General features: G+C 38.7%; 5 protein-coding genes and 2 long non-coding RNA genes across 9 annotated transcripts; 3 read left to right on the forward strand and 4 right to left on the reverse strand.

The window, feature by feature from the left end:
- The first annotated feature begins 7,684 nt into the window (after nt 1-7,684).
- Nucleotides 7,685-8,691, forward strand: LOC121757121 (lysine-rich arabinogalactan protein 19-like). Its single transcript, XM_042152615.1, has 2 exons — nt 7,685-8,333; nt 8,412-8,691. The coding sequence occupies exons 1-2, from the start codon at nt 7,716-7,718 to the stop codon at nt 8,511-8,513; spliced, it is 720 nt and encodes a 239-aa protein (XP_042008549.1). The 5' UTR covers nt 7,685-7,715; the 3' UTR covers nt 8,514-8,691.
- A 149-nt stretch (nt 8,692-8,840) lies between these two features.
- LOC121757122 lies at nt 8,841-10,283 on the reverse strand. 2 transcript variants are annotated; one of them, XR_006041167.1, is made up of 3 exons: nt 10,041-10,283; nt 9,428-9,529; nt 8,841-9,087 (listed from the first exon to the last, which is right to left on the reverse strand). It is a non-coding gene; the product is annotated as an uncharacterized LOC121757122 (long non-coding RNA). The 2 variants fall into 2 exon arrangements; XR_006041168.1 differs by having other exon boundaries at nt 9,428-9,897.
- A 1,271-nt stretch (nt 10,284-11,554) lies between these two features.
- Nucleotides 11,555-15,574, reverse strand: LOC121759404 (phosphate transporter PHO1 homolog 1-like). The gene is made up of 13 exons (XM_042154973.1): nt 15,085-15,574; nt 14,696-14,999; nt 14,187-14,595; nt 14,044-14,092; nt 13,879-13,950; nt 13,532-13,661; nt 13,293-13,413; nt 12,955-13,204; nt 12,710-12,859; nt 12,467-12,619; nt 12,114-12,392; nt 11,883-12,019; nt 11,555-11,785 (listed from the first exon to the last, which is right to left on the reverse strand). Exons 1-13 carry the CDS (start codon nt 15,307-15,309, stop codon nt 11,695-11,697), a joined length of 2,370 nt encoding a protein of 789 aa, XP_042010907.1. The 5' UTR covers nt 15,310-15,574; the 3' UTR covers nt 11,555-11,694.
- A 5,975-nt stretch (nt 15,575-21,549) lies between these two features.
- Nucleotides 21,550-24,944, forward strand: LOC121759575 (probable isoprenylcysteine alpha-carbonyl methylesterase ICMEL1). 2 transcript variants are annotated; one of them, XM_042155211.1, is made up of 11 exons: nt 21,550-22,137; nt 22,421-22,497; nt 22,626-22,695; nt 22,790-22,870; nt 23,168-23,242; nt 23,477-23,578; nt 23,675-23,812; nt 23,955-24,020; nt 24,108-24,251; nt 24,382-24,472; nt 24,595-24,944. In XM_042155211.1, exons 1-11 carry the CDS (start codon nt 21,728-21,730, stop codon nt 24,754-24,756), a joined length of 1,416 nt encoding a protein of 471 aa, XP_042011145.1. In that variant the 5' UTR covers nt 21,550-21,727; the 3' UTR covers nt 24,757-24,944. The 2 variants fall into 2 exon arrangements, with proteins under 2 accessions (XP_042011145.1, XP_042011146.1); XM_042155212.1 differs by having other exon boundaries at nt 21,947-22,137; nt 22,426-22,497.
- Nucleotides 24,945-45,132: 20,188 nt separating this feature from the next.
- On the reverse strand, nt 45,133-45,877 carry LOC121757521. Its single transcript, XM_042153050.1, has 2 exons — nt 45,494-45,877; nt 45,133-45,432 (listed from the first exon to the last, which is right to left on the reverse strand). Exons 1-2 carry the CDS (start codon nt 45,875-45,877, stop codon nt 45,133-45,135), a joined length of 684 nt encoding a protein of 227 aa, XP_042008984.1.
- Nucleotides 45,878-47,054: 1,177 nt separating this feature from the next.
- Nucleotides 47,055-48,795, forward strand: LOC121757522 (F-box only protein 6-like). The gene is made up of 3 exons (XM_042153051.1): nt 47,055-47,069; nt 47,158-47,261; nt 47,682-48,795. Exons 1-3 carry the CDS (start codon nt 47,055-47,057, stop codon nt 48,760-48,762), a joined length of 1,200 nt encoding a protein of 399 aa, XP_042008985.1. The 3' UTR covers nt 48,763-48,795.
- An 8,989-nt stretch (nt 48,796-57,784) lies between these two features.
- LOC121759196 lies at nt 57,785-59,341 on the reverse strand. Its single transcript, XR_006041607.1, has 2 exons — nt 58,168-59,341; nt 57,785-58,071 (listed from the first exon to the last, which is right to left on the reverse strand). It is a non-coding gene; the product is annotated as an uncharacterized LOC121759196 (long non-coding RNA).
- Nucleotides 59,342-71,563: the final 12,222 nt, after the last annotated feature.

A 71,563-nucleotide genomic window follows, 5' to 3' on the forward strand; every position in this document is an offset into this window, starting at 1 on the left:
CAGCTAAAGCAACTGCAACTCCATATTCCATTTCAAACGCTGATACTCAAAAACAGGGGCGGACACACGTGAATAGAGGGGAGGGCTTAAGGGCATCATTAACCTCGGTCCGGTTTCAGACCCCAACTCCCCTCCACATCATCATTCCTCTACAGTTGCAGCCCAGGCCCCAACTGCTCTAACCCTGCAGGTCACAACCCGGGCCGCAACTAATAAATGACATTATTCACAACTTCAACATATTTGACTCGTAAATGCAATTCGTTGAACAATTCAAACCGGGAAAATAAATTGTTCATTCGAAAAAAGAAATTACAAAACCTAGAAAAAAATATATAAATGCAAAAAAACTAAAAATTATAACATAAAAAATGCAAAAAAAAACTAAAATTATAACATAAAAAAATACAAAAAAATGCAAAAAAATTAAAAATTAGCAAATTGGATCCGCCGCCCCTCTTCTTCATCTTCCTCCCTCTTCTTCCTCTCAACCTCCCACTTCTTCCTCTTTCAAATGCAAAACAAATCAGAAAATTGGGCTCCGTCACCCATTTCCCTCTCCCTCTTCTTCCTCTTCTTCCTCTTGCTCCCTCTTCTTCCTCTTCCAATTTTTTGGCAAAAATTTCTTCCTCCGTCACGGCCCCGAACCATCCAACGCCAGCCAGGCCGGACCGCGGGAGCGTCACCGGGCCGCAACAGCGGTCTCAGGACTGGCCTGGGCCGGAACCTCCACCCCTCCAACGCGTGGGACGGGCTGAGACTCGCGTTTTGCGGCCCGGCCTCCGCCGTTAACGATGCTCTAAGAGCATCCGCTATAGGAAGAAGGGGGTGGACGACTCGGAGGGGGCGAGGACGGGGCTATCTATAGTGGGAGGCACGTCCGCCCCGGGGCGGACTAAAAAAAGTGGGGAGGACGCACCATCGGCGGAAACGGGGCGAGGACGGGGCGATGGCGGGGCGATGGGGCTATAGGCGCGCCGCCCTATAGTGGGGCGGTGCCCGGCGCGCCTATTCCGGGGCGGACGTCCGAATTTTGTTTTATTCACCTATAAATACACCTCATTCCTCTCATTATTTTCACACCATTCCACTTCTCCCTCACACATATTTTCTCTCACTAGAATTTGTGGTCTGAAAATGGACGATTTATGGAACGACGCATGGAATTCTATGATCCAAGAGGTGCAGTACGAGGCCGAGGAGGAGGAAGCGGTAGAACGCACGGTGGAAGTGGCGGAGGGCGCGATCCCTCGTGCGATTAGTCGTTGGCGGACCATCCGACGAGACCATAGCGGTGCGCACCAGCGTCTAATGGCGGACTACTTTGTGGATAACCCCTGTTATCCACCCGAGATTTTTCGCCGGCGATTCAGAATGTCGCAACCCCTCTTCAACCATATAGCGACGAAATTGGTGGAGCGTTACCGGTGCTTCACCCTCCGGAGTGATTGCACTTGCCGGATCGGGCTGTCTACGTTTCAGAAGTGCACCGCTACAATCCCGCAGCTTGCGTACGCCGGACCAGCTGATATGTTCGACGAATACCTACAGATGGGTGAGACGACTAGCCTCACGGTGCTTAGACAATTTTGTAAGGGGATTCGGGAAATATTTGGTGGGGAGTTCCTACGAAAGCCCACCCCTTCTGAGTGTCAAAGTCTGCTGGATATGCATGGTTCGGTCCACGGTTTCCCAGGAATGTTAGGAAGCATCGATTGCATGCATTGGGAGTGGAAGAACTGCCCGGTGGCGTGGAAAGGCCAGTTCACAACTGGATTCCAAAGCAAACATCCATCGATGATTCTAGAAGCCATTGCTGACTACCGTTTGCGGATCTGGCATGCGTATTTCGGTGTTGCCGGCTCGAACAACGACATCAATGTTCTTCAGTCATCGCCGCTCTTCAATGACGAGTGTCGGGGCGAGGGTCCAGAAATCAGCTTCGTAGCCAACGGCACGCAGTACAGTAGGGGATACTATTTGGCAGATGAGATATATCCTCGGTGGCCCGTATTAGTCAAGACAATTCGCCAACCGGTAGGACCGAAGAAACAATACTTTGCACGGAAAGAAGAAGGTCCTAGGAAGGATGTTGAGCGAGCTTTTGGTGTCCTCCAAGCACGATGGACCATTATACGGTGCCCAGCACGAGTTTGGCACGAAGATGATGTCGCAAATATTATGTTGGCATGTATCATATTGCATAATATGGTAATAGAAGATGAAGGATTTTCGGCAGAGCGCTGGGCACCGGAAGAGGGCGCAAGTACAAGTAATGGTTTCGCCTCCGCGCCGATCCAGATGGGCGTACCACGGAGCAATGAATATTTGATCCAACGTTTCAGTGATGTGCGCAGGAGCACGACACACACCACATTCCAGGCCGATTTGGTTGAAGAAGTTTGGGCACGTAGGGGAGGTGGCGGCCTAGTTTGAATGCGGATTATGATGTTTAATATATTAATATTTCGTTGTATAATTTTACCCCCACTTTAATACGACGAAAATGTTATGTTTAATTTTAATTTCTTCACTTATAGCCTTTTTTTATAATTACGTTTAGTTCGATAAATTTAATTACTTATAATTGAATTAAAATTAAAATAAAAATTGGTTATAAAATTTCGGAGCTATTGGAAGTGTCCGCCTATAGTGGTGGAAATAAAAAATTGGGGCTGTGGACAAAAAAAGGGGGCGGGGCTATTGGGGAAGGCCGCCTATAGTGGATGCTCTAAGCCCTTACCAAAAATTTGATTTTCTTCATTTTTCTACTTCTGAAATATTTTAAAAATTTTAAAAATTAGCTTCAGGCCCTCACTAAATTAGTGTCGTAGACGGCTATTGATTATAATTTGAAAGCGCAAAATGGCTGAATTGAATAAGAAAATTACAGAGGTAAAATATAGCAAAAATGGTTGCATAGGGTTTGGATCCCCTACTGTGCTCAAAGCCACAACAGGGTGGTTTTACAAACAAGCTATTATTTTATAAAATAGCGATTGTTCATGACATTGCAGAAGGTATATTCTTGATCCAGTGGAACATTCTTGGTCTGTTGCTAAATTTTAATGTTTCAAAATCATCTGATGTCACTAGATGAAATGTGCAAGTTTCTTGGTGGTGGGATGAGAGGTTTGACTAAGCTCTATAGCTATATATACTTATAGACTATAGTCCATGTTTCTCTTGTATCTGATGTCATATCTTGAACCATTTTTGGCAAGAGTATGAAACCAACTCATCTCTAGAGGCCAACCTCGTGAAAGATTTTGACAAAGTATGTAAGACTGCTTGTTTAGTCATCTCTGTTCGTTTTGTGGTCATCCAGAGCAGTTGTGGACAAGGAACAAGTCCAGGGAAGACGAGTAGAAATGGGATTTTTAACATAGCAGACATCCTGTTTTTAATTGAGGATCTTGTGATTGTGAGTTCCTTCTTCCCTTGCTGATAATGCATTGTTCATCATCAATAATAAGTCGAATTTTTATCTTGTTATCTATCTTGCTTTTGAATTTGGCGTTCCCTAATACTCCATAAAGCAATTTTTGGCTAAATATAATTTTATGTGAATATGCTTTTTTCTTCAAATAATTCGAGGGCACATTTGTTTCTTCTACAATGAAGCTTAGAGCATCTCCAGTGGGCGGATGTCCCACTCGGACATCCCGAAAACACCTCCCGCCACGTCACTAGGACTTCCCATCCCACTGCCACGTCACTAGGACATCCCCTTCACAATCCGCCCTTCCCATCGCCCTTTCCACTAGGACTTCCCGCAATAAAAAAATTCACAAATTCACAAATAAAACAATTTACGTTTACGGAAATAAAATTTCAACACGAATACGAACGGGAAAATTAACAACTTCATTTAAAAAAAACATACATGATTTGAAAAAAAAATTACATAGTAATAAAACAAAAAAAAGTACTAACATCAACGTCAACCCTTCCGCGTCCAAACCTCTTCGATAATATCGTTCTGAAGTCGAACATTGGCATCTGTTTGCCGCATGTCGGCAAATGCACGCATCCGCTCGACCTCTCCATGAGGTACCCCCATATTCACATTCGCGGTGGCTACGCCGTGACTTGGACCTGCACCCGTATCATCTTCATTGGTCCACTGAGTCAGTTCCGCACCTTCATTTTCGACAATCGTGTTGTGCATTATGATACATGCGTACATGACATCGCCGATGTTGGGAATATACCACTGCCTTGCAGGACCCTTGACTACCGCCCATCGACTCTGGAGCACACCAAATGCCCGCTCCACATCCTTGTGCGCTGCTTCCTGACGGCTCGCAAAGTATGACTTCTTTTGTCCGAGCGGATGCTTGATTGTCTTCACAAAGACGGGCCAATTTGGGTATATCCCATCCGCCAAATAGTATCACATATTGTGCTGGTTGCCGTTGGCGACGAAACTGATGGCGGGACCAACGCCATTGCACTGAGCATTGAACATGGGCGACAACTGGAGAACGTTGATGTCGTTGTTCGACCAGGCGACTCCAAAATAAGCATGCCATATCCACAGCCGGTAGTCAGCTACAGCTTCTAGGATCATCGTGGGATGCTTGGCTTTGAAGCCAGTAGTGTACATCCCCTTCCAGGCGGCGGGGCAGTTCTTCCACTCCCAATGCATACAATCTATGCTGCCCAACATCCTAGGGAACCGTGCACCGACCCATGCATATCTACCAGACTCTGGCAGTCTTCGGGGCTCGGACTCCGAAGATACCGCTCACCAAATATCGCTCTCACGCCCGCGCAAAAATTCTGCAGACACTCGACGGCTGTCGACTCGCCAATGTGGAGGTACTCGTCGAACATGTCGGCCGCGCCTCCGTACGCCAGTTGTCTGATTGCGACAGTGCACTTCTGCAAGGGCGTGAGTCCGGGTTTGCCAGCTGCATCCTCCCTGATCCTAAAATACAGGTATCTTCTCTCTAAAGCACCCACGATGTGCAGAAACAGCAGACGATGCATCCTAAAGCGTCGCCGGAATAAGGCTTCCCCAAAACGCGGTTGCGGAGCGAAGTAGTCTGCATACAACCGAATATGTGCAGCAATGTGGTCACGGGGTACTGTAGTTCGACGATGGATCGGCCGAGGTACCGCAGCCTGCTGCCGCCGCTGCGCCCTCTGCTGTAGCAGCCTATCTATCGCACCTTCCACAGCGACCTCCAATTCATTCTTGCTATCAATGTCACTAGACATTCTAGATATACTTGAAATTAGAGATGTAGAGAGAGAAACTTGTTAACACAAGTGGTGCGAATGAAATAAAATTCAACGAGCCGTATATATAGAGTTTTAAAAAAATTAAAAAAATTTAAAAATCGGACGTCCGACCCGGACGTCCGACCCACGCCACAATGGCGGACGTCCGCCCGCCCGTCGCGCCGACGTCCGAGGACACCCGACGTCCTCACGGGACGTCCGTATCCGACCTCCCCTGCCATAATGGCGGACGTCCCGGTCGCCCGTAGCGCACGTCCGACCGGACGTCTGCCATTGGAGATGCTCTTAGGTGAAACTCATAAAATGTTTTTAAGATACTTAATTTCCCCCGAAGTGTAATAATGAACAACTAATAACGTTGATCTTATTCATCGCATCATCAAAAAGGTAACGTATAGCATCTTATTCATCATCTTATTCATCTATCATCAAACCTCAGATGCAGACTAGCGATTAATCTATACTAATATGTGAGCCAGACTTATTACTCATTAAAGGTTTCATTTTTTTTCTTTTTTGTTGGTTCACTAATAAATATTTTATTTTATTTTTATCATTTTTGTAAATGGTCTATATATTTCACTAACCCTCTATTCACATTTTATTATAAAATCAATATAAAAATAAATAAATAGGACATCTATTGGCACGAAAGGAGTATTATAGAGTATGCTTAACCAATCATAATAACATAAAGATGCGCAACATGGTGATATGTCAAGACTAATGAATTTTTATTTCTTCTTTAAAGTTGTTGGTCGTTGCATTCATTTAACACTACATTTATTTTTTACCTCTCCAATATGTTATCTTTATTTCACATATTTTATATTATCCACAAAATATAAGAAAATTAGATCTCTTAGCCTCTCATTAGCAACAATAGGTTAGTCACGACTGACGACAAATTGTAATTAAATCAATAACATAGTTTGAAAAATAAAAAAGGATAAATACGCAGATAACAATGAGTTTGATCATCTCCACCAACGCATTTTGTGTGTGTCATCAAACAATAGAAACCGACTCCTTAAACCAAAGCAGAGTCGCACGCAAAAATTAGGGCTTCTTCCAATTTGACAATGGTATATGGCAGCAATCCATCCGCAGCCTGAGAACGGCTAAGATGGAATCCAATCAGCTAAACCAGCTGAGGGACATCTTCGCCCGCTTCGACATGGACCACGACGGCAGCCTCAGATGGCCGCCCTCCTCCTCCGCTCGCTCGATCGCGACGGCAGCGGCTACATCACCGCCGGACAGATGGCTAAGATGGGACACGCCCTCACCTACCGCGACATGATGCAGGAGGCCGACACCAACGGCGACGGCGCGAATTCGCCACCATTATGGCCAAATCTGCACGAAGTGAATATGGCAGTCTAGATTGTGGCTATGACCAACTAATTCATCTTAATTTGTGAATTATTGGATTTTCTGTCGTCATTATTGCATCCAACTCATATAATTAATCTCTCAAAGCCTTCAACATTAATCGATTCGGACGTCATACCAAAATCGGGTGGTTTGCCCTAATCAGATTTGGTTCTCAGCCATTTTATAATACTGTTGACAAGTCTTCATCGTGTCCCCAATTCTTTATTGTATTTGTACTGATCATTTCTCTCATCTTCTTACTTTCTCTAATAATAACGTTACCACTTTTATTTTTTCATATCTTTTCTTCTTGCCAAAAATCAAAAGCTTTCCCTTGTTAATGAATGAATATCAGTCTCCCTACTTCACATGGGCATGTTTCAATCGTGGTTTTCACTTTTTCGCACATTTCTATTTTCTCTCTTATTCCATCAACACACTTCATTTTTAGAAATAATACTACTACCATTTACTTCACTTTGCATATTTTTGGGCCAATAAAAGTGATCTAGAAGAAAATTAGCTTGACACAAAAATATGTCGGAACAAACAACAAAACTAAAAATGCCCCTTTTCTATGTATACACGTCTTACCCTAAATTACCTTGGTTCTATATTGAAATCATAAATGCATTTGCCTTTACTTCAAAGCAACCTCCAAACTTACTTTAGTTTCTATATGATTAAAAAACATGGTAACACTGTGTAATAGTACTACAATTTGATAATTTGATCAGTGGCAGTACGTATGGGAATGAATGGTTTTGAATTTTGATACACAAATTACATCATTGTGACAGCAACACATAACCTATAGTACAAAGTGTTGAAGAAATAAAACAATAATTTCAACACTGAGGCATAATTTTGAAGCAAATTAGGTGTAACCTTCCCCTGACAGCAGATGGCAATGAATAAGAGAAGCTATTGCATTCATCAAAATCACAAGTTTTATTTTTATTTTATTTTTCAATTTAGGCTTTCTTTTTGGCATTCATCAAAATGACATATCACCAAACTCTTCCTACTTCCAAAAAGTGAGATATAAATGTATGTACACCTGCAAGTATCTCTCATTCCTCTCCAAAATGGCAACATTTCTATGGGCTTGTGTTTCTACCTTCTGCATTTTATTCATCGCTGCCAATGCGCAAGCACCCGCAGCTTCACCTTCTAATACCCCATCGACCACGTCTCCACCTCCTTCTACACCAGCCGCCCCAGCATCACCCCCACCTGCAGCTGTAGCCACACCGTCAGTTGCCCCAGCCACTCCACCACCAGCTTCAAGCCCGAAAACACCACCACCGCAACCTCCAGTAAGCCCACCCGTTGCAAGTCCAACCCTACCGCCGGATTTACCACCAGCTGTACCTCCACCACAACCACCCCCCACACCAACGCAGCAGCCAGCAGCGGCCCCTGTTGTAAAACCACCAGCACCAGCACCGGTAGTACCTGTACCAGTTGCACCACCCGTTGCGCCACCGACACCTCCACCGGCTTTACCACCACCGGTTCCAGCACCAGTGGAGGTCCCCTCACCCGCACCAGCACCGGCCAAGCACAAGAAAAGAAGGCACAGACACAGGCATCATCATGCACCAGCACCGGCACCAGTGGTTGTTGTTAAAAGCCCTCCGGCACCACCAACCTCCACAGACACAGAGGACACAGCACCAGCACCCTCACCAACCTTAAATTTGGTAATTAAACTGAATTCATCCTGATACTGTTCAAATGTCTTACAACTGCATAGCTTCTTACTGCGCGTTCAATTACAGAATGGCGGCATCTCACTTCATCAGCTTGGAAGAACCAGAATGCAGCTGACCGCCGGATCGGCCCTGGCTACGCTGTTGGTTGTCAGCGGTTTTTTCTTCTAAATTTATGCAAGAAGCAGATTCTTGTAGATACACTGTGGGACCATTTTGGCATTGGAGAAAGGCATATTGGCATACAGAAGAGGATCAGAGCATCAGAGCAGTTTTATCTATATGATATTCATTCTTTATCTCCAAAATGTTTTGCTATCATTCTATAAATTTGTTATATTTGTCATGAGATCACAGCAGATTCTTTTCCCTGAAAAATTGAAATGCCGACAAATCAAAAGCTTTCCAGACTTGTTGCATCTAAATCAATTTCCTCCTGCAGGTTGTACTCGATAACAAGTCCAAGATTGTCGACAAGCTTGTGGCACTGAGAACATCCTGAACACTGTTCGATAAAATAGTCAATCTATATCTGGCCAAAAAATTAGAGCAATAATAATAAATCTAGAAGAAAAAAGTAACAAAAATATTTTCTGGATTTAGATGTTCTAAGCATCTGGTAGAAACAGAATAACCTATGACTTGGAGAAATACCTGACACAGTCGAGAAAATATTTATTTGATTGTGTTAGACAAATTCTCGAGTACTGCAGCTTGCTGGATTGAATTAATATTGAATAGTTTCCTGTCGATTCATTGGATTATTATATAGTTGTATAAGATGGGCATCCCTTGTTTTCATTCTAATTTACCTAACCGTTTCTTCGAGCAGAGAAGTCCTTAACCAACAATGAACAGTTTCAATAAATTTTATAGCGTCATATGTTGTTGAAAGTTTACTAATCGTATTATTCTTATTTTGCTAGCTCGAAAAGGTATGGGTTTTCTACTGTGTGGTGAACTAGTTGAAGATACAGCTGAAATGACCATGGGGAAGACCAGTGCTAACTAATCATAATCAAATTGACTAGGGATACAAGCACTAGTCATGCTTTATAGAGAATACTAAGAAATCCATAAATTACCTGCACATAAACAATTAACCTCTGCGACCGCACACCACAGCCATCGCACGTAAAACTTACTAACAAACGCCTTCTTGGGAGCTTCAAGTCAACAACACCTTCCTGTGAGCAAGACGCCTCATCGAATTTACTTGGGAATTTGCTTGGATATGTAAAAATAATGTAAGCTAATCGACCACGTATTTTAACTGAATGGAGCAATATTTGAACATGTTGGATAATGTAACCCTTCAAATACTAAATCATATACTATGTTGTAATCACCCATAATAATTGCCCTGTAATGGTATAAGATTAATTACATATGCATAAGCATGAGAGACTCTTCAAAGAAACCATTGCTAATCTATCAACAAGAATGCTCGTTTAAAAGAGCTAATGCCCAACTCCTAATTGCAATCCATTGAAGAGGATTGTTCCATTTCTTTGTATTCTCACCCTAAAACAATGCTCCGCCCCCTTATTTCCTCCTAAAAGTAATCGTTGAACAGAATATATAATCAGAACAGCTACTAAAATGAAGCAAATAAGAAACAATTGTATGATATAAAGCTTGACCATTTCGGATTGAAAGTAGAGTAAAAACGGATTAGCGTAGAGCGATAGTGCATACCTAACACTACGAACGGCGACCGAAGACGATCTGGGAAGTGTAAAATTTCCATATTTAACGCCAAAATTAGGTCTGAATAATTGGGAAGAAGGAAGAGAAATTGTAAGGGGGTTTGGCAATAAACGGCAGTTGATTATCAAATCCGAGATATTTGAAGCTTCTAACAGCTCCCATCTTCAACAGCAGAAGAAGATGAACAGAAGCTTCAGTTTCGTTGTTCCTCTGTCCACAGAGTTCTTCAATTCATGACTGTTATATTTAACTCAAAATCAGTCTGTTTTGCTATTTTATTAGGGATAATTACATTTTTTCCGCAAAATGTTTTGCCTTTGTTTCAATTTAGTACAAAAAATATTAAGTTTACATATTTCATATAAAAAGTTTACTTAGTGTTCCAAAATAATACATTTTGTTAAGTCCCTACCAACACCCTTACTTCCAATTGCATCTTACATACAAAAAGTTTCATCAATGTTTCAAATTTGTACAAAATGTTTAAATTAAAATTTTTAATTAATTATTTCAAACACAATTATTTTTATTACTCACAAAAATGAAATACAGATAGAAAAAAAATCACCACTTTTCACCATCAAATTAGCGAATTGCATTTTATTGTCGAAGCTTTCTCATGTAACAATGGAGAATACATGCAACTAAAAAGATATTGAATCTTTTTTGTCAAAATAAAATATCAATTTATTGACTGTTTGAAGCTCAAATTAGCCATTTTGTAAAGATGAAATATGAACTTATTTTATACCGTGTTCTATAAAGAATACAATAAAAAAAATAGAGTATATTGAGAGACATAATTTTTTTAAACCACGATCAATTGCGGGAAGAATTGATTTTTTAGAGTGATTAATTGTATTAAATCTCTAATTATTCTTTTATTATGATGATAAGTTGGACAAATTATAAACTAACTAACGGTGTTTAAAATATTTAACGGAATGTATTAATTTAAAACACTAATGTAACTTTTTGTATAAAATATGTAAACTTAATACTTTTTGTACTAAATTGAAACAAAGGTAAAACATTTTATATGAAACATGTAATTACCCCATTTTATTACCAATCTAATAATTTTATTAGTAACAAAATTTATAAAGGAAATAAAAAATTACTAATTAAAATTGAACTAAATTAATTTATGTAAATAATAAAAAATATATAAATTTACATAAATCAAAATTTTCTTGATCAGTTTGATACAAACAATATAGTGTACTAGCACTACTATTTACTACTTCCTCCGTTCCAACTAAGTTGAGTCATATTGCTCTTTGGAATGTCACAACTAAGTTGAGTCATTTTCTTGTTTTAAAAAAAAATAAAAAATCTCATCACTCTTACTTTATTCCACTATCTACTGTACTCTCACTTTATCTTTCTTACCTTATTCCTCTCTCTCCTATTTTTCAACATAATTTCTTAATCTTTGCGCCCAAAAATTATATCTCTACTTAGTTGGGCGTGATTGCTTTCATTCTAAACAAAGTATCCAGTAAAGATCAATGGGAAGTACTTTTTTTTTATATATACACAAGTATGTACAGTATTTATTTGTATAGAAAAAATGTTGACAGCTTCAGCATCAACTTGTACAAAAGGGCACTATCATTGTATCTACCGTAATTCTTCTACCTCAATCTTGATCATCCACCTCATGAAAAGGCAGTGGCACTATCTTCACAGCTCTAAATTTGCCTGCATTATTCAGATGCTCATTCTCCAACCTAATCAACAAACCAAAATGTAAAAAACATAAAAAAATTAGTCTCTAACAAGATGTCAACTCATTCACCATCAAAATCTTGTAACCTTATTTTTCACCTGTAAAAGTTCCATTGCCCTCTTCTTACAACTTCAAGTGCTGCTAAAAACAGCATGGTAACTCTGTAATCAACCTTTTCAAAGTTGTAGTGAAAAACTGTCTGCAGCCAAGCTAGCCTGAGCACTAGGTTCAACCCCTGCACCATTTAACATATTCTTCTCAATCATGGCAATTCATAAGGACATTTTAGATTCCATTTTGAAGATAAAAGTAGATGATTGTGTACTAACCAAAGAGAAATAGTAAATGAACTTGTGGCGAAGCACGAGCTCATCTCTCAGCCACGGGTTCTTGGAGTTGAACTGGAGGAGGCCCCAGTCCTTGACAAAGTCCCAGTAGAGCTGATACACGGTTGCAGCGCTGGACATGATCACAACGAGGCAGAGCCATCCGGCTGTCTTCTCCTTCTCGTACGCCATTTTGGCTCCTGCAGCCAGCATTGCAGACACATATTTGCCTAGGTTGACAAGATGGCTCTTGTGCCCCTCATCAAACCAACGTCGGGCACACTGCACGTTGTTTAGGCATTAGTAACAATGTCGAAAAGATTCAGCTATTTAACTGATAAGCAAGATCATAAGACCTGCAGGGCTCTCCAGTAATAAGGCAGGAAAGAAACTGCATAAGCCAAGTCTTTGTAGTATGTTGTGCTAGTGCAGTAATTGTAGTCTTGAGTTTTGTAGCTCCCGGTTATGTAGTAACATGCTATGTACTCAATGTTTCTGAGTGTCGGGACCTGATCAACAAGAAGAAAACAGACAAATCAGCTGTCGAAAATTTCAAGATTAACTCATCTGCATTGATGAATGAGCTAAATTGTTTATACCTGGCTACAAAGTTGATCAGCCATGAAGAAATCTAACATCAAGATCTTATAAAGAGGCGATAACACTATGTTTCTTATCACAGAGAGCAAACGGTAGCGACTTGACTTGTAGATCACGTTGAAGGGACAGATCAGGACTATAATGAAAGCCTGCAAGAGAAGTGATTAGTTAAAAACATAAATATTCATGCTAGAAAAATGATCTTATTTTTGTTTTAGGACATTTTTATGCAGTCAAAATCTACCAGAAGGAGAAGGCCGGGGATGGCTTGGACTTGAGCGTAGGAGTATCCCTTTGCCACGAGCGATAAATGGACAAACAAGACTCCGACTACAGCAGCCATTGATGAGGTGCAAATCAGGAACACATCTCTGTACTTGAGCTCCTTTGTGGGGCAGAGTTCGAAGATGAAGCTGTAGTTTATACGCGTCTTTCTCCATACAAAAATGTTGCATCCGAACAGGAAGAGGTGCAGAAACAGCATGCTGAATATACTGCAAAATTGGAACCAAAAAAAATGCTTGTCAAACATAATGGTCTCAAAGATGAGATGCAATCTGCAGAAACGTGGCGTGCACTTGCCTGAGCACGGGATAGACTGTTTCCATGTACACCGTGTCTGACTTAGATCTATACATTCCTGTAATATGAGCCATGATAACATATCCTACAAAGAGTGCTACGAAGCCCCCAGCGAACAATCCTGACCGTTGATAAGACAAAAACAAGGGATCAGTCTCTCCTTTATTTTTAACTTTATTTTGAAATATTTATTTATGGGACACAAATTTTGGAAGCTTGATCCATTGTAGGAAAATCACCAATAAAAAACGTGACAGCGTGCGATTCTGTACGCTGAGTCGGCCTAAGATATTTCATGGCCTTCCTTTTATCCTCTTCAGCAAAATGCTTTACAAAAAGCTCCTCAACCTCATCTGCTAATTTCAGTGCCTGTAACAGTAATGAAATTTCTTTAGTCTGAGACAAGAAAATCTATGATCCATGATTGGAAATCTAGGCAATTGCAACCTACAGAAGAAAAGCCACAGACCCCACATCCAATCATCCTCCAATTACAATGTTTATTATTGCTAGACTATTGCTCTCCTTCATCATTTTACACACACCCACAAAAAAAAGAATGCAACTTTTTAGGCATGTGGATCACCTTGTCTGAACTGTTGAAGAAGGAGCTCTCCACCACTCTTAAGTAAATGGGAAGGGCTTGTTTGTTTGTCACCTGAGAAAGAAACATGGAAATTTCTTCTGTCAAGATGAGCAGGCCAACAAATAAGAGATAAAAAAGATGAAGATTGGCCGCGTATATACTTACTTTGTCGAATTTCTTCAAAATCTTCACAAATGCTAGCATGTTCAAGTTCCTGAATCAATTTAATGAACATAATTCAATTTCAAAGAGAATAAGAAGCTATAAGTTATAGCAAGGTAGAAATTTGCAGAGGATTAATCACATACCTATAAGTTTTGAGGTAGCCTAATCCTTTGTAGAGCTCAACAAAGGCACCCCTAATCATCTTTTCTGCATGATGAAGCTTTTTCTTGTTGATATGCAGCTTGTTTCTCTCTGGACCACATTTCTTCGACGATTGGTTCACCAAATCATCCCACAACAAGTAGCTGATAGCAGAGAATGTACGGGCTGGATTCGTGACAGGAATGCAGATTCTCAAGTTCTTCCCTTGGCAGTTGATCACGCAGTTGGAAACGGACTTGAGTTTCCCGACCCCTTGCTTCATTCTCATTGATCTTTCAAGTTCACCCGACTTGGGAGATTCAGAAGATTTCACATCATCTTTGTCAAACTCTCCGGTTATATTCTCCAACCCCGGCTCGGTAGTTGCAGCATACTTGATGGACTCTTCATCTATTACCAAACAGATAGAAACAATGACTAAATCACTAGAACTAATGAATGACAAAATGCATTTCTAATGCAAAAAAGCAGAGGAAAATCTGGTGCATACCACATGATATAGTGCCAGAAATTGACTCCTCCTCCTTCAAGTCCTGAGCGGAAGGCCCTTTAGCCCGTTGGTGCTGCTTCACAGCGGCCTTAAGCTCAGTGAGAATCTCCATTTGCTTCAACAACGACTCACCCCTCTCGAGAAATTCCTTCTCCTTTGCTCTGTAAAACTGGTTCACTTTGTTGAGTTGGAGATCCAAACAAGCAAAGAAGTCGACTGCAGCATCCGTGTCAGCAACCTGCTCCAGCAGCTCAGTCTCGTACATGTCTGTCTTACTAGCCGAGGCTGCAAGCTTGCGGTGAACCTAAAACACGGTGCGTTATCAGATAAAAAGCTTCGAAATGAACCAAAATATCAACTCTGAGATCAACAAGGCACAGGAAAAGTACTTGAATGACCCTTGGCTCTCTCTGCTTGCTGTCAAGAAAAGTATGCTTTCTCAAAGAAGATATGATGAGATTAGAAAAGGAAGTGTTGTGTTTCTTGCTGTTGGGGTTTTGGTTATAGAAAATTTGTATTTTCTTGACAGCCTTCTTAAGATGCCAGTAATCCACAAAGGCTTCTTTCCATTCAGGAACCAACTGCCCCTCAAACTGCTTTGAAAACTTCACCATTTTTGGACAATGCAGACCTATGCTGTTTCAACTAGTGAGTGAAGTAGTGGAGAGGGATGAGATCCCGTTATATATGGAGAAAATAAAAAAGGAATCTTTATTCATGGCCATGGAGACAGCACATTCTGTTTCTATCCGATACGCGTGTTTTTATCCTATGCTCGTCCCACTTGGAAGGGTATAACGAATGGTCTGATCTCACCGGAGAATCGTCCTGTGTTAAGGCGTTGCAGCGCTTGAACAGCATACTTTGAAAAGGTTGTTGCAAAGATTGTGTGAAAAGGTGTGTCTGTGTTTTAGTCCATTTTTTGCATGGGATGAGTTGGTTTGTTGAGAAAGTTTGTTTTGTGCTTTCTGGTCATGAATAATCAAGAGGTGGTTTTGCTAATCATTTAAAGAGCTGGCTATAATTAGAGCAGCCAGAAAATCCACTAGATTTGAGGACAAAAAAGGTGTAGTAATTCGAATTCTCCCAACTTTGAAAAGTTCAAATTTTGGTACTTAAATTTAGTTAGGAGCAACAAGAAATGGTGGTTGTTGGTAGAGTGTAGTATATTTTTTGTGATAAGTCCAAAATCAGTTGTGAATAGTATATTGAGTGAGATGCCCATGCTATTACAACTAGTGATTATTGGTGGTGAAAGTTGTAAGTTGTATTGTGCAATCCCTTTCCATAATACTAGAGTATTTTGATAATGTAACAAAACTCCTTGTTTTTGCATGAAATTTCATTAAATCATTTATGTTGTGTTGTCTTGAATTTGATAATTGTATATGTTGCCATGATGAAATGGACCAACACAAGTTGTAGTCTCAAATAGGGAATTAGGAATATATGTTTTTTTAATAAAAATAATAAAATGATTACGGTTGCTTTAGTGGATGCTGTTAAGGAAGTTTCCAATATAGTCGAAACACGCTTTTTGGGGAATCATATCATATTTTAGTGAATTAGTATTTTCAAAGGAAAAAATAGAACATTTGACATGGGTATAAAACCAGCACAATTCTTGAAATTCTAGCAAAAGAACATTTTTCTAGTTCAGTGCATAGATTCATTTTCCCATCTTCAAATTTTGCCAAGTTTTACTTAAACAGATTGGATTATTTTATCACGAGGGCATCGAATCACATCATGCCATCATCTCATTTGACACATTCGATTTGTAATTTTGTATTAGTTTAACTATAATATCTGATTTCTATTATATTACAGCTACAACACATTTTCTTTCAACTTTTGTTGAAAATTCTAATTATAAAAGGCAAAGTTGTTCTTGATTTTCCAATTTATTTTTGGGCGGTTTGGCAATTCTTAGATAGCCTGACGCAATTTCGATTCCTAAGTAAAGGAGCTTCAAACACAAAGTAAAAAAGGCAACTTTGCTCTGATTTTATTGAACATTTGATATGACATTAACAGCTCAAAACCCTTGAATTCAACAATTTCGTCAAAGTTAATTTGGCTTATTAGTTATCCCCTTTTATACATTTCCTACATTTCAAAAAAAAAAATCCCAATTTTCCTAAAATCCACTAATATGTATATTCGCCTGAAGTTTGGTTATTAACTATTTATTCGAATTTTTGTCCCACGATGCCATGTTATATACTCTTTTGAAGTCATGATAATGTCAAAATGAAGATTGTGTATTCATCAAGCTTTTCATATAATTGCTATAACTCTAATCTGATAAAGAGCATAGGATTCTAGATTGAGGTTCCATACATGCAAATCTATGACCTTTGTTATTATTAATCGCAAATGTTTATTTCATTTGAGAATATCCCACTTTAATACCAGAAGCAACTCATCTTAAAATGGATTAGGAGCATCTTTATTCTTTTATCATGCCTAATTCCTTGGATTTTGGATCCAATTAGAGCATATACTTCTTTAACTATTCTATTAAGATTCTTGGAAATTATGTAACTTTTCAAATTAGATTATCATTGGTTTAACTCAAATCAGTATTTTACAAACTTAAATGCTCTGATTTGATAGATATCTACGATGGACGTATATTTTGTTTGCTTCATACGGCAAAGCTCTTGATAAAACAACATACTACACAAGCATATAATATGCCCTTTTACTCATAATACATAAAGTTAATTATATTAGAAATTGCAGTTTAGTAGAGAATTTTTAACCATCCAATCAAATAATAAATTCAATATGTATAAATGTCACATAAGAGTACTATATTCTAGGACAAATTGCTAAATAAATCTTGGTATTTGGTAAAAAATTGTCTCATGGTGAACCTCTTGGTGGTATGCATGTGGTCGACAAAATTTTGACCAAATATCATGCTTTATTTGATAATTTGCCTTAGAAATAAAAAGAAGGAAGTATAGTTAGAAACGGTTCCAGTCATACAAATTAAATCTTAATATTGCATCAAGCATAAAAATGAAATGTAATTTGAGAACAAGGTTTTCACAAGAAATAATTATCAAGAGACTTAGAGATATGCATCTATACTAAAAATATTGTCTTGGCCCAATTATTTTTACATCAATTACAAAAATATTTGCTGTATTTGACGTGCGTGGTACGACACTCAAAAATAAGTTTAATGTATATTTTAGTTTCGCGGAGTATTAAATTAATATATTGCGTGTATTTTTATTATTTAACATAAACGCAGGTTGAAAAAATTTCAATATTAAATTAATATTTTAATATAATTTAAAAATAATTTTTATCACAATTAAATTAATTTTTAATTTTCAATTTATTTTATCATATAATTAATTTAATTTCATTAAGTAAACTATGAACCTCTAAATCCAAGCACGTGCGCATTCAAACATGGCTGCATGTGGAAATTAATATGGTGTTTATGGTTTAATCGAGTCACACACTAAATAACTCTAATGATTAATATATCTTAAAAAAAGGACCATGTGCTAGGCAGATAAAGTAATATGGTATTGCTATTACTGATTTGTGGAGGTCTTAAAAAATACCGCGTATTAGGCTTAGGCAATAAATATAGTCAAATATTTATAATGAATTTTGATTTACTCGAGTCGAGTCGACACTATAAATAGTTTTCCTCGACTCATTATATCTTGGAGGTTAAAAAGTTTCATTCTTGCCTCAAACAATAGATTGTTTGCACTGAGAGTACGTTGCGGAATGCAGTCGGAAGAGCCAACGAAGAAATCCAGAAGTTCCAGGGGTATTACCTCGAGGAACAATGATCGGCAGGGAGCGGCTTCAACGAGGTCGACATCATCACGGCCGCCATGTCGGTCTACCAAACAATACCACACAAACCATTCAAGCATCTCAACACTTGGAAGAAGGTGCATCATCTTTCAAAGTGGAGGGAGGCATCCAATCCTCCTCCTGCTTCTCCAACAAAAGGTCGAGGTCGCTATCCGACTTCAGCAAGGACGAGGTGGCTAGCCAGCTTGCCGGAGCTCAGTTGGATAGCTCCGACGCCGGCCCGAGCGATTCCCAACGCCATCCGTCGGGGAAGAAAACGGCCAGCCGCCGTCACGCCGAGACCCCAGCCGAATTGCCGACTTCTTTTGTGCCGCCTCCACCCCCTGCAATGCCTCCAAACACCAGCACTTTATTTCCCATTTTGAATAATGCTATTTTGGCAGATACATTAGAGATGTCTCTATAGGTTGGTGACGTGACATTTTCTGTAGGTTAGCCAACGGCAATGCCGTTGGATTTTCTTTCCTTTTTAAAAAAAAATTGAAAAATCTAAAAATTCAGATTTAAATTTAAAAATATTTTTCCACTTCCCAATAAAATATAGCCTTTTTTCCCCACTTTTAATTTATTTTTTCATATTTTTATCCCAAAATTCACATTTTCATCTATAAATACCTCTCATTTCAACCCAAAAAATCACACTACACAAACAACTCTCTCAATCTTATTTTCTCTCAATTCTCACTCTTTCTCTCTTGCAAACATGTCTGACGAATACCCCTCCGGCTCCGACGGATGGAACCACGATTGGTTCGGCAGTTCGTCATCCGCCTCACCGGATATGAATTTCTCACGCCCTCCTCTCCCAAAGCTCGCAAATTCCGAGTAGCTACTGACCTTACCCGGTGGACATGCAAGATGCCCCCGGTGGGCAATACGAGTGGACACCCGAACACGGCTCGACACAAACGTTGTCCCAACTTTTGGAGGGCAATTCCGGCAGTCGCGGTGTCCGTAGCCGTGGCGGTGGCAGTGACACCAATGTCCGCACTCCGTACACTCCGCTCGAGATGGAGAAGATATTCGATGCATATGTGGCGATCTTCCGAAGATCCGGAGGTAGGCACGAACCAAACCGGGGACAGGTTTTGGGGTAGCATCGCTCGCATGTACAATGCAACCGACCGGAGGGAACGATGGTGCGCACTGAGAGTACGTTGCGGAATGCAGTCGGAAGAGCCAACGAAGAAATCCAGAAGTTCCAGGGGTATTACCTCGAGGAACAACGATCGGCAGGGAGCGGCTCCAACGAGGTCGACATCATCACGGCCGCCATGTCGGTCTACCAAACAATACCACACAAACTATTCAAGCATCTCAACACTTGGAAGAAGGTGCATCATCTTTCAAAGTGGAAGGGAGGCATCCAATCCTCCTCCTGCTCCTCCAACAAAAGGTCGAGGTCGCTATCCGACTTCAGCAAGGACGAGGTGGCTAGCCAGCTTGTCGGAGCTCAGTTGGATAGCTCCGACGCCGGCCCGAACGATTCCCAACGCTATCCGTCGGGGAAGAAAACGGCCAGCCGCTGTCACGCCGAGACCCCAGCCGAATCGCCGACTCCTTTTGTGCCGCCTCCACCCCCTGCAATGCCTCCAAACACCAGCACGTTATTTCAAATTTTGAATAATGCTATTTTTGCAGATACATCATGTCTTTGGAGCAAAAAGAGGCTTATGGCCGGATTATACGAACCCTCCAACTGCAATTGGGTATGCCCTCCAACCCCAACCAACAACTATCATCGAACAAGTCTTCTTTAAATTTCCACGGATGTAATTTTAATTTTTAGGATTTTAATTATGTAATTTTTAATTTTTAGGATTTTAGTTATTGTAAATTTTAATTTTTAGGAGTTTAATTATGTAATTTTTAATTTTTAGGATTTTAATTATTGTAATTTTTACTTTTTAGGATTTTAATTATGTAATTTTTAAATTTTTAGTAATTTGTAATAATATTTCGAGTGTTTTGAATGCATTTTAATATCGTGAAAATTTTTTTAGTAATTGAATTTAAATTGAACAATAGAATGATGAGACCCATGAATAGTGTAAGAGCATGCCTTACGGAAGAACACGGATATGAGTGTTGTGCTCTTGCGGAAGAACAGAGAATTAAAAATGAATATTGGTGAATCCAGACCCACATCCGTGCTCTTGTGCAAGAGCATGGATGTGGATGCTCTAAGTATTTCCTCCGTCCCAACTAGTATGACAACTTTTCTTTTTAGTTTGTCCTAACCAACATGACACAATTCTATTTGTGGTAATTTTTTCTCTTCAATTGATAGACTTAACCACTTTTTTTCTCTACAATTAAATACTACAACTCTGTTTCTCTATTCATTTAATACTTATATTCACCCTGCTCTCAAATTAACCATATTAGTTACCCCTCCATTCTATAGTAATGGAGATGTTTCTTTTCGGCACATAGATTAAGAAAAAATGTGTTAGTTGAGTTAAGTAAAGGGAGAGTAAAGTGAAAAATGAAAAAGGTAGAGAGATGAAGAGAGAATAAAGTAGGTGTGGAAAAATATGTTGACTTTTACTAAAAAGGGAAATGTCTCTATTACTATGAAACGTACCAAAATGACAAAATGACTCTATTACTATGGAACGGAGGAAGTAATAATTCCTAAAATCTCGTACCGACTAAGAAATGTGTTATCTTAATGGGGGACCGAGGTAGCACTATTGTACTAATAGATAGAATTTCTCATCTGCTCAGTTTGTGTTATTTTTTTTCGTATTTCTAATGATTATAACATAAATTATCCAAAACCATAACTACAACAACTAAAGGGGAATGCGTATTATCAATATTCCAGTTACTTCGTACTAGTTCGTAATTATTTGAAAAGGATTTTATAAGCGAAAGAAGAATATAGAAAAACTAGAAAGAACAAAAATCCGATAACTCCATCGAAGATGCCGAACATAGCAGCCTATGAAAACAAGCCACGTGTTGCCGCAACAGTGGGTCCCGCCCCCATTTCTCCCCAGAAATTCAAATTGTACTACGATCCATTCATCTCTTCTCTTCACAACTGTAACCTCTGCATTTGCGACTCATTCCCGATCAATGATCAGTACACAAACCTCAAATAATTAGTTGGGATTCGCCAATCCCAACTGTATAAAAACAATCCTGTTTACTACGTATATACGCATAAACATGAAGCCACATCTACTTCCCGTATCAATCCCGAACGGCGCGCCGCCGTATTCTCGGATGATCAAGGCTGCACCGGACACGGCGTCGTCTTTGGCGGCCTCCGCGGCAATGCTGATCGGATCGGAACTTGATTTGGGGGCGGCGGTGTCGAGGATTTTGATGCCGCCCGAGGAGGAGAAGAAGAAGGACGAGGGGAGTCCCCTGATTCCGAGGACTTCCAGCTATACGGAGGCGGCGACTTCCAATTCCTATCAGCACCAGAAGCGACGTCGCCGCGCCGCCAGTGATAACTCCCTTTTGACTCTGGAAGGGGGCGGCGGCTGCCGCTCTCTCCGCCAGGTCGCCGGGAGAGATGCCTCTGATACTTATCTGGTTACTCGCATTGGATTTCAGTTGCTGCGATATATTGGGTAATTATATTGATTTGATTAGGTTTTTGGAGTTGCGAATTTGTGGATTTGAGTATCAATTTTCCGTTGATTGCCGCTTCATAATTTGATGTGTGCATTATTGGTTTAAATTGTTGTGCTTGAAATGAAGAGTTGAAAGCTGTAATTTTTGGAAAGGTATAAGGAATTAAGGATTATATACTAATTTCCAAAAATATATGTATCCTTTCTTCTCTTTCAATCAAGCACACGGATAATTTTGAGCGTGGCTTCCAAACACATTCTGAGATATTGTTTTTCTCAGAGTAGGCTTCAGATTGATCACCAGATTTCTTGCCCTTGGCTGTTATTCTTTCCTTCTATTTCCTGGATTTCTTCAAGGTTTGTGTCAAGATATATGCCATGTCGACTATCTAATATCGTGTTTATAGTATGTTCTGATTTCCTAGACTTTGGCATTCTATAGAGCATGGATGTTGTTTAAACATGGCCTTATTGATCTACTGCAGTGGGATATTATTACTTCGTCTCTGATAGAGTACGTAGAGGTATAGTTTATGGCGATCTTCGCAGAAATAGGTGAGCTTTCGCTAAGATCAGTGGTGGGAAAGCTTATTGTGTGATGTTGTTCTGAGTTTCCTTTTTTGTACATGACTAAATTTGTTTGGTGTAGGCTTGATCTGTATTTACCAAAAAATGGTGATGGACCAAAGCCAGTCATTGCATTTGTAACCGGTGGAGCCTGGATTATTGGGTATGCTTTTATGCTTATTTTCTTTCGAGAACATAGTAATGTTTAGTTCTAGTACTCTTTTGAGCAATATTTCACATTTCTAAACTAAAAATATTTGAAAAAAGGAGAATTTTGAAATACTCACATAAAGAGGCAACATAAAGTTTAAACCGTTGCTAAATGCCGGGTCTACCTTTCATCTAAAGAATATGAGTGGACTTATAGAACTTTTATTTTATTTTATGTTTGTTAGTTGCTAAGCATCATATCTTTCGACCTCTTATGAACAAATATTGACAAGCGTAAACGTTGATGCAGCTATAAAGCGTGGGGCTCTCTTCTAGGACAACAGTTATCAGACAGAGATATTATGGTTGCTTGCATAGATTACAGGTAGCATCAATATACGTTCCATCACCATTTGATACTATAATTTAGGACAATTGCTAATTGTTAGGAAGTCTCAATAATCTTTGGACAACTTGTGAAATAAGCTTTACCATATGTCAAAATTCATGTAGTAGTTCCAGCAAATTCAAACTGAGAATGAAGGTTCACTGACATGCAATAAAAATGCCAAATTTTATAGGCGAAAAAACCAAAAATAGTTCAATCTGATTGTTGCAGGAACTTTCCTCAGGCGACTATTGGTGATATGGTTAAAGATGCTGCTCAAGGTATCTCATTTATATGCAACAATATTGCTGAATATGGAGGGGACCCTAACAGGTATTTTGCTTATTTGTTTGCTTAATTTTTCTTTAATAAGCTTTTGCATTCAGATATCTAACAATATCCCTTTCCTTGTTTTATTTATTCGTTAAGAGTATATGTAATGGGACAGTCAGCCGGTGCACACATTGCTGCTTGTGCTCTACTAGAGCAGGCAATCAAAGAGGCCCTTGGCGAAAAGACTTCATGGAGCGTGTCTCAGATCAAAGCTTATTTCGGTTTATCTGGAGGGTGAGCATGCACACAAACTGTCATTCCAGAAGATTGCTTATTGCTAGAAAACTTCTTGAATTATTGTTAACATTCATCTTATTACTAAGACTAAGTATGATATGAACTAACAAAATTTAACTTCCATAAACATCATGGACAGGTACAATTTGTTGAACCTGGTAGATCATTTTCATAATCGAGGTTTGTACCGCTCAATTTTCCTAAGGTATGGACAGTTGCTCATTTTCTGCTCTGAGTGATCAATATCTATCTGGACAACCTCTTACTCTTTCACTCTCTCTCTTTCTCTCAGCATAATGGAGGGAGAGGAATCACTAAAAAAATATTCTCCAGAAGTAATGGCTCAGGATCCTAACAACAGAAATGCTGTTTCTCTATTACCTCCTACAATCCTTTTCCATGGAACTGCAGACTATTCTATCCCCTCCGTTTCCAGGTCTGATCATCGATTCCGTGATTATAGTTCACTGTCTAAACTAAGTAACTTTCATCGCTTTAAAAGATAAAATTTCTCTCTCAAGTAAGATTTTGCTCAATTTTCTCCTCTTGCTGGATGATTTTAACAGCACAAGCTTTGCTGAGACCCTCCGAGGCTTGGGAGTGCAAGCTGAGTCGATCCTGTACGAAGGCAAGACGCACACAGATGTGTTCCTTCAGGTATGACGAGGCTAACAAGTTTAAGAAGACAAACAATGCAGCCTATACCTGTGAAATTTTCTATCTATTCATTAATCGGGGTTTATGTTCATGTTGGATTTATCACTGTGTAAAAAAATCAGGATCCTATGAGAGGTGGCAGAGATGATATGTTTGAAGATTTGGTGGCCATGATTCATTCCGGAGACGCCGAAGCTTTGGCAAGGGATACCACAGCACCTCCAAAGAGGCGGCTTGTACCCGAGTTCATGCTGCGATTAGCCCGCAAGGTCAGCCCATTCTGATTATTAATTTCACCAAATTTATTAGTCTGGAGTTGAACCTATTGTATGTTAGAAGCCTTGTATATAGATAGACCTGTGTCTCTGAACTGTGATGGACCAACGTTAGCATATTCTTGTGGCATTTGTTGTTGAAATACAGTGTAACATTATTGATTAAGAAAATCTAGGCAATTTGTTGTTTGTTGTTTGTTGTTTGTTGTTAGTTTGGCCTCAGAACAGTGTATTTGGGGATGCCGTTGAAATTAATTGCATCTATTTCTAATTTCTAATTTTTATTTTTGTTTCCTTGGGAAAAAATCACTATGATTTGCATTGATAGATTTAGAAATGTATAGTTGTAAATATGGAGGTTGAATTCCAACAAAAGATGTTTATGAAAGTTAGATAAGTAGAGACAATCATCATTTTATTATCATACGCTAAGTACTATCTCCTTATTTGAAATATATCAACTATTTTCATTTGGGACCAGTCTCTTAAAATTAGAAACTTTATATTGTAGATTTTTTTTCTTTAATGAAATGTGATCCATTCTCTACTATCAACTATATTTTATTAATTTTTTATTTCTATCCCTCTTTTATTACTAATTATGTTAAAATTTATAGTATCACTTTTAAAGTTTTTTATTTTAAAAAAATGGAGGTTCTAAATCGCTGTTTTTTGGGTTCATAGTGTGATATAATGAGATATTATTAGAGTGAACTACATTTGTATTTAAACTTTTAAATCTAGATTTTAATGTAATATTGTTGGAGGGATTTTTGCACTTCCAGAAAATTTTTTGTCCAAAATACCCTCTTGCCCTGAAGGGCATTTAGTCTACTTGTGATGAAAGATACGACCACAATTTTCTTTTCCGAATTTACAAAGACGACACTATATTCACTATTAGTATAAAATTTGTGTACGATAAATCTATGAAGAATGAAATAAGAAATTTGCATATAAAGTTGGAGTATCTCATAAAATTGTCATTCTCTTTTATAATAGTCCAAAAATCTCTCCAATGATATTAAATCAAAGTCTAAAAATGTGTGAAGATATTTTTAAAATTTGTATACCATGTTAGATACATTTCAAAGCTTAATCTATATATAATATTTCATCATTCTCTTATTAAATGAGAATAATCTTTTCGAGATTCAAGAAAATGAGTATTAATTAGATATAATATTTTTCCGTGTTATTAAAAGATTTGGTCATTTTTTGGATCTTTGCCAAATAATGGAACTTAAAATATAATTCATTTGTCACAACCATATAAAAATAACCGATTTGTAGTACACCCTATGAAGAGTAATGGGCGCTTAATTCATCACAAAAGCTTCTCCAAAAAATTCCCACAAATTATAATGCTCATATCTTGGAGAAAAAAGTGGTTAATTACAGATTTTCTACATAAACTTTTGAAGAAGGCCAGGTGGACTTTGGATCGTCCAAGCCACAGTTAGTTGACCAAAAAGCATAATTCAATTAGTCTCAATCATGGTTAAGACTCCAAATATACCATCTAATTAAATAACAGATCCTAACCACCGTAATCACGCAGAGGTTCGATTAAGTTAGTCATCCTAATTTAATCCTATACACCTCAAAATTAATTGAATGTGATTAAAACTAATTTTTGAAAATTCCAAAAATAATTTTTTTATGATTGTAATAATACAGATTCTATGATCACGAAGACTAATTTGAGAAAATATTCAACTCAAAAAAGAGAAAATATTCAACTCAAAAAAAAGAGAAAATATCACAATGTTTTAATAGGGTAATTTACCATAAAAATCATGAAATGTGGTAAAATTCTAGCCAATTCTTTTAAAAGAACCAACTATATCTTTGATATTTTTCTCAATTACCTCACTGATTTAGATTCAGAGGAAATTATGTTTGATTTGAAAACCAAAATACATACCCTAATCATAAACTTATAATTTTTCATACTATACCTAAATTTGTAAAAAATCATGAATTTTGCATTTAATGTCCGCTTATTTTATGTCCGTTATTATTGAACACTACACTGAATTGAGAGACATAGTTAAGGCACGCCAGATTTCATAAAAAAATCACCAAATTAAAACCATATATCACTTCTCCTTTTCGACAAAACAAATAATAGTTGCATGAAACTTATCTAATGAAGAATTATCAATGCCTCTATAACACATAAAATCGAACCAAAATACATTAAAAAACAGTAAGAAATAATCTATAATAGGTATGATTGAGAAATCATCGATTTTGTGGAGCAGAGTTGTGGTCTTTGGAAGGAGCAGATGGAGGAACGAGTCCCCTTGGAAGACTGACGAGGAAAAGCTTATCCTTATCTTCCTTAAAATACTTCAAATTCATCGCCAAAACATCCGTTTCCACTGTAGTCATTCCCCCCGGCCTACCGGCATCCACGTCGGGACTCAGAATACAAAGCGCAATGACAAAAACAAGAGCCAAGGTTAGGGTTTTTGAGCAAGAAGAAGAAGCCATAGTAGAGTCGATATAGCTCCAACTTTTTTTTTTGTTTTGGTTTGGACTTTGGGTGGAGGAGGGGAGGGGTTTATATATTGTTTAGTGCCAAGTATTTTACACGCTAGGTCAAGGGGTTTACTAAAATAAATCGAACATATATTTCCTTCTACTTTTTTTAATTAAACCAAATCAAGGATTTACTAAAATAAATCGATCATATATTTCCTTCTAATTTTTTTAATTAAACCAAATCACTTTCGAGTTTAGACTATATTTCCAGTATGTGGGCTGCAGGAATGCGTTGCATGGTGTGTCTGTCAACATGGAAAGGAAATCATTAGTAAAAGGAAAGGAAGATTGAATGATAATAGATATTGGAATTTTCTACGTATATAAAATATGTCCATACATATATAGAATATTTCATACCATAGATGTGTAGAATATATATAAATATATATTTAATATTAAATATAATGGAATATCAAACCTTAAACATTACTCTCTCCATCTGCTATTAGGAGTCTCATTTCATGGCGGCAAGGGTTTTAAGAAATGTTAAAAAAAGTGGGTAGAAAAAATTAATTGTTATGAATCCCTCCCCCCCCACACTGTCACGACCGCACTTCCTAAGGATAGAAAACACGGTGGATCGCGACTAGTGGGGGAATTAAGAAGCGGGGAAGAAGGGGGAAACAATCAAGGGGGTACGACATGTAGATCAAAAGACGAAACTTCATTATCAAATCATAGTTTTAGATCACGAAGCAACATAGTTCGAACAAAAGTAGTCCAACGAATTATAGAAAAGAAATAGGAGTTCGTAAAACTTAGAGTAGCAGAAGCATTTGAGAGTTAGCTACTACTATGTATGAAGACACAATAGTAACCGGAACGTTTATTGAATCCTGTCTTGGTCCAAATGCTCAACATCCTCCGTCCCCCGTCCACGCTCAACCTGCACATAGGGAAAACATATGCAGGGGCTGAGTACTTGATGCACTCAGTGAACTCATGCCCAAAATACATTTCATCAATAACGTTATGTCAAGCCACCGTTGAGTGAAACTCAGGTTTTAGTTTAAAAATGCCGAGAAACACTAAAATCATTTCCATAAAAAGGTGTTATGCCTGCAGGCAATCATCATCCTCCATCATATACCATATCTGAACCATCATGTGAAACGAGAATGTGGCCACAAACTCGATCACTGAACCGGCCGACCTAGAGGACGGCTCACGATCCCCATCAGTGCACTAGTCCGAGTAGGGACTCACTCCCTAGTCAGACCCGAATTCGTTAACCATCAAAGTCTAGTAGGACATTATCCTAGTAGACAATCAGATAGGCAATTCAAAACATAAAATACGGCATGACATAACATTCAAACCACCCTTATCTCACCATATACATATCATTGCAAAAAGAGTTTAAGTAATAAAGCCCACCTCAAAAGCTTAGGATTTCCGTAAATAGTTCCTCGTTCCGACTTTTAGCGTAGCGTGCGTGCGAACCACCTTTTCAGAAAATACATAAAGTTCACATCAAAACTCGGTAACGAAGGTATTTAGAATGCATGCACTCTAATTAAAATCCTTTAATTCGTTTCCTCGGTTTTCATGCATTTTCGATTATTCGGCGGCCGCCCAAGGCGTCACGTGCGACGCCGGTCGGCCGCTTACGCTCGTTCTTTCCTCCGTTGGCTCATCGTATTTTCCATGACGTCGAAAATAATTTCTAAAAAAATTATTTAAGCGTATATCGCAATTATTTATCGGTGAAAATATATTATTTCGGTCTTGGAATAAAATTATTCATCCTTCAAAATATTCCGGGATTTAATTAAATAATTCCCCACAATTAATTTGAATTATTCTTTACGATTAAGTTTTTCGGCTCACACCTTAATTATCTTCCTCACCTCCTTCTTCCAATTAAATTTTAAAAGCTCCCAAAATGAAAGGCCCAACCTAAAATAAATCATCCCCTTAATTAATTGGCCCACACAAAAAAGTAGAGGCCCAAACTCTTTTAAAACAAAAGCCCCATTCTTTTATCACCATCTCATCTCTCTCTCTCTCTACTCCACGTATCTTCCTTCTTCTTCTCTTTCTCTCTTCTTCTTACAATTTCCGCCGCTCCCCTCTCCTTTCGTGTCGGAGCCGCCAGTAGCCGCTGCACCGAACATCGCTCAGTGTCATTATACTCCCGCTGTCGCTGCTGCTATCCCGTGCTGCTCGCTGGGGTCGCCGGGTCGCTGCGGAAGTCGTCGCGTCGCTGCTGGAGTCGCCGGGGAGCGCTGCTGTCCGCTGCATTGCTGCTGCCACGGGGAGGAGCCGCTGCTGTCACCGGCCGCTCGCCGCCACCGACAGCTTCCTCTTCCCTAAAAACCACTCCGAAACGTCCCGCAATACACGTTATGATTATACGGTTAAGTTCTTTCGTAGTTTTGGTTATATACGGCGATCGTTTGATTTATTCTTAGTTGATTGCTATTTGATTTGGTTATGGTAAGGATGTGTAAAAAAAATATATATGCATAGCCATAACAAACTCATGCTTTGAGGATGGAAGAGAGATTCTACCTCAAGAGCTTAAACTTAGTGGTGGTTGAACAAAGAAAATGGTGAACAAGCTTCCTCTTCTTCCCTTCGATCTCTCGGCCCTCTCTTTTTTTTTCTCTCAATATGCTTGTTGAAAAAAATGTATTGTGAAGTGAAAGGGTGGATGTGTTAAATAGTGTGTCTTTTGGTTGTAGGAATGAATGAGGAAGGTGGAAGGATGGAAGATGGAAGAGTTAGAAATGGAGGGTCTCCATGGAGAAGAACCGGCAGAGAAGGGGAGAAGGAAAGAAAGAGAAGAAGTATTGGGCTTGCTCCCTCCTTTGGAATGAATTGGGTTCCCATTTGATTTACTTGATTCGGGCTTATTTAGTTGCAAGCCCAATTTGTATAATTCTTTATTGGTTAGACTTTTTAATTGTTGTGGCCCAAAGCCATTTTATATAAACGTTTGGACTTCAATTTTAAATGAGAAGCCCATATATATATATACTTTACATTCTCGCATTTCTTTCTATTAATTAAAATCCACGGAAACTTTAATTAATTCGTTATCTTGTCTTCACAACGATTAAAATCGTCCAACGCAACCACTGATATTTGGTGTTGTTCCAAATATAAATTCCTCGACCGTTCCTCGATTTTATGCGCGCCAAGCACTATAAAAAGTACGTGGTCGAAATGTAACGCCCGTACTTCTTAAAATGTTTCAAAATACGGCACTTCTTAATTCCCCCCCCCCCACACACACACATATATATATATATATATATATATATATATATATATATATATATATATTAGTTTTATATAAAATATGAGTGGAATGAGTTAGTGGAATGTAGGATCCTATTAATATTTTTAGTAAAAATAAACTGGGACTTCTATTCGCGGGCAGACTAAAATGGAAAAATGAGTCTCTTATTCGCGGAAGGAGGAAGTACTATTGATGGTCAATTTTACTGAGAGAATTCAGCCAAATTCCTTGTTTATCGTTTTGGCTACAAGAAAAGCTCTGGTTCCAACAAGATCTCAGTGTCATTGTTCCCGAATGAACGTATTCTCGAATTGCGCACGAACACATGAATAAATTATGAAAAGGGTTTCATAGTATTTACAGATAATATTCACTTCGTCCCAATGAAGATGACATCTTCCTTGAGCGTCATGAGATTTTATGCAATATTATTTTATGTGTTTAGTGAATAGAGGAAAACTAGTAGAGATCAAGGTGTTTCTTTTATAGGAATTTGAACACAGAACGTAAAACTAAAGACAGAAGATCATTTTAAAATAACACAAGGAGTTCATGATTAGTTTATTTTTAAGTCAATGCAATATGTTTGATACTGTGAATGGACGGAATTTTCTAAAATAAACTAAAAATAAAATAAAAACAAACTAACAATGAACTTGGCTTTATGTAACAATGATCGCCGTATTATTTATCTGCATTTTGGATTTAGAACTAATTTTTCATATAATACTCCCTCTGTTTCCTAAAAATAGGAACTTTGAAAAGACACAAATTTTAATACAATATTGATAAAATAAGAGAGAGTAGTGAGCGCGAGATCGACGGATTGGAATTGGATCAAGTTATATGGAAGATAACCGAACCGGTCGGATCAATTAGCAAATTGTCTTTGCCACTTAATCAAATTAATCCTCAAACCGACCCACGCAAGAAAATATTTATAACTCCCAATTTGCACAACTTTAACAGTAAAGCGGCAAGTTCGGGGTCGATCTGATGTGAATCAAATTGTACATTTTTATTCTCCTAACTTTACATGATTTATATAGTTTGATGCTTGCAAAAGTATGTTTTGTGATGTAGGAAGAGGAATAAATGGTGAAACAAGAATGAAGCTCGGATGGTGAAAAAGCTGTCCAAAATTCCAGCAAGTCCTCAAAATAGACCACCCGGCCGGGTGAATTTTCAGCTGCAATAATATACCCGGCCGGGTGGATCAATTTCAACGCATTTTGGCAGTTTTGTGGGAAAGAAAGGAGAGAGAGAGTGGATGGGACGTGGGTTTTCTTGGAAAGAGAAAGAAGAATTAAAGAAGAAGAGAGAGAGTGATGGGACGGTTTTGAGGGGGGAGAGAGATAGATGTGACGGGAAGGGGAGTATTTTAAGCCCCAAAATATTGAGTATTGTGGGGGGTGGAGGTGACGTTTTGGGCAGAAAATTGAGAGCAGCGAAAAGCAAGAGAAAAGGAGAAGAGAAGAGGAAGGGAGACCCAATCTTCATCATCTCGGAGAAGGACTATCGCCGGCCATTGGAGAACGCCGTTAATTCTACGGTTTTTCTTCTTTAGCATGTGTGGCTAATTTTTCTTCATTGCTCCTAACACTAGTAGGATGAATTGATTGTAGAGATTATATATTTAATCATTTGCTTTGGTTTTCATCTATGGATCGGATTTTATTTATGCTATGTTTTGATGCATCAAATGTGGTATATTATTTGCCTCTTTCTAATGTCTCTTTAACTTAGAAATTGGATGAAAACTTAGATGAAAAGCTTGTGAATTTTACCTTGTTCAAAGGTAAATGCATAAGTGGATATTGATGTAAAAAAGTCTTCGAAGTTGAATTAATACTTACTACGCTTCCGTGGGAGTTTAGTTTGATGAGAAGAAGTTATGTGTTAAGTGTTCAGCTAACCATAACATTTGTTGGCTTTGAGAAGTTAGTCTATTATTTACTGCGCTTCCGCGGGAATGATAGTCTAATGAGTAGGTACTTTTGGCTATGTGTTCAGCTAGTACTAGTACTATAATTCTTTAAGTATGTTCAGTACTTTTAGAGTGTAAAATTGATCATCATTCTCAATAGCTTATGAATGTGAATATAAAATCAGTACATTAGTGATTCATCCGAATGTTGTTAGGAGCAATGTCCTTATCTCTTGAGTTTCTCCATTTTCGCACTTTAGTTCTTAAATTTAGTTTTTTTAATCTTGTCAATTCTTATTAAATAATCAAACGTCTCCCTGTGGTTCGACACTCGAAGTACTACATTCGACGCTGTATTCTTGCAGTATCGTTGTAATATTAGAGTTATTTTTATTAAACTTGTGTGATCTTGCACTTGATACTTGAACTCGAAAATTACACATCAAGTTTTGGCGCCGTTGCCGGGGAGGCAGCTGGTTATTTAATTAGGATTCTTTTTGTTTTCATTTTTGTATAGTCTTCTAACATTTTATTTTTTGTTTCAGACTTGTAGCTAGAAGACTAAGTCGAGCCAACGACTTTAAACAAAGGCGCTAGTTGGGAGGCAACCCAATGAGTTTTTAGTTTTTTTTTTCTTTTAATAAATCGAGGGTTTTGTTTGCTCAATTCTTTCCTTCGATGTATTTTTATGAATTGAGTATTTTATTTTCTTTTTGTTGTTTTTAATTTTTCTTTTTGTAGGAGCAACATGGAGATGTGATTCACATTCGAGCTTATGAGGAAGCACAACGACAAAGGAAAATACACCCACCCACCCACCCGAATGCACTATGGATATCACGCCTAGTTTGGGGGAGTCTTCTTTCCCTTTACTTTTTATGTTCTTCTTTGCTTGCATTGAGGACAATGAAGCATTCAAGTTTGGGGGGGTTGTGATTGATTTGTTATGCATTATGCACGTTTATTGGGTGTATTATATGCTGAAGTGTTGTGAATCATGTAATTGACGGGTGCATGCTATATCTTCGGCTATCTTCTGGTTGGGAATTCTTGCTTGATTTTACTTGATCTTTGAAGCTTAGAATGGATGGAATTTGTGCATGTATTTATTTGAAAGAGCATGTTGTGACTACATTCGATTTCTTGAGTTGAGGAGAGTATGAAAGTCATATGTCTTGTGGAAATTATCTTGAATTGATTTGCTTTATCGAGTTGCGTGCTTGTATTCATTTGTATTAATGATTTGGGAGGATAAGGCACTAGGATGAACTCCATGGCCAAATGATCACATGCCTAGTCCATCTAATGATCCTCTAGAAGCCACTTTGAGCTTAATTCCCTTTTATTTGTGTAAACACTTAACCAATTACTTAGCCACTTAAATAAGCCTCATTTTAGCCTCATCAATGGACCTTGCTACTATTTGGGTGCTAAAAACAAGTTTGAGCTTTGGTGGTTGAATGTTGAGTGTTGGGTGGTGTATTGCAAAAGTGTAGACATTTTTAGACTTGATGTAATGTACAAGTGAAAAGAATGAAGTTCTTAGAGAAGAGAAAAAAAAACAAAAAGAAAGAAAAAGACGACCTCCAAATTTATAAGAGTCGAGGTCTGATTTAGAGAAAAAAAAAGAAATGAAAGAAGAAGAAAAAAAAAGTTGTGAAATAAAGTAAGAGCTTCTATTTGTGTAATATGTAATCTTGTCTAGATTTGATCTCAAGTTTGGGGGAGTGTGAATATGGTTGTAATATTTTGTTGTTTGATCTTTGGAGGAAAGTTGTAGGAGGGAAGAATTTGGCACTCAAATGTGTAGCCTTTGAGCTCACTATCCATATTTATCCTACCTCATCCCTAGCCCCATTACAACCTTGAATTAAGACCTTGGACCTTATTGTTGATGCTTGTGGATGCTTTGTAAATAACTTGGTAGAGTTAAAGAAGTTTGATTTGAAATCCGCGAGTCTATGTGATAAGTAATGCTTGACGAGTCAATGATGACGGTTTGAGTTGTATGATCACATGTTTGGACTTACTTTGAAATGCACCTTGACTTGAAGTTCTAAGTTGATAAGTGATGGTTCATGCGAGTAGGAAATCTTGATTGAAATTATTGGGGGTTAGACTTTGTCATTCATGTCTCTACGTGATTCATTCTTTTGAAAACTTTTGAAAAAACTTTTGTGAGTTGAGCTTCAAAGTGTTGTGTTTTATTGTGATCTTGCTCGAGGATGAGCAAGCAAATAAGTTTGGGGGTATTTGATGTGAATCAAATTGTACATTTTTATTCTCCTAACTTTACATGATTTATATAGTTTGATGCTTGCAAAAGTATGTTTTGTGATGTAGGAAGAGGAATAAATGGTGAAACAAGAATGAAGCTCGGATGGTGAAAAAGCTGTCCAAAATTCCAGCAAGTCCTCAAAATAGACCACCCGGCCGGGTGAATTTTCAGCTGCAATAATATACCCGGCCGGGTGGATCAATTTCAACGCATTTTGGCAGTTTTGTGGGAAAGAAAGGAGAGAGAGAGTGGATGGGACGTGGGTTTTCTTGGAAAGAGAAAGAAGAATTAAAGAAGAAGAGAGAGAGTGATGGGACGGTTTTGAGGGGGGAGAGAGATAGATGTGACGGGAAGGGGAGTATTTTAAGCCCCAAAATATTGAGTATTGTGGGGGGTGGAGGTGACGTTTTGGGCAGAAAATTGAGAGCAGCGAAAAGCAAGAGAAAAGGAGAAGAGAAGAGGAAGGGAGACCCAATCTTCATCATCTCGGAGAAGGACTATCGCCGGCCATTGGAGAACGCCGTTAATTCTACGGTTTTTCTTCTTTAGCATGTGTGGCTAATTTTTCTTCATTGCTCCTAACACTAGTAGGATGAATTGATTGTAGAGATTATATATTTAATCATTTGCTTTGGTTTTCATCTATGGATCGGATTTTATTTATGCTATGTTTTGATGCATCAAATGTGGTATATTATTTGCCTCTTTCTAATGTCTCTTTAACTTAGAAATTGGATGAAAACTTAGATGAAAAGCTTGTGAATTTTACCTTGTTCAAAGGTAAATGCATAAGTGGATATTGATGTAAAAAAGTCTTCGAAGTTGAATTAATACTTACTACGCTTCCGTGGGAGTTTAGTTTGATGAGAAGAAGTTATGTGTTAAGTGTTCAGCTAACCATAACATTTGTTGGCTTTGAGAAGTTAGTCTATTATTTACTGCGCTTCCGCGGGAATGATAGTCTAATGAGTAGGTACTTTTGGCTATGTGTTCAGCTAGTACTAGTACTATAATTCTTTAAGTATGTTCAGTACTTTTAGAGTGTAAAATTGATCATCATTCTCAATAGCTTATGAATGTGAATATAAAATCAGTACATTAGTGATTCATCCGAATGTTGTTAGGAGCAATGTCCTTATCTCTTGAGTTTCTCCATTTTCGCACTTTAGTTCTTAAATTTAGTTTTTTTAATCTTGTCAATTCTTATTAAATAATCAAACGTCTCCCTGTGGTTCGACACTCGAAGTACTACATTCGACGCTGTATTCTTGCAGTATCGTTGTAATATTAGAGTTATTTTTATTAAACTTGTGTGATCTTGCACTTGATACTTGAACTCGAAAATTACACATCACGATCCTACAGAGAAGTTGGTGTGTCGAGTGTGTGAGTAGTGAACAGAGGGGGTTGGCTGCTGCCACGCTTTAACTTGAGAGTTTTTAACTACTGTTTTTAATCTAGGCAGAATTAAACTAGCTAGCTTGATCAATGGAACTTTAACTACTGGGTCAAGTGAATTGCAGGTAACAACGGAAAAGTAAATGCGAGGATGTAAACGAAAAATAACTTCGATTAAACTAAAAACTGAGTACATCGTGAAATTAAACTAAGCTAACACTTCGGAAACTAAGAAAGCAGTAAAAACTGAGAAGAATCTCAGCGGGAAACTTAAGATAACGCAGACAGAAATGAGTATTCTGCAGTGCTCCCTTCGGTCGCCCTTTTACCTAAGCTATCTAAACTAAACTAGAGAACTGATCTAAACTAAGCTAGGGAACTGAACTACACTAGTTAACTAAGCTAAGCTAAACTAGATGGAAAGTAAAGTCTCTTCTCTTCTTGTGGTGGCACATCATCTATTTATAAGATTGATTCGACCCCCAGCCGGATAACGATCTTGTCAGGGAATATTCGCTCATTCTGAGAGTGAGCGACTCATTGATTGCTACGTGCTGTTCTTCTAGAATGACGACGCTTTTTGGTTACAGATTCGTGACTCAGCTCCGTCCTTGCGTCTCATATTCCAGCACGTGTCCCTTTCTAGAACGTCGTCCTTGCTAACAGAACGGTGCGCCAATTCCAGCTCATTCCCTCTCGTGCCTTCTTCCAGAAGCCAGTGGTCCCCTTCTTAACTGCTTGATTACTCCCCCTTGATCAATTCCCCCGACTCTTGGTCCTCTTTCACCTTTTGTACTAGCTTGATCAGTTCGGCCTTGCTGCCTTGGTCAAGTGGCATTTCTGCACATTTTAACACTTGTTTTGTGCGATAAACCGATCAAGTAGCATACATTTTAAGGGTTAAACCGATGCATGAAATGAGCCTTATCAGAGAGGAAATGAAAAAAATGTATAAATTAAGAGTGAGAATGAGAAAAAATAGTGTAACCAGTGTTAGTAGGTTGCGGGATCTATTTCCAAAAATTGAGAGTTTCTATTCTTAGAGAAAAAAATGCAAACTCATATATTGTGAAAAAAAATTCTATTTTTAGAAAACAAAGAGAGTTATAAAAATCACAATCACAAATAGGGTAGTGATAAAATGCAACTTATATATTGTACAAACTCCAAACTTTTCAATACAACATCAACACAGTTTGAAATTTCAAGATTTTGATGTCAACACAATGTCAACACAATTTCAACACAACATCAACCATTGACATTGTGTTGACATTTTTTGTTGCTATTTTTTTATCATCTGTTGATATTTTCTAACGGTTCAGATCATAGTTTGAAGTTTTTAAAATATTTAGAATTTGCATTTTATCACATTCCATCACAAATAACTATAAAAATATATACAAAAAATACTAGTAATTCATAAAATTAATCAAATAAAAGAAATAACCCTTCAATAATCCTTCAATAAAAAATTAAACAAAAGAAATAACCCTTCAATAAAAAAACGTTAATTACCAAATTTAAATGAAACACGTCTGACACTTATTTTATTAAAAGTAAAAAAAATTACTTTCAAAGTTTTATTACTACTATTTGTTTAGTACTTTTTTATAACGGCTTCTTCCCTAATTTAATTTGAGAAATTCCCTAAACACGTCTGACCCTTTAAATTTTATTAAAAGTAAAAAAAAATTACTTTCAAAGTTTTATTACTATTTGTTTAGTGCTTTTTTATAACGTCTTCTTCCCAAATACTCTTTATCCGCCATTGTTTTAAGTTTTCATCTGCAATTTTAAATTTCAGCCCCTCCTTCTCACTAATCTCTAAACATTAGACTTCAAAGGCATTAACATAGTGATGGCTAAAGACACATCCTGAAAATTTTGAAACTTTTTAAAATAGAAATATTTAAAAAAAAACAAAACAAGTTGGGAGGAGCTTAAGCCCCTCATCACTTGTTATCGAATGGCCATGGTCTGGGTTGTTGTAGAACAGAAGCACTCGATCAATGTGGGGGTGGAAGTGGTGAACGTTGACTACTATTCCAATTTGATTGTGATGTAAAGGCTGGAGATCATGAGCAACTTGTGACATCGGAGGTTTGCATGCATTGCCTTCTAAATGCTTGATGTTTCACGTCTTAATTTGCTGGGTTTGTATGATAGATGATCAGAACATATATTATGTAATCCATCCGTACCGACACGAATTTTAAGAAATTGTTTAACCTTCGGAAGAAAAATGAAAAAATTAGTTAGTTACCACCAAAACTAACAATAGTGATTCTTTAATATGTACTATGTAGTTATGCCTTTCAAGGTAAAAGGAAAAAGACAAAAATTAATGTAAGTATAAAATGAACAAATGAACTTCAATTTTATATAAATAAATTTAGATTTTGCGCGCGGTAAAAAAGTATTATCAATGCATCTATAACATAAATCGAACCAAAACATTTTATAAGCGAGGTGGGGTGATCACCAAATCCGTGTATTCACTTCTCCTTTTTTGAGAAACAAATTCTAATACCGAGTGTTGCAGGAAACTACTCCAAAAAAAGAACTAACTATCAATACCTCTCTAACATAAAATCAAACAAAAAGAAAAAAGATAGAAATAGTCTATAATAGGTAATAGGTGGTGTGATTGAGAAATCATCAATTTAGAGGAGCAGAATTGATCCTTTTGGAAGGACCAGATGGAGGAATGGGTACTCCCTTTGGAAGACTGACGAGGAAAAGTTTGTCCTTATCTTCCCTAAAATTCTTCAAAGTCGTCACCGAAACATCTGCTTCCACTGCTGTCATTCTCCCTGGCCTACCGGCATCCACGTCGGAACTCAGAATGCAAAACGCAATAGCCAAAACAAGGGCCAAGGTTAGGGTTTTTGAGAGAGAAGAAGAAGCCATTGTAGAATTTATTTTTTTTCTTGTGGTTTAGGTATTTGATATTTAATGAAGGAATGTATGTGTGTTGTTTGGTGGAGGCGAAGGGTTTATAATATATATAGAGTTTAGTGCCAAGTATTTTACACGCTAGGTTAAGGGTTTACCAAATTATATCGATCATATATTTTTCTTCTACTTTTTCTAATAAAACCCACTCATCTTCGACTATATTTTCACTGCGTGTGCTGCAAGAATATGTTGCATGGTGTGTCTGTCAACATGGAAAGGAAAGCATTAGTAAAAAGGTAAGGAACAAGGAAGATTTAATGATAATGGAAATCATGGAACGTTGTACATATATAAAATATGTCCATACATATATAGAATATTTCATAGTACCATATATATGTAGAATAATAGAATATAGTACTTCCCCGTCCCTAATACTTTGTCACCATTTGACCGCCATGAGTTTTAGGATATGTAATAGAAAGTAGGTTGAAAAAGTTAGTGGCACGTGATACCTACTTCTATATATTAGGAATGAGTTAATGGAATGTGAGATCACAACAAAAAATGATAAAAGTGAAAGGTGACAAATTTTTAGGGATGAACGAAAACGAAAATAAGTGACAAATTTTCAAGGACAGATGGAGTATATATAATTTGCTCTTCCTTTCTCGACTCTTTGTTCCCGACACTTAGGACAATAGCGACTCGAGCAAAGAAATGACAACAGACTCTACATCTTTCAACATGGAAACATTCTTACAACTGACTTTCATTTCTCCTTATAGTAGAGAAAAGATCCCTTAAATCTTGCTTTGCAACGGAGATGAAATCTTTAGCAGCTCTGCAAACATCCAATAGGCTAATGAAGCCATCACACCAGTGGCAGATCCAGGATATGAAATGGGAGGGGGCGAATAAAATACTCAATCCATCCACAAAAAATAGTGTTATCTTTCCATTTCGGTCCGTCCATAAAAAATAGTATCATCCAAAAATGAAAAATATCTCTAAAATACTTTATCAGCTTTTATTCATTCTCTCTCGTACTTTATCCACTTTTTCTCATTCGTTATCTTATTTTACTAATTTCTTATTAAAATCTATGCCATCCACTTTTCTCATTTACTTCAATAACATTAGCCTACGTTGATTGCGACAACTAACTTCTATAAGTATCCATATCTTGAAAAGGTTTCAAGATTCACTCAACCATTCATCTTTCTATCATACTCCATCCGTTTTTTAAAAATAGCAACTATTTTCATTTTGGACCGTTCCTTAAAAATAGAAACTTTAGAATATTTCTATTTTAGGACATGGACCCCACAATCCACTAACTCTACTTTCACTACTTTTTCTTTTCCTCTCTCTTACTCTACTCATTTTTCTTTTCTTCTTTCTTACTTTATCAATTATTCTCCCTTACTTTACTAATTATGCATTAAAACACGTGCCGTTTCAATTGTTTCTATTTTTTGAATACGGAGGAAGTATTATGCAATTTTATAGGAGAGCATACTCTTTCAACCAAAATGAAACTATGTTTTTTTGAATTTTTTTTTTTAATATTTGCCTAACCAAACAAAAAAAATACCACACAAATACACCAACTAAGCAAATAAAAATACTTACATTGACACCCCACGACACCACACCAATATGGAAATTTCCATTCACTCCTTTCTACTCCCTCCGTCCCAACTAATTTGGTACAAATTTTTTGAGCACGAAGATTAGGGCTGGGGAAAAAATACCGAAATGCCGAAATACCGGCCTTATCGTACCGAAAAAATACCGAAAGTATCGAATTTTTGGTATACCGTGATTTTTGGTACGATATGATACCTTACTGAAATATTTCGGTAAGGTAAAGGTATGAATTTTTATATACCGCGGCATACCTAAATTCGGTATATACCATCATTTAAGATATATACCGTAAAATATGAATATGATAATATATAAAGTATTTTATATATTTTTAAATTATAATTTATTGTGAAATATAATATAATATGAATAAAATATACTAGTATTTAATACCCCGTATATTATTTAAATTATTATAAAATATAAATAGTATTCTAAAAACTCAAATATTCAATTTTCATTTATATTGAAAGTAAGGTATACCGCAAAAGTATGGTATACCGAACTTTGGTACGGCATAACAAAAGTATGGTATACCGAACTTTGTCTAATAGCCCGCTTCAACACTTCCTTGTTTGTAAATAACATCCCTATGATGGAACTTTGGGTTCTTCATATCTCTCTCAGCATTGAACACATGCCACATCGTCCTTCCTTCCGCATCACTATTACTAGAGTGAATATTTTCCATTTCATTAAACACACTCTCTTGAGCTTTATCTTCTACCCAAATCTCATCTTCTTTATCAATAAATTAATCATATAGAGAAATAGCATCCATACCATCATATTCACTACCTCTCTCATCTCTCCCTACATCAACATGTAGAGAAATAACATCCATACCGTCATTCAAATAATTGATATTGATATCATCTATTAAATCGTTGTAACTGTCTTCAAATGTTAAAATACCATCTAGCTCATCAAGATTAATATCAATATCAGAATCTGCTAAATCTTCATCCATCTTATACCTATAAATTCAAAAAGACACATTTCATTTTATAAATAAAGAGAACTAAAAATTTCTATCCAAGAACTAAAATAAATACAAGTATTCCTAAGAGATAGTTCATCTTCTTGAGCATAAAATGGAAAAGATAGTAGAGCACTAATGGTGTTAGCTTTTGAATTAGCCGTGAAAATGAGGATTTCAACCTCCATTGTAGAGTTCTTGGTGAAGAGCACTAATTTCATAGCTTCTATCCAAGTGATTTCGTATTTACCTTGCTCTTGGGGTTGTTTGATTATTTTTTGAGCTTTATTCATTCAATTGCATAGCTAACTCTTGAATTTATTAGGGTCAATAGTGTAACACCCCGACTTTTTCTACCTTTTTATTTTGTGTTCTTGAAAGGACCGTCGTTTGTACACTTGAAAATTTTTCGACCTTGTTTCTTTTATCGAGAGAAGTATTTCACTTTTGGGGCCAAACAATTATTCTTTCCTAGCCCAATTTGAAACCCAATTGTTACGAGCCCAAAATGATACCTACACGAAAGAATAGACCACGTATCAAATACACTTTCGACATCAAATCAAGATGAAAAGTTGGATAAGAACCGCGTCACATCAAGACGAAAAGTGGATAAGAACCACGTCGCATCAGGCACGTTTTCCAACGACGGCTGCATTAATGACTCGTCGCATCAAAACGAAAAGACGTGAAATTTTGTCTTTTGTGAAAATTTTTTCTATATATATAACCTCCCTTCACTTCATTCTTTACTTCACAATCGAGAACCAAATCCGAGAGAGAGAAGAGAGAGGGGATGGAGGAACGAATTTCCGACCACCTACCTGTCGGGAACGGCGTCGGTGGCTGGGGGAGATCCTCGGCGCCGGTGGCTGGGGCGGACCGCGACGGCGAGCCGCCGCGCATACAGCAGCGGTGGCGGTAGCGTGGTGGCGGCGTGAGCGTAGCCGAGAAAGAGAAGAGGAGAAAGAGAGGAGCACGGCGTGAAGGCTTTAAACGAACGAGGTGGGCTTTCTAGTTATCGTACAGTTTTTACGAGAAGTTTTTACGTGGGCTTTCTAGTTACCGTACAGTTTTTACGAGAAGTTTTTACGTGGGCTTTCTAGTTACCGTACAGTTTTTTTTACGAGAAGTTTTTACGTGGGCTTTCGAAGCATCATGTTATATGTGATCAAAGTGAAAGTGATGTTACGTGAAATATGTGTTGATATATCGAGTGATTTGTGATTTGCTCGACTTGTTTATGTGATATGAGATGATGCTCGATCTTGACTGAGAAAAATGATTTATGTCTCAAAAAAACGTTTTGAGGAAAATAAAGTTGAAGAGGTTATGTCAAGCCATATTTTGTTTTGGAACTATGCCTATCTGACTGCAACGATGAATGGAATGGATTGATGGGAGACCGTGGGAGGTAACCACTTCCCCGGCACTTGAATGTTAAGGAATGATGAATGATGAAAGGAATGATGAGTGGATTGATGAATGAACAAGAGATAGTGAAATCGGGTTGTCAGATACGGCATATGTTTCAGGAAAATAGATCGAAAGATCGCTTTTGAAAAAGGTAAAAAAATGTTTAGTGTTCTCGGACTTTTCCTAAAACTCCGAGTTCACTCAAAGAGTGGCTTGACAAAATCTGTTTTTATAAATATATTTTCGGCACGTGTCCACTGAGTACACCAAGTACTCAGCCCTGCATTTCTTTTAAAAATGTGCAGGTTGAGCAGTGATGACGGCGGGCGATGTTGAGCATAAAAGTGAAGAAGATGTCTATGAAAGTTTCAGAATATGTTGTGTCTTCATACATGACATTATTCTACTCTCGAAATGCTTCCGCTGAATATTGTTTCTTCCGCCAAGTATTGTTGAGAAAATTTTATCTCGAGTTGCTGATTGTTGAAAAGACACTCTAATTTTATTCGAGCTTTTCCCATTTGTTTGGAGCTAAAGTCGAGTTTGCACTCTGTGTATCATACACTCTGATATATATTATTCTTTTAAGTTAATTGAGCCTATCTTATGAAATGCTTAAATGCTATTCTTAAATGTTTGTCCCTTGGTCACGATCGCCTCGTTTGTAACACCCCTAGTATGGGCGGGCGTGACAAATAGAATTAGCTAACTCTTGAATTTATTAGGGTCAATAGAATTAATCGGGCGATAGAAATAATTAACTTAAAATAATTTACACCTTTATTCAATAGAATAAAGAAGAATTGAGATTTTGTGTGATTGGTGGTTTTTATCTGGCGAAAGCATGTGATACAACGTCAATAACTGTTCTCACTTGAGAGACAATTGGAATCTCAAAAATATGATAACATAAACAATGCAAGTCCCTCGTGTTCTTGAATTCATCATATTTGTTGTGAGTTATTATATTCTTTGAAAATTTTTCTTCCTTTTTAACTACATTAATCTTTTCTAGACAGCAAGTTAAAACAGGGGTAATTACATGTTTCATACAAAATGTTTTACCTTTGTTTCAATTTAGTACAAAAGTATTAAATTTACATATTTTATACAAAAAGTTACATTAGTGTTTTAAATTAATACATTCCGTTAAATATTTTAAACACAAATAGTTAGTTTATAATTTGTCCAACTTATCATCATAATAAAAGAATAATTAGAGAATTAATATAATTAATCACTCTAAAAAATCAATTCTTCCAGCAATTGATCGTAGTTTAAAAAAATTATGTCTCTCAATATACTCTATTTTTTTTATTGTATTCTTTATAGAACACAGTATAAAATAAGTTCATATTTCATCTTTACAAAATGGCTAATTTGAGCTTCAAACAGTCAATAAGTTGATATTTTATTTTGACAAAAAAGATTCAATATCTTTTTAGGTGCATGTATTCTCCATTGTTACATTAGAAAGTTTCGACAATAAAATGCAATTCGCTAATTTGATGGTGAAGAGTGGTGATTTTTTTACTATGTGTATTTTATTTTTGCGAGTAATAAAAATAATTGTGTTTGAAATAATTAATGAAAAGTTTTAATTTAAACTTTTTGTACAAATTTGAAACATTGATGGAACTTTTTGTATGTATGATGTAATTGGAAGTAACGGTGTTAGTAGGGACTTAACAGAATGTATTATTTTGGAACACTAAGTAAACTTTTTGTATGAAATATGTAAACTTAATACTTTTTGTACTAAATTGAAACAAAGGTAAAACATTTTGCACAAAACATGTAATTATCCCGTTAAAACATGCAGATAAGAATCTATCTACATGGGAGTTAAATGATTTTTTTTTCATTTTTATCTTTGTTTAATGATAAAATAAATATAAGAGAAAGCAAAAAGACAAGCCATGTAGTAGAAATATTTGAGAATTTTGTTAGGTTGATGATCAAGGAAATATACAACTATACATCATACTGTTTCATTTTTTGTAATCTACAAAATTGTTGATCTCATAACGAGTCTAATTGTTGAGAATGTTGAGAAGGGAAACTCTGGTTTTGATCAACTGCCTGAAGATTGATTCGAGATCTTCTTTAACAACTTGAATGTCTGAATCCATCTCTTTTATGTGATTCACGAGCTCGCTTTCTTGGTTCAGTTGCAAGAATGATTCCACCTTGTTGAACTCATTTTTGTCAGCGGATACTTTCTTTGAATGCATCAGCTTTGACAGCAAGGATCTCTTGCTTTCGTGCACCTTGGTTCCCAACACGTAGGACAACAGAGACTCGAGCGTGGAAATGGCAACAGACTCTGCATCCTTCAATATGGAACCATTATCACAAGTGGCCGAGGTGTTACGCCTCAAGTTCTTCAAACACTTGTATCATTTTCTTCGACTTATTTCGGGAAGCAAGGTAGGCATTGATGCCTTGAACATCCTTTCTCCTTATTGAAGACAGAAGATCTCTAAAATCTTCCTTTGCAAAAGAGACGACATCTGTAACTGAACTGCAAGCATCCAATAGCTTAATGTAATCATCCACACATTCCTCCGAAACAATCTGTTGAATGTGAGACAAAAGAAGCAAATCGTCAATGCTCTCATCCAAGTTTCTCAGGCCATTTATTTTTCCATTGAATGATGAGAGCGATGAACAAGTAGCTTCTGATGACCTCAATCTGGATAAGTTGTCATTGAACTGTGAAACAGCAGGATGGGATGAAGATGGGAAACTAAGAGAGCGGCCGTGATGAAGAGCCATTGTTTTCTTTTTTGATTTTTGTTCTTGATGAAAATAAAGGCTAGAATTGAATTGATGATTGAATGAAGAAAATTGTGATGTGTATGTGCTTAATATATAGAAGTAGGGAAGAGGACATGAGGAATCTTCATTATTTTCTCAATGACAGATGATGGTGAGTTTGATTGCCTTAAAATATAGTTATCGTAAACAATATATTAGTGCAACGCATGAGGGCATTTCCGGTTGTGTTCTTGTGGAAGAAACAAAGGATCAGTGTATACCATTATATTATCTGTAGATCAACAATCAAAGTGTCATTATTATCTCTACAGCACAGTTGACCTTGCAATGAATGAGAGAGATCACACGTGCATATCGTTCATTCATCGGGTTGTGTACATATTATATAGCTCTGTACCCTCCTACAGATGCACAGATCTGCCAAATAATATTTTGTTTCTTCATTTTGTCTGAGATGCATACAAACTTCACTATTGTTTAGCCAACCTGTAATATACTTCACTTTGGATCTGTATTCATGCATGAAAATGTGACAGCTCTTCTAATAAAAGTCGTCTGCATGTGTAGTGTATACATATTATATATAGCTTTGTGCCCTCTGACATTAGCACAGATCTGCAAAATAATACTACATTTTGTCTGAGATACATGCAGAAATGGGATGAATTGTAATTTGTCTGGGAAAATGTAGACACAGCCAGAACAATAATGAATCTCCTATTTTTCTTCGCTCTGTAAAAATATATTGTCCATCCATCTGTATATATACAACCATTTCCAGGCAGATGGCTGCAGAAATTCATTGGTTAAGTTTATAGGCATGTTTTGTACATTGATAACAAGAGGAGAAACTGGCAGTTTATTGGTTTTTGGAGTTGAAAACAGCATGGTACTTCTCCTGGCTTGCCTCTCATCGCTTAAGAATATCTGAGAAAGTGCAAATATTGGAGTTTTTTGAGGCCACAAATGAGCTGATTTATGGCCTGAGGAGAAAACTGAGTAAGTTGAGTTGAAGAAGAGAGTTTATCAAGGCAAGGAAATAAGTTCAACAGATGAATATATATCGGATGTCTCGATTTTTTGTTAGATTGTGGACATCAAACAGGCATGGAAATTGTGGAACGAAGGAAAGATAGTAAAATTGATGGATTCAGGAAAATGCGATAGTGGAATAATGGAAGATGACATAGTGAGATAATGAACATGTGTGTGTGCAAGAAATGGCAGCAGATACACATACATACAGCTTCTTGTAGCCAGCATTTCATTGGATGCAGAGCTCGATCTCTATCCTCGGAGTCCTCTACCAAGAGTTCAAGTTAGCCAGCATTTCATTGGATGCAGAGCTCTCTATCCTCGGAGTCCTCTACCAAGAGTTCAAGTAAATATGTTCAGTTAATTATCTCACTTCTTCGAGAGTTGATTATCTTCTTTAACTATGCTTATGGAAACTGAATACATGATTATGTACTAATTGTTTGATGTGATTTATGTACAATATGTTATGGTTAAAATGTGTAGTAGTTCGTTTTAGTTATGGGGCAAGATAATGTTGGAGATATTTCTGCATGTGATTGACGATCAAGGATATGTCTATATATATATATATATATATATCTAAATTGCATAAAATGTTATAGTTCGTTTTGATATTTATTTGATTACCTAGTTAATTAGAATAAATATATGCAAATTATTGTGCTTTGATTTTCTTTCCTAGATTAGGGTTAGTTTTACAGTATAATTTGGGCAGACTTTATCATCAATAATATTATTGTGAGTTGTCTTTGAATTCACTGAGAAATATAAAAATGGTTGAATCGGGCAAAGCTAGAGCCTCAAAGAAAGGTAGAAAGGGGCGTAATTGTGGAATTGGAAATGAGATCTGGAAAGATTTTCCTGAGGATTTGTTTGAAGGTGTACTAGCAAGAGTTCCGATAGCAACGTTTTTCCGGTTCCGTTCAGTTTGTCGGAAGTGGAATTCATTGCTTACTTCTCAAAGCTTCACCCAGCAATATGGGGAAGTAAAGCACGCAAAGCCTTGGTTCTATGGCATCACCAACGAGAGCGAATATACAAGAACGGGAGCAGTGTATGATCCTTCATCGAACAAGTGGCGCCATCCAACTTTGCCTGCTTTTCCAACCAAAATGTCCCTGTTTCCAGTGGCATCAGCTGGAGGTCTCATCTGCTTCGCTGACTACAGCCACAGAAGCTTCTACGTGTGTAACCCTCTGACAAGGTCATTCAAGGAGTTGCCAGCCAGGTGTGGGAAGCCGGAGTGGCCGCGTATAGCTGTAGGGATGACGCAGATGCAGAATGGTGGGTATAAGATCCTTTGTGTTGGTAGTGAGGGGGACTTCCAAGTGTTGGACTCTGCTAATAACTCTTGGATTAGTCCAGGAAGCATGCCCCCGAGTATCAAGCTTCCACTAGCGCTCAGGGCGTTCATGTGTGAGGCGGTTTCAATTGAGGGGAGGCTGTATTTCATGCAGTCAGGGCCGGACAGGCTCCTGTCATATGAGGTGAACACCGGGATGTGGAGACAGTACATAGTCCCCAACCCTCCTCACATGAGTCTGAGAGGTCACACAGTGGCGGAGAGCGAGGGAAGGATCATGCTGGTGGGGCTGCTGAAGGAGAATGCAGCATCATGCGTATGCATATGGGAGTTGGAGATGACGACTCTGCTGTGGAACGAGGTTGACAGAATGCCAAACAAATTGTGCTTGGAGTTTCATGGAAAGAAGAATGTTACAATGAGTTGCCTGGGTAACAAAGCCTTGCTTATGCTATCCCTCGCAACTAGCCACATGAACCGACTTTTTACGTACCACCTATCCACCCGGGAATGGCGCAAGCTTCATACCCGGACCCAGTAAGACCCCTTCGATTGACACCGGCACTACTTTTCACCCTTGTTTGACTGCAATCCCTTAGTATATGTTTCTAACTCTGCATTTTTATTTAATTGTTGGATTCTGATCCTCTACAAGCTATCAATTGTTTGTTTCTTGTTTGTTCTTGGTGAAGATAAGGGTTAGAAAGTGTGATGATGATTGAACGAAGAACATTGTGATGCCTCAAACAACCATGTATAGGCTTATTAATTATATAGTGGGGAAATAAACATAAATTTATTCACATTCCCTAGAATCCCAACTAGTTGTTATCCTTTTGCGTTCGCAAATTACTTTCGTGTGCTCTCTTATTTCAACAATCGACTACCAAGCAGCTTCTCCGAAAATATCAATTTTTGTTGATCTGATTCTCTACCGTCAAAATTGATCAGGTTGAAGACCATATTTACGCGTGTAGATTCTGCAACAAACGCGGTATTAGTAGAAACACCGTTGGGTGGTCATATGAGGATGACGATGTGCATGGTTATCCACTGAAGGAGGGCAACATCATCCAATCTAACAGTGGTTCAGCATTAAAAAGGGACAAATATGAGCCGATGGTGCAGCTACGGTTGGTGGCGAACTTGCTTTGGGGAAAAACGTATTAGTAGCTTATATATATGCGATGGGAGGGTTACAATTCCAAAGCTGCCTCTGTTTGGCCTACAAAAAACGTATTAGTAGCTTATATATATGCGATAAGGATACAAGTTTATAATGCTTCAAAGCATAATGCAAAAGCATTACACAATGCATCGTCAAATAATTAATGAATGACAATGAGAAGTTTGTGATGTTTCAAAGCATAATGCATCGTCTCAATACATAGCAATGGAATGACACAAGAAATCTGCATTATCTCCTCAACGAGAGCTCGTGTTATGATCAATGATTGTAGCGATGTCTACGTAATGTTCCCTGCCATCAATGTATATTGTTGAGAATTCTGCATTTTGATCCACATTATTAGCCATTGTAGGTGTGTTGTCTCTCTATCCAATTAAATTTCCATTTTTTCAATATGATCATACAATTTTAAATTTTCTAATAGATTCTCTAAATAAAAGTACAGTAGTATATAAAAACTCAACAACTTGTGTGATTGGTGGTTTTTATCTGTCGAAAGCATGTGATACAAAGTCAATAATTGTTCTCTCTTGAGAGACAATTGGAATCTCAAAACATATGATAACATTAAACAATGCAAGTCACTCGTGTTCATGAATTCATCATATTTGTTGTCAGTATTATATTTCATTGAAATTTTCCTTCGTTTTAACTACATTAATCTCTTTTTTACAGCAAGTTTAAAACATGCAGATAAATATCTATCTACATGGGAGTTAAACGATTATTTTTACCATTTTTATCTAGATATTTAGAAATTCTTTATCTTTGTTTAATGAGAAAATAAAGATAAGAGAAAGCAATAAAATAAAAAGACAAGCCATGTAGTAGAAATCTTTGAGAATTTTGTTAGGTTGATGATCAAGGAATTATACAACTATACATCATTCTGTTTCTTTTTTTCTAATCTACATAAATGTTGATCTCATAATGAGTCTAATTGTTGAGAATGTTGAGAAGGGAAACTCTGGTTTTGATCAACTACCTGAAGATTGATTCGAGATCTTCTTCAACAACTTGAATGTCTGAATCCATCTCTTTTATGTGATTCACGAGCTCGTTTTCTTGGTTCAGTTGCAAGAATGATTCCGCCTTGTTGAACTCATTTTCGTCAGCGGATACTTTCTTTGAATGCATCAGCTTTGACAGCAAGGATCTCTTGCCTTCGTGCACCTTTGTTCCCAACACGTAGGACAACAGAGACTCGAGCAAGGAAATGGCAACAGACTCTGCATCCTTCAATATGAAATGAGGCGAGATCATACGTTCATTTCTTTTAATAAAAGTCGTCTATGCAGTGCAGTATATATAAATTATATACCTTTGTGCCCTCTGACATAAACACAAATCTGCAGAATGATACTCCAATCACATGAAGATATGGGATAACTTGTAATTTGTTTGGGAAAATGTAGACATAGCCCGAACAATAATGAATCTTCTTTAATACCTATATTTCTTGTTCTGTAAAAATATATTGTGCATCTATCTGCATATATACAACCATTTCTAGGCAGATGGCTGCAGATATTTATTGCTTCAGTTTATAGCCCTGTTTTGTACTCCATATAATTGATAACAAGAGGAGAAACTGGCAGTTTTTCACTTTTTGGAGTTGAAAATATCATGGTACTTCTCTTAGAAAAGTGCAAATATTTGAGTTTTTTTGAGGCCACAAATGAGCTGATTTATGGTCTGGGGAGAAAACAGAGTAAGTTGAGTTGAAGAGAGTTTATCAAGGCAAGGAAATAGATTCAACAGAATCCTTCCAAGACAGATTCTGTCCTGCAAATGAGAAAAGAAGATATATATACAAATTCATGTGTTATTTTCCATCAGCCTCAACCTCAAAGGGCTTAGAGAGTTTCTTCACTTCAGCGCTTTTCCTATAGACTTAGTTTGCATGTTATAGTTTTTGAAGCGTTTATAGGAACCTGTAGTTAATGTGCAGAGCCTAACGATCCAACAGTTTGGAACCTGAAGCTTGTTATAGTTTTTGAAGCGTTTACAGAAATTCTAGTGCCAACGATCCAACAGTTTGGCATCAGAGCCTAGTTGAAATACTAGGATTTCTCCAACAAAAAAAAGCCTCAAGAAGGTGAAAGAAAAAGCAATAGTTGCTGTCAAGTTTCAGTTTCAGCAGAGTATCTCATACAAAATGGAGAACTCACAACATATTTCTCTACCAATCTTTGCTGGAGAGAACTTTGAGTTTTGGTGCAAGAAGATGAAGGCACTACTTGCCTCATTGGACTTGTGGGAGCTCGTCGATGAAGGCTACGATGAAGCAAACGCGAATCTTTCAGTGGCTCAAATAAAGGAGTTAAAAAGGACGAAGCAAAGAGATGCTGCAGCTTTGTCAAAGATCCAACAAGCCGTCGCCGATTCGATTTTCCCTCGAATCATGGGAGCTGAAAAATCAAAGGAGGCATGGGAGATTCTTTAAAAGGAATTTGGAGGAGATGAAAAGGTTAGAGCCATTAAACTCCAAACTCTATGAAGATATTTTGAGAATACAAAAATGAAAGACAATGAAACCTTAAATCAGTTTCATTCAAGTTTTATTGAGCTCACAAATCAAACGAGAGTGTATGGTGAAGAGATTTCAGATGAGAGAATGATAGAAAAGATTTTGATGTCTTCCAAAAAGGTTTAATGCTATAGTTGAAGTTATTGAGCAAACTAAAGACATTTCTAAAATGAGCATTCATGAGCTGATGGGTTTTTTGAAATCATATGAAGAAAGGCTGTTAAGGCAATCGGAAAAGCGGATTGAGAGTGCATTTCAATCAAAACTGCATTTGAATGCTAAAAGTGTTGGTGAATCTTCGTTTAGTGGTGGCCAACAAAATCGTAGTGGAACCTATGGTCGGGAAGAGGTCAAGAGAAAACCAAACATGGTTCTAGAGGTTTTCACAAAGCTGAAAATGGGAAGAAGTGTACTCACTATGGAAAGAGTAACCATGAGTACAAGGATTGTTGGTTCAAGGACAAGCCGAAATGCCAAAAATGTAGTCGGTTTGGTCATCTTCAAAAGGATTGCTACGCCAACAATCAACCACAACACCAGCAACATGCTAATTTTTTGGAAGAAAAGCAGAGTGAAGAATATATGTTTTATGCTTCACAAAGCAAAAAACAAAAAAGATGAAGATGTGTGGTACATTGACAGTAACCACATGATAGGCGATGAGTCCATCTTTGTGAGCATTGATACATCTGTAAATTCTCGAGTGAAGATGGGAAATGGTGCTCTTGTGAAAACCCAAGGAAAAGGAATGATACGTGTCGACACGAAGAAAGGGATGAAGCGCTTAAGTGATGTGCTACTTGTACCATATTTGAGGCAGAATTTGTTGAGTGTTGGACAACTTATTGAACATGGATACATTGTCCATTTCGAAGGAAATTCATGTGTTATACTAGATGTTGAAAGGTTTAATTCTTATTCAACTTAACTTATTTCATTGTATACATCCCTTTATATAGGGTGTGGACTATACAAAATAAGGTAAAGATTCACCCTAATTCTAATTGCCTATTATACGGTAATTACCAATTACCATATCAATTTCATATCTCCTTGAATTATTCCCTTGTGATTTGATCTCTTTTTTTATTTCTTTACAACACTCCCCCTCAAGTTAAGTAAGGGGATCGTCCATACTTAACTTGCCCAATACTTCATGGAAACTTCTTGAGTCCACAGTCTTGGTGAGAATATCAGCTAGTTGGTCTTCGGATCTGACAAATGGTAGTTCCACGACCTTCGCCTCTTTGATGAAGTGTCGATCTACCTCAACATGTTTTATCCGATCATGCTGCACTGGGTTCTCTGATGGCTGCCTTATTGTCGCAGAACAGTTTGCAGGGTCCGGGGGACATCAACTCCAACTCGGTCATTAGCCTTTTTAGCCATAGGATCTCAGTTAATCCACTTTTGATCCCTCGAAATTCTGCCTCAGCACTTGACAAAGCTACCACCTTTTATTTTTTACTTCGCCAGGTGACTAGATTGCCGCCAACAAATGTAAAGTACCCTGCAGTTCATTTTCGATCATTCGGATTTCCCGCCCAATCAACATCTGTGTATCCGTATATGTTCATCTGTCCATGCTTTTTGAACATCACTCCATGTCCGGATGTTCCTTTCAGATATCGAACGATCCGTAGTGTTGCTTCCCAATGAGCTGCTTGGGGCTTGTGCATAAACTGACTTACAATTCTAACTGCATAGGCTATGTCAGGTGTAGTATGGGACAAGTAGATCAACTTCCCAACTAAACGTTGGTATCTTGCACGATGAGTGGGTTATGCTCCTTCTACTATCTGCAAGCCATGGTTTTGAGCTATAGGAGTATCTGCTGGCTTGCAGTCCAAACATTCCAGTCTCTGCCAACAAGTCAAGAACGTACTTCCTCTGATTAATGAAAATTCCCTTTTGGGACCTCAATACTTCTATCCCCGGAAAATACTTTAGTAGTCCAAGCTCCTTCATCTCAAACTCTGAAAATAGATTCTGTCTTAGCTGCTTGATTTCTTCTTCGTCGTCGCCAGTAAGAATCATGTCTCTACATAAATGATAAGACATGTGATATTTCTTTCCCTTTTCTTCAGAAACAGAGTGTGGTCAGAATTACTCAGTCGATACTCGTACTTCTTCATTACCTCGGTAAATCTCCCAAACCAAGCTCGAGGCGACTGCTTCAACCCATACAACGTCTTCTTGAGCTTGCATACTTTCCCACCTTCAAAGTCTTCAGAGAAACCTGGTGGGACCTCCATATAGATTGGTTTTGAAAGTTCACCACGTAGGAAGGCATTAGTGACATCAAACTGGTGTAAAGGCCACTCCTTGTTGGCCGCAATAGAGAAGAGACCCCTGATTGTGTTCATCTTGACAACTGGTGAGAAAGTCTCGGCATAATCGACTCCATATGTCTGAGTGTACCCCTTTGCTACCAACCTTGCCTTATATCGCTCAATCGACCCATCTGGTCTCCTCTTTATGGTGAAGACCCACTTGCAACCCACGGCTCGCACACCTTCTGGTTTCACACATACTTCCCATGTCTTGCTTTACATTAGTGCATTCATTTCTACCATCATCGCCTTTTTCCAATAAGGCACTTTCATAGCCTCTTCAGCAGTTTGAGGGATCTCTTCTTCTTCTTCATATAGAGCGGTTGTGAATGCTCTAGCCATTTCTGTAAGATTGGCTTTAGCAAGATTAGCCACTGAGTATCTGCTTTTAGCCCCTATCTTCTCCGGACTGTACCTCTTGGGTGGAATCCCTCGAGTTCTACGTTGGAGAAGAATGTATCGACCGGTATCCCTATCGATAGCGGTGACTTCATTTATACCAGAATTGTCAGAAGTAATAACTGTACTTTCAGGATCAGGTTCAGGATTTACCTCAGATATCACTGGAGGAGAATTGGACTGAGGCGTGGTTGACTGAGGAGGGTCTATAGTAGATGCTACCTGCTCGGCGATGGCGCTAGCTTGTTCTGTTAGTTTCGCCTCTGAGTTGCTTAGTTGAGGCACCAACCAACTTGGAGGTCCAACAATACTCATATCCCTTAGGCTATTCCTACTCTCCCCCTGACCTCTAAGTTGGGTTTGATAGAAATATTCACATTCAAGAAAGTTAGAGTTCATAGTGGTGATTATTTTCCTAGATGACGGATCATAGCATCGATACCCCTTCTGATTAATTCCATATCCAAGAAAGACACATTTCACGGCACATGCAGAAAATTTTGTTCGCTCGTGTTTCGGAATATGCACATAGACAGAGCATCCAAAAATTTTAAGCGGAATAGTGAGATGTTCAAGAATTTTTGTCAATTTTGAAAGAACTTGAAGGGGTGTTCTCATGTCAAGTATTTTTGTAGGAAGACGATTAACAAGATTTACTGAGGTATCAACAGCTTCGGGCCAAAGAAATTTTGGGACGTTTGAGTCAAAAAACAAAGCTCGAGTTATTTCAAGAAGAATTCTATTTTTTCTCTCAGCTACCTATTCTGTTCTGGTGTGGTTTGGTGAATTAACCCTTGTGTCTTAGAAAAGTCTTCCATGTCCTTAAAGACGTTAAGAGCCGAGAAACTCTATGCTAAGTTTAGCAAGTGTGAGTTCTGGCATAACAAAGTGAACTTCCTTGGACACATAGTAACAGTAGAAGGGATCCGAGTGGACCCTGCTAAAGTTAAAGCCGTGCATCGTTGGCAGTCACCAACGACACCCAATGAAATTCGGAGTTTACTAGGACTGGCAAGATACTATCGACGATTCATTGAGGGATTTTCTAAGATAGCAAGGCCAATGACTCAACAGCTCAAGAAATGAGTTAAAGTCGATTAGACCCCAGAATGTGAAGCAAGCTTCCAACTGCTAAAGGAAAAGTTGACCACAGCACCGGTTCTAGCCGTGTCGGAAGCGGGAGTCAACTATGTGGTGTATACAGATGCATCGAAGGTCGGACTCGGGTGCGTGCTGATGCAGAAGGGCAAGGTGATTGCATATGCATCACGCTAGCTCAGGCCGCACGAGTTGAATTACCCGACGCACGACTTGGAATTGGCAGCAGTGGTGCACGCTTTAAAGATCTGGAGGCATCATCTCTATGGAGTTCGATGTGAGATCTTCACAGATCATAAGAGCCTCAAATACTTCTTCGAGCAGGAGGATCTGAATATGAGACAACGCAAATAGCTAGAATTAGTCAAGGACTACGACTGTGGTATTAATTATCACCCAGGCAAGGCCAATGTGGTAGCAGATGCCTTGAGCAGAAAGACTGCACCTCAAGTGGCTACTTTCCCCACACAGGAGGAAGAGCTTATCCTGGAATTCGCCAAGATGCGATTGGAGATAGTAAGAGCCTCGGAGACAGTGGACAACAGAATTTCCACCTTGGTCATAGAACCAGATTTAAGAGCCAAAATCATCGATGCCCAGAGACGCGATGAGGCCCTAGAAAAGGTTCGTCTCATAGTGAGGACCGGAACAGGAGATAGTTACCGTGAAGTGGCGAATAACACTCTCACTTTGAAGGAAGACTATGCGTACCCAACGATGAGGCACTTAGGAATGAGATCATGAGTGAAGCTCATGAGACGCCCTACATTGCCCATCCTGGAAGTACGAAGATGTATCAGGACTTGAAGAAGCAATTTTGGTGGAATGACATGAAGAGAAGCATAGCTTCGTTTGTAGAAGATGTCTGGTTTGCCAGCAAGTGAAGGCTTTACATCAACGACCCTATGGGAAGTTGCAGCCCCTCTAGATTCCAGAATGGAAATGGGAGCACATAGCAATGGATTTTGTGACAGGATTGCCAAAATCTCAGCGGGGAAATACTGTCATCTGGGTGATTATAGATCACCTCACCAAAAGTGCTCACTTCATATCAATTCATATCACATACGGATCAGACAAGTTGGCACAGATTTATGTGCAAGAGATCGTACGCCTGCATGGTGTACCAGTAACGATCACTTCAGATCGAGATTCAAAATTTACTTCTAGATTTTGGATAAGCCTACAGCGAGAGTTAGGCACTCAGCTGAATTTCAGCACAGCATTCCATCCCCAGACGGACGGACAGTCCGAAAGGACGATTCAGACATTAGAAGATATGTTAAGAGTCGCAGTGCTCGACCGTGGAGTAAGCTGGGAGCCAGTACTTCCACTTATAGAGTTTGCCTACAACAATAGTTACCAGACAACTATTAATATGGCCCCATATGAGGCACTCTATGGGAAAAAGGTGTAGATCACCACTTTACAGGGATGAAGTTGGTGAGAGAAAGATTATCGGACCAGACTCGGTAGAGGAAATGATAGAAATTGTCCGACAGATCCGAGGGAGAATCAAAGAAGCTCAGGATAAATAGAAATCCTATGCAGATGCTCGCAGAACGGATTTACAGTTCAAAGCAGGAGACATGGTCTTTCTGAAAGTATCCCCATCGAAAGGGATAACCAGATTTGGCGTCAAGGGCAAGCTAAAACCGCGTTTCATCGGACCATACGAGATCCTAGAAACAGTCGGCCCTGTGGCGTACAGATTGGCACTCCCGCCAAGCTTCGGGAATTTACACAATGTGTTTCTTGAATCACAGTTGAGGAAGCAATTCCGGACAGAAACGTAAAAGAATTGAGAAATAAAGCAATTGTAACAATGAAAGTCCCATGGAAGCACCACGACCGAGAGGAGGCGACGTGGGGGCTTGAGGACCAGATGAAAGAAAATATACCCAGAACTTTTTACCTAACCGAGACAAAATTTCGGGACGAAATTTTTATTAAGGGGGTAGAATGTAATAGCCGAGACCTAGATTCTCGAGAATTTTGAAATAAATAATAGAAATTTAAAGAAAGAAAGATGAATTTATTTGTGCTCTTGAGTAAACAATACATAAAATTTCAAGCTAATAAATTACAAATGCTTGAAATAAAATACACCAACTATTATTGAGTTTTACATACATGTTGAAATAAAGAAAATGAGAGAATTTTAAATCGAGCTACTCTATTACAACCAAGGGTTCCTAGGAGGCTTCATCGGTCTCTTTAACGAGCCGTCTCGGCCAGACTCAGAGAGGCCGAAAGGCTGAGATGTTTGGAGCCATAAGCCATGTGTAGGCAGCCCATTCCCTGCAGATTGTAGCCAAAATGCCTTAGCTGTGGGCCAGAGCGAACCAGACAAGGAAAGGAGGCAGCACCCCTTACTTAGAGGGAACCAAACCCTACCGAAAGAAGTAAAAAATTCATGTAGCCAGGATCTGCAACAGCCGCAGAAATCTACCCTTCCTGCCGGTACCTAAGGCTGCTCCGAGGCAGCCCAACCAATCCCTTCGCTGCAGCAGCCGGCGAATACAGAGCTCAGCCATAGCCTAATGCTTGTGCACCTGAAAGTTAACAACAGAGAACTCAAATTAGAGGCTGCACCAAAGGCTAATAGAGTAAGGCCACTGCAGTGTGTAACAGAACAAGGACACATTGTGTGTGGCTACGTCCCTGCACTCTGCAGAGAAGGCAAATAACCCAGGGCCATCAGAGCTTTCAGTTACAACTTTACAGAGCTTTTAGTTACAAACTAAGCATATATACACACTATGCCCCTCGGTTCCACTCCCTCCCACACAACATTATTTCCTCAACAAAATAGCAAGTTGAAGAGTGAGGTGGATCAAAATAGAAGTAAAGAGCAGCAAAATACCTTGCAGTGAAGGTAATCTCACCCTTCCTTATAACACCATTTCTTTCATATAGAACAACACATCATGAACACCAAAGCAGATCAGTAACAACTCCTTAAGCTAACCCCTCTCCCTTGCTCAGCTTGTGAATCATAAAATATTAAGTAACAACACATCAGCAAGCTTCTTGTGTTACAGATTTTCTGACCACAAATTTTCATTAAGGAACCAAGCATGACATAACGAGAGCTGTAGAGCACCTAAACTCCTTTAACCTTTTAAGTAAAACTTAACTAACGGTAAAAGAAAAACCAAGACAGAAATCTTGAACTTAGCTGCTGGTCGAAGACATCCCGACAGAAGCGGTCGGACAGGGGCAACGGCAACGATGATGCTGCTGCTGCAGCGAGATCAAGGGGGAGCGCCGGCAATGGCTCACGGCCGTAGCACGGTGGCCCCTAGCCGAGGACGGCGCCCGAGCCTCGCCGAGCAGCAGCTGAGGCAGAGACCTCGCAAAGCGACAACGAGCCCTGTTCGAATTCCGATAGAGAGAAGAGACGGCGGGTTCAGACCGCGACGAAACATGGTGGAACGCCGTGAGACGGCGAGAAGAGATGGCTGATTTGGCTAGGGTTTAGCCTCCCTCTTGATTTGGGAATTTGTGAGAAAAACCAGTGAGGGAGAAAGCGGAAGGGATCACTCATACTTTACATAATACATTTTATTAAAAAAAAAAAAAAAAAAAAAAACCGGAAGGGATCCCTCATACTTTACATAATACATTTTATAATACACTATTAAATAGTTGACCAGTAAAACCTATTTTATGATTAAAAATGTTATTTCTGGAAATTATTCCCTTTACTTTCTTACTATCATACTCCCTCCGTCCCGGACTACTCGCTCATTTCCTTTTCGGCTCGGAGATTAAGGAATGAGTGTATAGGAAAGTCAAAAATGACGGCTGTAGGTGAAATTTTTTACTAAAAATGGAAAGATTGCAAGTAACTTGGGACGCCCAAAAAGGAAATAAGTGCGAGTAGTGCGGGACGGAGGGAGTATTTAATTAAAATAATTTTGTTAACTCTTGTTAAACAAATATCATAAGTCAAATTTTACTTTTCTAAAAAGATTTATATGAGAAAATGTAACTTTTACATATTCTGAAAAATATAAAAATGTCAAAAATTTCCCTTTTTATTTCTTTTTTTATTTTACTTTGATGATTTATCTTTTAATATCACTAAAAGAATGTCACTCTTATATAAAATTGTGAATATTAAAGCTTGATCAAATTTTATGTTTTATATCACTATTATCTCAATATAAAATTTATTATATATATTCTATAAAAATAAATGCAAAATTTTATTAAGTTAAAAAAGGTTGACATAATTAGTTGACTATATTTTTTAAAAAATTCGGTTTCATTATAATAGAATCAACTAATTATATCAAAAAAAATTAATTAATTAAAATTTTGTAATTATTTTTATGGAGTACTATATTTTTTATATTATTTTGTATTTCGGTAATAGCTATATAAAACATGATATTTGGTCAAATTCTAGTTAATTGCATTTTTATATAAGATCGACAAATTTACAATATTAAAAATTATATAATCTCAATAAAATTAGAAAAGAAATAAAAAAGAAATTTTAAATTTGATAGAATACATAAAAAATTAATATTTTTATATAAATATTTTGAAGTAAATAAAATTTGACTTATTAAATATTTTTAACAATTTACGTAGATTTTTTATTAAATATAATATGCAAAAGTGCATGAAATAACAAAAATAGGGAATAATTTCTAGAAATAACTTTTTTAACCATAAAATAGGTTCCACTTGTCAACTATTTAATGGTGTATTATAAAATGTATTAGGGAAGGTATGAGGTGATCCCTTCCGGGGAGAAAGAGAGTGCCGGGCTGGGGAGTAGTGAAGATTTGGGCTTTGATTAAATTTTCCATTTGGGCCTGAAAAATAGATCACTTGGCCATGGTAATAAAAATAAAAGAGAAATAGAAAGGCCGGCCCGATTTGCAAGAGAGTATGCATTCTGGGCCAGAATAATTAATTTCTAACTGGGCCATCGCCCTAAATAGATCCGGGATTTAAAGAAAATTGCCACGGAAGAAAAGAAAATTTATTAAGCCTTGCGGAAATAGTACCCAGTAAATAAATAGATGAGAAACTCCATTAGTCACAGAAAGTATTTTAAAATACTTAAGATAACCCGTAAATTTATTATACCTGGACAGATCGGCCAGATTCAGAATAAATTAAATCACCGATTTAATAATAAGTACACGCTTAGGCATGCATACATGCAAGATAAATAGTTACTTAAAGCCTAATTTAAGTATATTATTTTTATAAAGGAACGTCGTCGCACGACGAGTAATCCCAAGTCATGAAGCACCCGTTTGAAAGAGTTAAGCAGACGAGGTGGGCTTTCTCTCCTGTCTTTTAAAGCGTGTTTTATGTGAAAACATGATTATTTGTATTAGTTGTCATGCCATGTTTTGTTTTATGATTGCCTATCTGTTGGCTATGCCAACCAATTAAATCGAATTCGGTAAATCCTACTCGGACTAGTGTACACATAGGGACCGTGAGCTAGCGCCAGGTTGGCCGGCCCAGTGATCGTGGAATGTGGCCACATCCCGATTCACGCAGTTTGATATGGCATATCATCAGAAGTTTAAAAGACTGCAGTCTATTTTAGAAAGAAATAACAGATTTTAGTGACCGGGACTTGTTTTCAGAAAAACCCCGCGTTCACTCATCTTGGCTGACAACTAAAAGAAAACAGTTTTCGGCATAAGCCCACTGAGTATATCAAGTACTCAGCCCTGCATATTGTTTTCCTTAATGTGTTGGTTGATCGGTCGAGGCAGAGGAGGTGTTGGGACAGAAGACTAAATAAGTAGAAGGATAGCTGGTGTAGTATGTATTCATACATATTACATCTGTCTTGGTACTCTTCCATTGCGTAAACTTAGACTTATTTTTGTAAAGACAATGTCCCTGATTTCACTCTGATTCAGTACTATGTTATCTTTAGCACATTCAGACAATGTTTCCTTAAATTAAGTTATATTCATGATGAGTTGAGACAACTTCAGTAAGTTTTAGTCGCGATATAACTACACTTTCTTTGACTAGGGAGATGTGGTCGTGACAGAGTGGTATCAGAGCATCATTCTTTCGCTCTGACCCAAGAATCTTCCTTCTAAGCCTGAGTCCAGAATAATAGTACTAGGCTAGGAAGTGAACAGAATGATAAGCACAAGATCCCAACACCTCAGCTCAACACGATCAACTGCAGCAGAAACAGGGGTCGAAGCCAGCTCGTCCAGAAAATAGTTTTAAAGAAAGAAAATATTTTCCATTTGAGAAGGAAAATGAAATTTTTTAGATTTCCAGGAAAAGAAAAGAATTTTCACAGCCCTATATGGAAACGAAAATGTTTATTCGAAATGTTTGCGTGATGCAACGTGATAGCTGATACTTTGCATGAGATATGCTTAATGTATCTGTGATTTTTATCAAAGAGCTCGGAGTGGTTCAAGATCAATAGAAGCCAAATTGTTGTAATAAAATTATAAAATTTTGAAAGTACCAACTACTTTCCACTTTGGATCCAAAACTTTGGCAAGCAAAAAAACCGTGGGGATCTCGTTGAAATACTTGAGCCATTTTTCAACTATGTAATATAAAACACACATTAACTCAAGATTGTTTGTGGAATTTTTCATTGCAGTTTTAAAACCAAGTGATATGATCATGCAATGTTCTAAAACACGAACGGATGTGCAATAATACACACCCGATAACTCAATAGTGGCATTTCGAAAACCTTTGAATAACTTAAACAAGCTCATGCATTGATCCCAACAAGAAGATGTTAGATATAAATCATGAACATGGTAAGTTCTATAAAAATCAACTAAATATTCTATATGCTCCAATGTAGAATGCAACATATCATATGTAGAGTTCCATCTAGTAGACACGTCTAAAGTAAAAGTTGTGTACCTTATTTTCTTCGTGTGGCAATACTTCTTCCATGTCATGCCAATTTGAGGCTTCCAGTGGATCAAGGATACAGCTGTAGTAATAGGTTGAATATGTCTTTGCCATAAAGACAAAGCATCTTGTACACATAAGTTTAAAATATGACAAATACATCGTTGGTGAAAATACTTACCACTTATCGCCGGGGAGCAAGCCGCAATTAAATCGGATATACTTGCGGTGTTAGCGGTTGCGTTATCAAAACCAACCGAAAATATCTTGTTGCATAACTCATACTCATTCAAAACTTGAATAATTAAAGATGCAATTGCTTGTGCGGTGTGTGGGGAAGGAAATTGTCTAAAACTAATTAAACGTTTATTTAAAGACCAACTATTGTCTATAAAATGACATAAAATTCTCATGTAAGAATTTCGTTGGAAAGAATCCGTCCACACATCGGAGCAAATATTAACTTTGTGCCCCAAGGTGGATAGAAATTTTCCAACCTCTCTTTTTTTGTCAAAAAACTGACGGTTGTTAGATCTTTGAGCAGTAGAGGGGGGAATTCTCTTTGTAGCAACATTAAAAGCGGTTTGCATAGTAACTTCATATTTTTTGTCATTAAAAAAATTAAATGGCAAATGTTTCATTGCCACCCATCTTACCATAGCATCGGTAACATTTTTCGGATCATATTTAAATAGCGGCGTACCTGTTTGAGACGATGAGCCGGCGGGGAAGTTTATTTGGCTTTGGGACTTAGAATGTCCATATTCCACGGGGTGTTTTGCCTTCAAATGGCGATGGAGAGTACCATATCCCCCACCGATAACAAATGGATAGACTTTATCGCAATAGTTGCAATATGCTTTGAACTCACTTGTCTCAACGGTATTGGTCGGATCATTAGGATTTGAAATTACCACCGGGACCTTCTTGATATGTTTGGTGAAAATCTCGGATTTCAACTTGGGAGGCATCTTTTTCTTTTGTCGTCCTGCGGGAGGAGGAGCATCGACCTCCTCCTCATCATTGTCGCCAACTTGGACGGTGCTAGAAGGGGGGAATTGATGCGATCCATCATCGCCTTTGATAAGTCGTATTCTAGGCATTGGTTACTGGTCAGTATAATGTACATAATTAGTGTTCTAGCCAGTAGGCAAAGCTTCGGATACTTCAGGCGAAAAAGGGCGTCAGGATGTTGTTATCCTGACCAGTATGCATGCCAAAAAGGCTCGAGATGGAGAAGAATGATAGCGGGGAAGATCAGCCGCAAGCAAGGGGGCAAAAGAGTCATTTCATGTTCGAAGTCTACCCTAAAAATCAAGGGAGGCCTCCCTATAAAAGGAAGCCACTTGGAGAGAAAAAAAGAAATTAGTTAGTTAACTCCTACTCTTAGTTAGCAATTTCTCTTCGGTAGATTCCTCCTTCAGCATTATCCTTCGTAATTCTCGTTCCTCGCCACAGCCATGGTCACTTGAAAATCATCAGTTCGCCGGAGTTCCATTCTCTCGTTCCAGTCAGCACGATCGTAGTTAGCAGTTCCATCGCCCGGAGTGGCAAAAACAATCTTTATTTGCTTTCTAGTTAATCTTGTTTGTTTTCTCTACGTTAGATCTTTCGCATTTCCAGTATTTTGCTTATTTTGAAGTCTTGGTTGTGATCCAAACGTTTTCTAAATGCTATGAAGTTGTTTTCCAGCATCGGTTCATGTTTGTTTTCTCTTCTTTCTGCCTAGATAGCTTAGATCTAGCTGTTACGGTAATTTCCAGTGTGTAATCGCATGTTTTAACTTCTGTAGTTAATCTCTCTGAGTTTGCAAGTCTAGATAGCTGTTAGATTTTAGATCTGAATTAGTTAAGTGTGAAAACCCAGTTTACGTGATTTCTGCCACCCTGCATGTTGACCAGTAAGCATAATTGCAGTTTCAGTGTTCGATCTTTTGATTCGAAGTTTTAATTGTAGATCTGAGCTGTGAAGTTTGTTAATCTGTGTTTCTCTTTCATGAAATCTGAGATTGTTGATCTGAGTTTATTCATGTTGAAGAAGATAACATCCACATCCAAGTTTGGGACCACTTTTACTTTTTTAGTTACTTTTGCTTTTGTCCTTTACTTTTTCTACCTTTTCAGCTGGTACCCTACAGATCTGTCAGTCTAGTCACCTAACTACCTCTTTTCCTCTGATATTATGTTTAACCTTTTATAGTAAACTAGTACTTTCCATATACTTCCTGAAAACCATGTTCCCCACTTTCCACGTACACAGCCGCCTGTCCAACACCTTTCCCACCTCCTAGACAGTAGAGTAGCACCTTAAATTCCAGTCTAGATAAGTCTCAACCCAAAGCGTGGTAGCTAACCAAACCTTTCCAGAATATCACCACAATTCCCAAAACACATTCATCTCTGTGGGATTCGACCCCTACCTTCACTATACTACCCAGTAGAAGAGGGTCGAGGAATTATTGATACTAGGTTCAGGTTTAGCAGGGACTTCTATACTGATCAGTAGGATACACCCTTTGCTTGAAACGACACCAGCACAAACCTGCTCTTTCAAATGGCGCCATTGCCGGGGATGGATGACGTTATTAGTAGCTATTGTGCGTGATACTTTGGCGTATATATTGTGGATAACTTTTTCTCTTTCTTTTTATTTCAGTTTATGAGAAGCAGCTCGGCTCCTGACCAGTGGAGGCCGAAGATACTTCAGCGAGGATCTATACTCGTAACCACTCGATCCGGCTTGTCGACGGCTTTGTCTGACTTAGATTCAAGTAGTGACGAGGAGCAATACACCATAGAAGGACCAATACTGGAAGAGATACCAAGGATAGAGGAAAACCCGAGAAGGATGTCCGCTCAAGGAGAAGAAGATCCTGAGATCAGGACGCTGAACGCACATACCGAGGGAGAACCACCTCAAGCCATAGTTGTGACCTCAGGGCAAACTGCCTGTGATGTGAAGCCTCATGTGATCGCAATTCTGCCTACATACTGCGGGAAGAGTTACGAAGGGCCTTACGAGTTCCTTCATGAGTTTTGTAAGATTTGTAGGGCGCAGAGGAGGCTAGCAGGGGCGACCGAGGATGATTACAGATTGAAGGCTTTGCCGTTCGTTTTGAAAGGGGAGGCAAACACCTGGTTCATGCGCCTGCCCCCTGACTCCATTGAGAGTTGGGCCGATTTCAAGTCAGTATTCCTAGGCGAGTTTTCCCATCATCCAAGACAAACGCGCTGAAGAGGGAAATAACTAGTGTGAAGCAAGGGTACGATGAACCCTTGAGCGATTATTGGGCGAGGTATATGGGAGTTTTAGATGCATGTCCCAATCATCGCATGGCGGACATTGAGATACATCATACCTTCTATGAGGGGATGAACATAACAACCAAGGACCTGGCCAATTCTTCGTCGGGAGGAAGCTTCACGCAGCTACGGGTCAGCGAAGCAAAGAGGGTCCTAAGGAAGCTACTGAGTGCGAAGAAGGAGTATGACCATTCAAGGGATGGATACAACCGAGAAAGGGTTGCAAGTGCCTCGTCTATTGACCAGGAGCAAAAGCTTGAACAGGAGATGGATTTGAAGATGGATGAGCTGAAGAAGTCACTCCTGAGCGCAATCGAGAAGAATACACCGCCGACTTCCCCAGTTGGGAACTACAAGGGTACAGAACAGGGAAACCAAGGACCGAGCTATGATCAGCCAAACGACTTGGTCAGTATGGAGCAGGCTAATGCTGCCGGGTATTTTAACTCAAATGGGAATTGGATCCAGGGGAGACAACGGGGCGCACCATGGAGGGATCACCCAAATTTTCGATGGGGAGATGGGAACCAAAATTAAAACCAAGGTCAAGGTCAGAACCAATATAACCCCCACCCGAACCAAAACCCCAACCGTGGAGCAGCAAACCCGGACCACCAGTTCAACTGGTCAGGAAGGAACCAACAATCCCAAAATCAACACTCACAAAACCAGAACCAAAAACCCTGTTTATGTACCACCCCACCAGAGAAACCTCCAAAATTACCAAAATCAGCCGAATAAAGCACCCCAACACCATCAGAACCAAAATCAGTTCCAAAACTAAAATCAGAATCAATATCACCAAGACCAGTATAACCCTCTTGGCCTGTACAACCAATACCCACCTAACCAGAACCAGCAGAACTTCTAAAATTTCCAGCCCAACCAAAGTTCCCAGTATAACCAGCACCAAGGCCCAAATCAGTCACAATACCCTAACAGGTCAAGGAGGTCCATGGAGGACATGATGGGAGAATTGCTCGCTTCGCAGCAAGGTATCAAGGGCGAGTTGCAATCCCACAACGAAGTAGTGCAGGGGATGCAAAATGCCCAGAAGGAACATAAAGCGAACATGGATATGATGAATAGGCTGTTGGCCCAACTGGCCAGTTCGATGGGTGAAATAAGAGGAAATGCAGGGAAACTTCCGTCTACAGTCCAAATACCCGAAAAGGCGAATGTGAGTAAGGTTACATTGAGGTCAGGAATTACTTATGATGGACCTCGACCGAAACAACCAAGTGGAGAGCCGAGTGGAACGAAGATAGGGGGCGACACCATCTCAGTGGAAGATCTTAAGAGATCCATGCCTCGGATACAGGACCCATTTTTCTTGGGGGAGACGCCATGTGGAGGAGGTGAACCCGAGAACGTACTGGTCAGGAAGAAACCCCATCAAGAGGTAGAATCCAGAACGGAGGCTCAGACCCAGAATTTGCCCAATGAAGATTCCAAGAAGGTTGTTGAGGGACCGGTAGAGGAGAAAAAGGGGGAGAAACCATTCCCTTTCCGCTTTGTTACAAAAAGATAGAAGGAGAACCCGGTGGACTACTTGTCAATTTTTGGGAGATTGGATGTCACCATACCATTCCTCCAAGCCGTGAAGCTACCCCCACTTGGGAAATTCATTAAGGAATTCATAGCCGGGAAAACCCAGGAGGATGGGAAGATCATGGTAGAAGGGATCGATTCTGCAATTGTGCAGGAGAAGCTACCGCCCAAGAGGGCCGATCCAGGTATGTTCACTTTGCCTATAACTATAGGAGATGTGAAAGTCGAGCATGCAATGTGTGATCTTGGAGCTTCTATTAATGTCATTCATTTGTCAATCTATAACCGATTGAAGGGAGTTAGATTGTCGAGTACTAGGGTGTTGATCCAACTGGCTGATAGGTCATGCATAAGTCCTGAGGGTGTTTTAGAGAATGTGTTGGTTAGAGTGCATGATTTTACCTACCCTGCTGACTTTTATGTGATCAAAATGAGTGAGTCCGAGGCTAGGGAATCTAGTGGCATATTGTTAGGAAGGCCATTTTTGAGGACGGCCAAGACAATAGTAGACATGGCTGAGGGAACAATTTGCATTGATTTTCATGGGGAGAAGTTTAGTTTTGATATCAATGAGGGCATGAAAAAGCCTATTGATTCTGAAAATGTATGCTATGTTGATGTGATTGACCCCTTAGTCCAAGATTTTCTTGAGACCGAACTATTGCAGGAGAAACTCCAAGCTTTAGATGTGTATGAGCAAGCTGACGTAGAAGCCGCTGCATGGTGTGATCTGATCAGTAGCCAAGGGTTGACCGATGAAGAGATAGAGGGAGCAATTAAGGACTTCTGCCAGAAATCAGAATTTATTGGAGCCACAGGGGCCAAGCTACCAGTCAGTATAGAGGAATCTTCAGAGGGAGAACTAGAGAAGGAAGGAGAGGCTGAGAAAAACCCTCTACCCGAAGACACACTTCCACCCCAAGTTGAGCTGAAGAAATTGCCATCGAATTTGAAGTATGCCTTCCTCGGAGAGGAGAACTCATATCCGGTGATCATCAGCAGTAGCCTTACAAAGGAACAGGAGGCAAGGCTACTGACTGTGTTGAGTAAGAACAAGAAGGCAATTGGATGGAGCCTTACAGATTTAGTGGGAATAAGCCCCGACGTCTGCATGCACCACATTAGGCTGGAAGAGGGAGCAAAGGCACATCGAGATGCCCAAAGAAAGGTAAACCCCAACATGCGAGAAGAAATATTGAAGGACATCTTGAAATTGTTGTCGCTAGGGATTATCTATTCAGTGCCGGACAGCGAGTGGGTCAGCCCGATCCACATGGTCCCAAAGAAGTCGGGAATCCAAGTTGTTCAAAATGAGAGGAATGAGCTGATCCCAACGAGGCTAGTCACGGGTTGGTGAATGTGCATCGATTACCGTAAGCTGAACAATGCGACCAAGAAGGACCATTTCCCGCTGCCTTTCATCGACCAAATGTTGGAGAGATTGGCTGGGAAGAAGTACTTTTGCTTTCTAGATGGGTACAGCGGATACTTCCAAATTTACGTGGATCCTGAAGATCAGGATAAGACCACTTTCACTTGCCCATTCAGAACCTATGCATACAGGCGCATGCCTTTCGGCCTATGTAACGCTCCAGGTACGTTTCAACGATGTATGATGAGCATATTCTCCGATTTGATTGAGGACTGCATAGAGATATTCATGGATGACTTCACGGTCTACGGAGACTCTTTCGACTCTTGCCTTCATCATTTGGACATAGTTCTAGAAAGGTGTCAAACAAAAAGTCTGGTTTTGAATTTTGAGAAGTGTCATTTTATGGTCACTGAGGGGATTGTTCTAGGACACGTGGTTTCAGAGAGAGGAATCCAGGTGGATCGAGCCAAGGTGGATGTTATATCCAAATTACCGTTCCCTACTGATCAGAAGGGCATAAGGGGTTTTCTAGGGTACGCCGGGTTTTATCAAAGATTTATCAAGGATTTCTCCAAGATAGCCCAACCCCTTACCCGACTTCTTCAGAATGAAGTGGAGTTCATCTTTGATGAGCAATGCAAGGCCGCTTTCAACCTTCTCAAGGAAAAGCTGATATTCGCACTTATCATACGGGCTCCTGACTGGGACTACCCTTTCGAAGTGATGTGCGACGCCAGCGATTATGCAGTGGGAGCCGTACTGGGTCAGAAGATCAATGGGAAGAGGTACGTAATTTTTTATGCATCTAAGACACTGAATCAAGCCCAGCGGAATTACGATACCACTGAAAAAGAGATGCTGGCAGTGGTGTATTCTTTCGAAAAGTTCCGGCCATATTTGTTGGGATCCAAGGTCATCGTTTATACTGACCATGCAGCGATTAAGTATCTGATTGCCAAGAAGGAATCCAAATCCCGCTTGATCCGATGGGTCCTCTTGTTACAAGAATTTGATTGGGCAGTGGAAGATAAGAGAGGAGCCGAGAATAAGGTGGCGGACCATTTAAGTAGAGTAGTGCAAGATGGAAACAGTGAAGAGGTGCACGACAAGTTTCCAGAAGACCATTTATGTGAGGTAATTTTTGAGGTCAGGAAGATTGACTGGGAAGAAGTGATGAAGCTTACTGGCCAGTACGATACAGGAAAAGGAAAAGAAAAGGTAAGGCAAGAACCATGGTATGCAGACCTAGCCAACTACCTAGTGACTGGAGAGCTTCCAGAAGTACCGAGTATTACCAAGGCCCAAAGAATGAAGATCAAGAGTGAAGCAAAATACTACTTTTGGAACGACCCATATCTGTGGAGAGTGGGATCCGATCAAGTGATAAGGAGGTGCGTTCCTGACTGGGAGCAAAGGGACGTTCTGATCCATTGCCACTCGTTAGCATGTGGAGGACATTTCGGATCCAAGAAGACGGCAAGGAAGATTCTGGATAGCGACTTTTATTGGCCAACCCTCAACAAGGATGCGTACGAGTTCTACAGAAGTTGTGAACGCTGTCAACTGACCGGTGGGATATCTGCAAAAGATGAGATGCCCCAAGTTCCGGTAATTGTCTGTGAGTTATTCGACATATGGGGAATGGACTTCATGGGTCCTTTTCCTTCGTCCTATGGCAATTTGTATATCATAGTTGCAGTGGATTACGTCTCCAAGTGGGTAGAAGCCAAGGCCACAAGCACGTGTGAAGTAAGGGAGGTGGCCAAGTTCCTCAAAAGTAACATTTTCAGTCGATTCGGAGTACCAAGGGCCATAATATCCGATCAAGGCACCCACTTCTGTAACCGCACCATCGAAGCCTTGATGAAGAAATACGGTGTGCACCACACACTATCAAGCCCCTACCATCCACAAGCAAACGGTCAAGCGGAGATTTCTAACCGCGAGATAAAGAAGATTTTGGAGAAGACTGTCAATCCTTCTAGGAAGGACTGGAGTGTAAGGTTAGAAGATGCTTTATGGGCATATCGGACTAAAGTGTGCAGGGAAGTGTTCTAGCCAGTAGGCAAATCTTCGGATACCTCAGGCGAAAAGGGCGTCAGGATGTTGTTATCCTGACCAGTATGCATGCCAAAAAGGCTCGAGATGGAGAAGAAGGATAGCTGGGAAGATCAGCCGCAAGCAAGGGGGCAAAAGAGTCATTTCATGTTCGAAGTCTACCCTAAAAATCAAGGGAGGCCTCCCTATAAAAGGAAGCCACTTGGAGAGAAAAAAAGAAATTAGTTAGTTAACTCCTACTCTTAGTTAGCAATTTCTCTTCGGTAGATTCCTCCTTCAGCATTATCCTTCGTAATTCTCGTTCCTCGCCACAGCCATGGTCACTTGAAAATCATCAGTTCGCCGGAGTTCCATTCTCTCGTTCCAGTCAGCACGATCGTAGTTAGCAGTTCCATCGCCCGGAGTGACAAAAATAATCTTTATTTGCTTTCTAGTTAATCTTGTTTGTTTTCTCTACGTTGGATCTTTCGCATTTCCAGTATTTTGCTTATTTTGAAGTCTTGGTTGTGATCCAAACGTTTTCTAAATGCTATGAAGTTGTTTTCCAGCATCGGTTCATGTTTGTTTTCGCTTCTTTCTGCCTAGATAGCTTAGATCTAGCTGTTACGGTAATTTCCAG

The sequence above is a fragment of the Salvia splendens genome, chromosome 12 (genome assembly GCF_004379255.2).
Source record: "Salvia splendens isolate huo1 chromosome 12, SspV2, whole genome shotgun sequence".
NCBI classification, from domain to species: domain Eukaryota; kingdom Viridiplantae; phylum Streptophyta; class Magnoliopsida; order Lamiales; family Lamiaceae; genus Salvia; species Salvia splendens.

Coding starts and splice junctions, on each gene's coding strand:
- LOC121759575 (XM_042155211.1), top strand. CDS start 21,728: ATGAAGCCACATCTACTTCCCGTATCAATCCCGAACGGCGCGCCGCCG. Junction 24,252..24,381: donor TCTATCCCCTCCGTTTCCAG/GTCTGATCATCG, acceptor TGATTTTAACAG/CACAAGCTTTGCTGAGACCC. Junction 24,473..24,594: donor ACACAGATGTGTTCCTTCAG/GTATGACGAGGC, acceptor TAAAAAAATCAG/GATCCTATGAGAGGTGGCAG.
- LOC121757121 (XM_042152615.1), top strand. CDS start 7,716: ATGGCAACATTTCTATGGGCTTGTGTTTCTACCTTCTGCATTTTATTC. Junction 8,334..8,411: donor CCTCACCAACCTTAAATTTG/GTAATTAAACTG, acceptor GTTCAATTACAG/AATGGCGGCATCTCACTTCA.
- LOC121759404 (XM_042154973.1), bottom strand. CDS start 15,309: ATGGTGAAGTTTTCAAAGCAGTTTGAGGGGCAGTTGGTTCCTGAATGG. Junction 14,093..14,186: donor GGCTACCTCAAAACTTATAG/GTATGTGATTAA, acceptor AAATTGATTCAG/GAACTTGAACATGCTAGCAT. Junction 11,786..11,882: donor GGGCAATGGAACTTTTACAG/GTGAAAAATAAG, acceptor TTTGTTGATTAG/GTTGGAGAATGAGCATCTGA.
- LOC121757522 (XM_042153051.1), top strand. Junction 47,262..47,681: donor GTCCTCTACCAAGAGTTCAA/GTAAATATGTTC, acceptor GAATTCACTGAG/AAATATAAAAATGGTTGAAT.
- LOC121757521 (XM_042153050.1), bottom strand. CDS start 45,877: ATGGCTCTTCATCACGGCCGCTCTCTTAGTTTCCCATCTTCATCCCAT. Junction 45,433..45,493: donor AGTCGAAGAAAATGATACAA/GTGTTTGAAGAA, acceptor TCCATATTGAAG/GATGCAGAGTCTGTTGCCAT.